The following is a 61339-nucleotide window of genomic DNA, read 5'->3' on the forward strand; positions in this document are numbered from 1 at the left end:
TCTGGTCTATTATCCGTCTGCAGGGCTTAAAAAAATGTTTTATTCCAATTCAGTTGTTGTTCCCTCCGAAACAACTCGGCACGAATTAACTCGAAACAGAGAAACAAAACGGGATTTATTTTATGAAAAGTCTTAAAAGTCTTATTTTTTTAAAAACGAGGCATTGAGGGGGGAATTTAAGCGAGAAATGTGACGTCGGAATGTTTATTATAAAAACCTGGCAGACGCATATTAATGACGTAAATATCGGACGAAGAGAGATTTAAAAATTCGGCGTTTGTTTTATGTTTTGTTTTAATTGCGTGTAAATGTTAATACGTTATTATAATCGTTTTAATGAAAGGAAAATGTTCAGATGTTAGTTTGATGGCAGATTGATAAATACGACATGTACCGAGTTATATACAAAGTCTGTGAAGTTATAAAACAATGAAAAAATAAAACGAAAAAATCTATCTAATATAATATAATTCTATCATAAATAGTATCCATGCTGTGTTAATAAAGTTAATTGTGAATTAATTAATGAATTAATCTCCGTTAATTTTAGAATTAACTTAAAAGCTGATAAACAAAAAGTCTGTGTCGGCAATTTGGAATAAATAAAACAGGCTAAATGAGAAATTAAGGTAATTAAATAAACTAAATGTGTCTCTGCTGAAATACACTGCTGAGCAACACACACACACACACACACACTCACAGCTATATGGAGTCTTATTTTGAAACAGGTTTTCAGTTTAACTTTAATTAAACCCTGACGAATCTAACTTTAAAGATTTTATTTACACCTTTAAAGATTTAAAGGGAAGTTTCTCTTCTCTTACAAACTGACCTGAGGAGATTTTATGAACGTTCACCAAAGGAAACATCAGGCAGAGCTCCAAATTAATAAAGATCGGTGGATTTAAAAATGAATCAATTAAACATTAATTCCTCATTTACATGTTTATGTTCATATTTATCGTATAACAATAGATCCCAGTCTCTTTATAAAACAACCATTATTACAGTAAATGTTGCATCGTTTACACTTCTGCTCCTCAGCCTGAGAGTTCAGACCTCAAAAGGGCTCAGTAGAAATCAAAATGAAATATTTTAGACTGACTTTTAGTTTTTTACATGATGCTGCCTCGCAGGAGTCTCTGAGGCCTCGTCCCCACCACTTTATAAAAGCATGAATTAGTAGAACATGTTCTGAAAACCAGCTCGCCCTTTTAATTTAACATCACGCAGTTTTCCCCTGACATAACCATCTACTCTGACGTCACACTGATCATAACATCGCCTAAAATCACATATTTTTAAATCCCTCTTGGTCTGAGTTCTCATGTCTCCACACAAAGTGACGCCCTCGTGTTTCCTCTGATATCATTCGCCTTAAAGTCTAATTAGTCGAGTGTGTTTGTGAGAGTCAAAGTTACTGCACACACACATTAAAAAACCCCTCTTTTATTAAATGTTGGCACTTTCAGGATGTTGTGAATGAAACGTCCCGGTGCTGAGGAGGGTGGAGGTCGTGAACACACACCTGATTTATTTATTTTTGGCTGATATAAAATGGTGAGATATGATTGGGTCGTATAGCTGCCACACCGATCTGACTCCACCTGATTCTATTTAATGTAAGATAATTAAAAATGCTATATAAAAGGTTTTCTTCACTTTACTGTGATGTACAGCCCAGTGTTTCCTCTCAGTCGCTCTCATTCACACCGACTGTCGCTATATTTCACAATGTGGGCCAGTGGTGGCTACACGCAAAAAAAAAAAATGTAGGGTAGAAAGGCGAAAGGATGTGATCTGCTGATTCTGGTACAGAGCCAGAGGAGAGGAGGAGGAGGAGGAGGAGGGAGGAAGGAGGGAGGAAGGAGGAGGGAGGAGGGAGGGAGAATGAGAGAGCCGAAGAGAGCAGAAGAGAGGAAATCAATACCGATTCAGAGTGAGTCAGATAAGCCTGAACAATGTATAGTGCAGACATACTCTATAACCCAGTCACACACACACACACGCATGTGGAAGCACTCACACACAAACGCACGCACACACTGGGTGAAATGTGCCTCCTCCTCCATAAAGGCATTACAAACCCCCATAAAGCATCGCAACCTTTAAAATCAAATGACATCACAACCTTGGATGTGCTGACGCGAGCAGAACGCGCTCATTACGCCGGCTCGACGCTCGGATGCTCTTTGTCTGCTGTGAGAAGCTCTGATGTGTTCAGACATCAGCCTCCCTGCTGCAGCTTCATAAATACGGCCTGATCACACATCCACCCTCCTCGGTGCTGTGGATGTTTCGCGGGGTTGTGTGTTTGGCGGGTGTGAACAGGGTTCTTTTGAAACCACTTACACGCCCTCCGGCGCGGTGTTCCGGCTGCGTGTGGTCCTCTGCTGTTAACCACAGATTTGACTTTGCTTACCTAGAAGATGCTGTTACAAGAGCGAACAGCACCACCACCACCACCACCACCCTCTGCCTCCCTCTTTCTTCCCCTCTCCCCCCCTCCCTTCTCCCTTATACTTATCAATTATTAAGGTCGCTATTGATCCTTTCACTACCCTGTCTCTATCTGGCTGTTCGCACAAAGCCCAAACCTGCCCGCCCTCCTCACTCAATCAATGGCATCTCCGCAGCTTCTCTCTTTCTTTTCTTCCTTCTCCACATGTCCACAGGTTTTTTTTTTTATTTACTCGCTTCTCGCACTTACACTTTTTGAACGTTTCCCAATTTGCTCCATTTGTATTCCTCCGGAAAAATAAAGATGAAATATATATATGAGAAACAGCAGACCCGGTGTATATTAATCTTTAATGGCGCGCAGGCAAGTTTTTTTTTTTCTGATGGGCATTAAAAGACAGAGTGGAGGAGCGGAAAATGGCTGTTAGTGTGTGTGTGTGTGCGTGCGTGTGCGTGCGTTTGTGTGTGCGTGTGTGTGTGTTTTGTTTTGTTTTTGTTTTTGTTCCTGTGGCGCATATCCTCCTCCTGAAGCCAAACAGCCTGGCTGCCTGTTGCCAGGTTAACCAGCAGCGCAAGATTAGTGATATTATTGTCATATGCTCCGGAGAGGTCGAGAGAAAGAGAAAGGGAAAGAGAGGCAGAGAGAGAGAAAATATAGAGGGAGAGCGCCAGGGAGTGGGAGAGGGAAGAGGGGAGGAGGAGGAGGGGGTGGGAAGGGGAAACGGCCTTATTGATCTCTTATGTGCAAAGCCAGGCAAACACTGAAAGGACAGAGCTACACTATTAATGACACTCACAGCCTCAGCTCCTAATCCTCATCCATCCATCTATCCATCTATCTATCTATCTATCTATCTATACGACATGTAACCCCTCTGATTTAAAGGTGCACTATGTAGTTTTTGTGAGGAAAAGACCAAAATCTTCATTGATTTTTTTATTAATGCCTAAACAAACTAAATAATCAAACTCTCCTTGTTCTCGTGACTGAATAAACAAATGCTGTTTTACTCTGCTTATATGTGGCGGACACTGCCACCACTCTATCTTCAAACAGTGTTCTGTGAGACCTCATTTGCCTCTGAGAATAAAATGTAAATATATTTTTGTTTGTTTGCCGAGATTGTTTTTTATTGTGAAAATTACCTTTCTGAGTTTCTGAATTGCTTTTTTTCCCCCCCAAAACGCCACAGTGCACCTTTAAGTTGTGTTGTTTTTATTAAACATTGAAGGTGTAGTTTGGTGTCGGTGTGTAGTTTTGGAGAAAAATTCAAGAAACTCAGTAAAGGTCATGTTTACTATGGCGCAAACTCTTAAATGTTTATTTTATTTATTTCTCAGAGGAAAATAAGGTGTCCCAGAACATCGGTTTGAAAGCTGGAAAAGGTGGCAGGGTCCGCCACATATAAACAAAGTGAAACAGTGTTGAAACTGTGTGTTGAGTTTATTCAGTCAGGAAAACAAAGAGAGTTTGTTTATTAGGTTTCTTTGAGCTAAGAAAAACAAGATATTGTCTCTTTTCTTCCAAAAAAAAAAAAAAAAAAACGATGTAATGCACCTTTAAAATTGTAACGTTGCTGTCCACAATAACTGTGATGGTGGATTTGCAACATCCGGGACGTCGGAGGTATTTTACTGTAATACACTATACATAATACATTAGTTACAGGTGCCATTTTTTAGCCAATCAAAAGACAGCAATCTTTATTCTTTACGTCGCCTCGTCGTCTGCACTGGTGCCTGTTACCAATCAATACGTCATCCGAACAGTTCGTGCCTTGAGGGTCGCCTTGAAACTGATCAGTGGATCCATGTTAGAGGAGAGTGATCCATTTCTCTTTTACATCTCTGACCATAAGAGTGACGTCACCAGGAGTGGCACAGTGCGTAAAAGTGTTGTTTTAAAAGGTGTTTTTAAATGAAGTGAACTCATAGTGAGATTCATGGTCACGTTCAGGTGTGACGGGGCAGGTGTGACGGGCTGCGTGCGTCCTGCCTCACAGCCCGTCACACCTGCCCCACACCTGCCCCCGTGATCTAAATTTAGAGCTTTTTTTTTTTTTTTTTTTCTTACTACGCGGCGTTAACTGGGAAGCCGGAGAGAGAGAGGCCGAGTGCGGTTATTGCGTCTTTCAGCTCCGATACGAGTATCGATCCGCGTGCCACATTTAAAAGGGAGAGTGGGAACCGGCGGTATCGATCGGGCAGCCTGGGGTCACCCCCGCTTTTTTTCTCCAGGCGCGCAACTAGTTGGCCCAGTAAGCCACGCAACCACCATCTCCATCACCATCACCACCACAACCACCACCGTGGAGTGTGTGTGTGTGTGTGTGTGTGTGTGTGTGTGTGTGTGTGTGTGTGTGTGCGTGTGTACACAGCCGTCGGGCGGGAGGGCAACTATTTCGAGGTTTATTGTGAATCAATGGCGATTTGCTGCGCGCCGATCAAAAATATAGACCTGCAGATTGAGTCCACAGCGGCCGCGTAAAACGCAGTTGTGTGCGCGCCCCAAAGCAAGCAAGTCGTTAACATCTTTGTTTAGCAGAGCTTTAAACTAAACAATCACACGTGTCCTCTCTCACGTGAATAATCTATTTTTCTTTAGGAAATAATGAGATGGTTTGGGTGCGCGTTCTTTCCCTGAGCTGTCCGCGGTGCTGAACGTTTCGGGCCTGCGCGGCTTCAGCGTGCACGGTGTTGATAATTCGGAGGCTCGCGGTGTGAGGTGTGACCGCGCTGTTGCTTCAGATTGATCAGTTTTAATGTGGATTCATGAACCTGAGAGGACGGGGGTTCTTACCGGCCAGCCGGAGGGCAGACATCCGCTGGAACTCGGGCTCCTGCAGCCACTTCCACATCCTCCTGAAGGTCTCCCGGCCTGACTTGAGCTTACTCCAGGGTTTGGGGTTCCGGAGCAGGTCTGACAGGGTTCCCTGCGACCGGCTCAAGATCCTCTGGGCGAATATGGCCTGCGGGATTGAGTAGCGCTTTAACTCGGCCGTTATCCGCTGAGCCACCTCCTTTGTGTTGATTTCTTCCGCCTGGATGCCTGACCCCGCTACTCCCTGCCCGCCTCCGTGACCGTGCCGCTCCCGGTCCCCCAGCATTACCGCGCCGTTCGCCTGGGAGTGGAGGTGACTGTGCGGGTGGTGGTGCATGCCATTGAGGTTGGAGATCATACCGTGGCCGTGGCCCCCTAAACTCCTGGCCAGGTGCTCTTGGTCGCTCCGGGACAGCATGGAGGCGTGGGACTCGAACCCTGACACCGGAGAGAGCATCTTGGAGTCGGTGGAAAGGTGTGCGCTCGGACCGTAGGCCGAGAGAGGCTGCTGGGAGTTGTGCAAAGAGCCCAGCCCGCTGGAGAGCGGGGACAGCGAGCCGTGACCCATGCCGGACACGGACATCTCTTTGGGGTAGTGGCTGTACAGGTTGCCCATGGAGGCGAGCCCCCGGTGGTCGTCCCGCATCAGCGTGAAGCTGCCGCTGACGTTCCCGGCGGACAGGCGTTGATGGGCGGCAGCGTGGTGGTGTGAGTGCGGGTGGTGAAACTTATCCGAGACGTTGGATATCGGAGGTAGATGCTGCAGGGGGGTCAGCGTGGTGTACGTGTTGCTAAGGCTCATCCCGGTCTCGCACATGCTGATGGACGGGTGCAGGTGTCCGGACAGCGCGGACGGGTCCGTCCGGTAGTCCCCGCCGGAGCCCTCCAGGAGCGAGGCCATGCCGGACACCATGGCTGTCCGCGAGCCGGGAGCGTGCGAGACCAGATTCCGGGGAGTGGAGCTGGGGGACGGTGACGGCCGACCGTGCGGGGAGCTCATGAGGTCTCCCGCCTGGGAGTGCGAGGGGACGCTGTGGAGGTTCTCCATAGTGAGCTCCATGGCTGAAGGATATATGTTCCCCTGTCCCACCCTCCCCGCCCTCTCCCCTCGTCTCTCTCGCTCCTGTCTCTCACGCTCACTCAGGGACGCGCACTCTCTCTTACCCCTCTAGCCCTCCTGGAGCGATAAAATGAGCAAACCGTTTGAAAGCCAATCCATTGATTCCGAACGTCCGATCAATCCAGAGCGGTGGAGATAAGTTCTGATGTTCCGAGGACAGGACAGAACCGAGCGTCTCCGCGGCGCCGTGGCGCTGTGTGCATTGATGTGGACGGGAGCTCTCCGGGGCTGTATCTCATCTCTGGTCCAACAGCGCTCCTCTAAGAGCAGGCTGAGCCGCGTGTCACAGACGTGGGAGCGCGCGCCTCGGTGTATTTAAAACGTGGGGCGGGTACGAGCACAGATTCTCCTGGTGGTCGTCCTCACCGGGAAGAAAACACTTCTCACGCCGGATATCTCTCACGTTTTACACGATCCTGCGCGTCATTTCGTTCTGAAGTTGAAGTCAGGATGTCAGACGACGCCTCTGTAGATTTGTGCGCGCGTGCAGCTCGCGTGCACCTGTCCACACACCTGACGGACGGTCGGTCAGACGCACAGGTGACGTCCCGACGCGGAGCACGTGTAGAATACAGTCAGCAGCAGAGTCCGGACGCAGGAGTTCCTTACAGATAAACTTTGTTTTCCCACGGACTGTATGGTTTTGCATTTATGCGCTTAGTGATAAACCTGATCGAAGTATTGATTGACAGAGATTAATGACGTGGCGCAGGCCGGTGAAGAGGGGGCGGGAGGAGGGGGAGGAGGGGGAGGTCACAAAGTAAGTTAGGATCCCAGCGAGGACTGAGACCGCTGGTGAGAGAAGTTCACCAAGACCAGACAGTTCTGGTTCTGAACCATCCTGAATACTGTGACGGTGTTTGTTTGTTTGTTTGTTTTTATCGGCGTACTAAAAAATCGTCACAGAGGCTGGTTTAAAGTGGACTGCAGCCTTAACAGACAGAAGAGTTACAATAAGTATAATTAACAAGAGGGAGCGTTTGGAGGGATTTTTAATAAGTTAAATATGAATAAATAAATGAACAAATAGCAGATATCGTCTTGACTTGTGGGGCAGTTGGGTCACCTGTGACTTTATGTTAAATCAGTATCACTGAAATGTAGTGTAACGTAACGTGCAGGTAACTTTTTAACAATCTTATTTCAGAAACAAATATAATAATGATAATAATAATAATAATAATAATAATAATAATGATAATAATAATAAATCAACAATATTCATAATAATAATAATCTTATGCGAATCTGATATTTATCTTATTTTCTATCATTATAATAAATCACATCACATGTATTTGTTCCTCTGTGTCTCCAGCAGCAGGTCGTCTCGGTGCCGCTGATGAATGTTTGTAATGTGTGTGTGTGTGTGTGTGTGTGTGTGTGTGTGTGTGTGTGTGTGTGTGTGTTTATGTTGTACTAAACCGCGTGTCATGGAAATTTGAGAAGGTTTTTTAAACAGCTGCTCCAATTCGGGGTTTCAACAGCCTTTGTAATTTTGTTTTGCATATTATTATTATTATTATTATTATTATTATTATTATTATTATTATTGTTATTATTGTTAAATCGTTCTCAGTGATTCAGTTTGTGTGACACAACAGAAATTAAGAGATGAGCAATCGAAAATAAATATAGTTTATTATATATATGTGTAATATTAAACATTAACAGAGTCTAATGTTGATTATGCTTTTAATTCACCAGCACAATGATAGAGACAAAAGTATAGTAAATGAAGCTTTTATTTCATTAAAAAAAAATGTAGTTTTACAACCAGGCCTAAAGTCAAAACTCCGAATTAACTGGAAGTAAAAACACATTAATTAAATATTTCTCGCTGTAACATATACTCAGACAATTATCTTAAATAAAATAATAAAGAATACATTCTTAATCTTTTTTTAGGAATTAAAACTGAGAAATGATAAGACTCTGACACACACACACACACACACACACACACACACACACACAGACACACACACACCGTTTCAGGCCTTCTGTCCAAGAACACACACACACACACACACACACACACACACACACACACACACTGATCCAGATGTTTTTCCTGCAGATGTTTCACATTTTAATCACAAATAAACATTGTATAAGGGCGCGAGGAGGGTCAACAATAATTCTGACACGAGGCAGCTTGTAAAATTAAAACAACCGGAAGAAACCATAACTGTTATTCCTGTGAATCATAAACCCCCCTCCCCAACCTCAAAGTTCAGAAATTGATCGCCTGCGTTCGATATATTGATCATCGATCACTTCAATCTCACTCGGCGCTGTTTGCTAAACGCGGAGGCATTCTGTGTGAGATCCGCTCGGTTGGGTTTTGACCTGTGGCGCGCTGCAAAAAAAAAAAAAAAAGAATGTGTTGGTTTAAAATAATAAATGTCAGGCGCGTTCTTTTTATCATCCATCGAGCAGAGCGCCATTAAAACTTTCGATAATAATGAGGTCGGTGTCGGCCTCCGATTCGGATCCGTACGTCGATGCGGCTCACAGGAGGGACGTGGTTCCGATGAGGAGGAGGAAAACAAACAATATGATATCTAATTAATTTATCTGAGACAAAACATCTCGTATTTAAAGTGTCTCTGCCTCATTCAGCTGGTTTAGACCTTTTAAAATTCCTGCTTGGATTCATGATAACACACACGTATAGAAGAAAAAATATAGAAGTGTGAGATGTAGATTGGAGTGTTACACACAGAAATACAACTATTTTCTTCTATATTTATTCACTTAAATCTCTGCAGAATGACAAGGCAGTTTTATTTTTGTTTTATTGCATCCATCCATCATCCAGATGTTTTCTGTATTTTTACATAATTCACTCTGTCAGCAAAACAAGCCACAGCTCATCTGAGAGAAAAGACTGATGAGTTGTGAGATACAGATTGAAAAAAAAAAAAACACGAAAGTGAAAGAGGGACTGGAACAAAAAACTGTTTTTTCTTCCTCCTGGTCGTCGGAATGTGCTGAAGTGCTCTGCGTGCATCATTAGAGGGACACTGCAGAGAACCAACAAGTCTTATCTGCTTAATCTGCTGCACAGCCAACATAACATACAGGATTGATTCAGTGTTTAAAGTAAAAAAAATATATATTGATTACAGTTTTGTTCTCTCACATGCTGCTAAAAAAGTCTCATCTGTCGGGGAGATCAACGAAGACATTTACAGTAGGAGAACAAAGAAAAATCATTTTTCTGCATGTCGACGGAACGCTGCTTTATCTTCACAGATAGAGTATTAGCCGAGCTTTAATATTTCTCTATATTGGCTTTTGTGACCTCAATATAGATATTTTTTTTAATAATCAATTCCCTTTTTATTTGTTGAGCTTCACATCTTCTGTTGAGGAAAGCGGGCTCATTTCAATTTTGTAGTTATTCTGCTCTACATATTGAATACGCTGCTGTCAGCGTGAGATTATTGTCATGTATACGGAGAATACGGTGGAGGTGAAAGAGAAATTCAGCTCTCACAGAGTCGTTAAGAGACGGTTTGTGTTACTGAAAATCTTTGTTTTACGGCAGCGAGCCCATCGTTTGAAAAAAACAATGTAATCTGGAGTGTTTTTGCATCAAATCTGACGCCTTAAAAATATCACATATTAAGAAAGCAGCCTGTGAGTGCAGTGTTGAACATCGACAGCGCTGTAGTCCTGATTCTCTGTTGCAGTTAACCGTATTGAGTTTTTGGATGGAGGGATGCAAGTGTGTGTCTTTTTAATCGCCTTATTTATTTAGGATGAAAGAACGCGAGTGAGCGTTAGTAAAAATCCACTGCAGAGAAAACACTTGATCATATAATGTGAGAATTTACATACAGTCTCTTTACCTCTCAGCAATGTTCACAATATGACACACAGTTGTTAAGGTGCAGTAAACAACTCAACGATTTACTCGCTCGAGACTGAAATTAAAAAATTAGGATGTTCCCGCCATTGATTAAAAACCCTCTCTCAGCGTTTAAGTCGAGAGTTTACAGTTTACGGTGAGACAACAACGAGATCGAGGAGACCGATTCTCCTCTGTTACGTCTGAGTCATATTTTCTGGTGTTGTGACACACAGTGACGGTGACGTTTTCATTAATCATATCTCTTTATCAGCTGAAAATGCACCCGAGTACGACTTCTCCGAGCATCCATATCCTCTCAGGCACCGGTTGCTAAGTAACAGAAGGAGAGATGTATTGAGACAGAAAAGTCAATCAATTCTCCTGCGATGTGTGTGTGTGTGTGTGTGTGTGTGTGTGTGTGTGTGTGTGTGTGTGTTTAAAGCACTGCCATATTTGTTTCTGCAGTTGAGTGTGCGTCTGTAAATAAAGTTTTGGGAGAACAATCAGTCTGTTTTCAAAGCGAGGAGGGGATTCAACATTTAAAAAATTATATGAAATAGCCCTTTATCTTCAGCCGCTTAAAGTCATAGTATGTAACTTCCCGAGCTGAGTCTCTTTCCAATCAATCCATCCATTATTGCAACCGCTCGTCCTTTTTTTCAGGGTCGCGGGTCGCTGGCGTCGATCCAAGCCAACATTGGACGAGCGGCGGGGTCCGCCAGACTCGTGCCCCGGATCGTCCAAATACCACCAATCAAAATCAATAACCAAACTGGCACTTTTGGCGTCTGACCTGAAGCGTTAACCCAAAACGTTTTGAGAATCAGCTCTTTCCCCAGACTTAACTTTAAAAGTTGCACTATGTCGCTTTAATATCGAGACCGACGCCATCTTCAGCCGTTTTACACCCAAAGGTCACGAGTCCCTTCGCACCTCCTGCAGGGATTATCCGCTTTACATCGCATCACTCAGGCGCAGTTTGAGGCTTATAAGGGAAACTCTTATCTCCACCATACAGTCAGCTGGAGGACTTCATGCTGGCCGTACCCAAAAGGGACATCATCGGACATCATTCTGTCGGCCCCCTGGATCGAAAACTGAAAAAAAAAGAAAAAAAAGCGAAAAAACAACCCTGACCTCTCTGGACTTTGTTGCTCTGTCTGAAACCAGGTGGAAACTAGTAAGTGCACCAAAAAAGAGAAGGTCATTTTTAACAGCGTGTCGAGTAATGTTCTGTGCTGATGTGCTTTAAGATGAAAAGATACAATGAAAAGCACAGATCAGCCTCTGTCTGCTGGGCTCTAAACTACACAGCGCCTCTTTAATGTTTAAAACCAACACAACTTAAAGGTGCACTACGTCATTTTGGAAAAAGCAATTCAGAAGCTCAGAGGGGTAATATTTAATATAAAACAACCTCCGAAAAAAAACAAAACGGAAATATTTGTTTTTATTCTCAGAGGAAAATAAAGTCCAAGAACACTGTTTGAAGCTGGAAAGGTGTGGCAGGGTCCGCCACATACAAGCAAAGTGAAACAGTGCGTCCTCTATAGTCAGTTTGTTTATTTAGTTTGTTTAGCCATTAAAAAATTTATCAATTACGATTTTTGTCACCTTTAAACGTAAGGGTTACATGTAAGATAGATAGATAGATAGATAGATAGATAGATGGATAGATAGATAGATGGATAGATAGATCAATCCCAGAGAGGAAATCAGGTCATCTTCTTACTTCTGCATTAAAATATCTACGATTTCTCATTTTCTTTTTGTTTTTGTACAAAAGGTTCTGTGTTTAAAGCTTCAAATACTTTAGAAATTGACTACAACCACCAAAAATACACATTTTTTTAAAATAAAAGACAAGTAAAAAAAAATGTACAGATTTATTTTAAACCAGCCTCTCCATGTCTTGTTTCCCTCAGGTCTCCTACAGCAGGAGGCAGAGAAATATGCTGGTTTCATACACTCCATCGATTTTGCCCTCGAACAAAGACAGAGGGAGAGAGAGAGAGAGAGAGAGAGAGAGAGAGAGAGGGAGGGAGAGGGAGAAATGAGAGATGGATGAAGAGTGGCGGCCACAACTGTACATTTTCTCGTTTTATCTAAAGCACAGCCGATTCTGTTCCAGATCCGAAAAGGAGATACAGGGATGAGCGTTTAATGTCCATTTAAAGAGCGTGTGTGTGTGTGTGTGTGTGTGTGTGTGTGTGTGTGTGTGTGTTCACCTCAGAGGGGAAAACACTCATCAGGCTTTCTTTCCAGCTCCAAACGCACAAGAAAGACGCCGTTTACTCTGCGAATGGATGTGGAACAGAGCATGAACAACAAGGAAGGAGAGGAGGAGGAAGATGAAGGAGAGGAGGAAGATGAAGAAGAGGAGGAGGAGGAGGAGAGGGAAGGAAAGGAGAGAGAAGAGGAGAGAGTTGGGCTGGTGTTAAGGTGATTAGTCTGGTGGGTTGGCGATAGAGAGAGTTGATCAATAACCTATCGATCTCCCATTGCGAGTGTCAGGGGGGTAGTGGGAAAGAGAGGGAGGGCGAGAGAAAGGATAGGGAGGGAGTCGGTCCTGGCTTGACTTTTAAAAATCCTTTACTCTGCAGATGACAAATAACCCATTAGATTGCAGGAGAGCTGGAAAATATGGAAATCCTTCCCTGCTGCACACACACACACACACACACACACAAACACACCTGTAATATTTTTTTCTCCCTCTCAAATTAAGCACGGTAAGTACGCAACCGAAAAAAAAGAAATCCTTTCTGTGAGCAGTGTGGAGGAACTATTGAGCTCAATGCAGTGAAGTTACTTAGCAGACCATTACTTCACAGAATTCCTCCAGGCTGAAACATTCACTGGAGCAGCTCTCACTCGATACTCGGCCCCGCAGCCTTTTAAAATGTTCTGCAATAAGTCTATTAGAAACAGGTGACACACTTAAACGCAGACAGAAAGCAAGGAAAAGAAACAGAAAGCCTACTTTTCTGGGAATTGGTTTGTTTTTTTGTTGTTTTTTTGCAGCTGCAGGAAGACAAATGTTTTCAGCATCCAACATCCAATATTGTGTGTTTGGAGCGTTAAGCAGCAAAATGATGTAAGATCTTGTGGAAATAATGAGATGATGACAAACATGACTATTAGCAGTGCGGACCCTCAGGCCTGAGAAATGAACACTGAGATAAAACTCTTTTTGTCTAACTCTGTTATTAAAGTTCTGTGTTTTTTTGTTAGTTAGGGTTTTTTTTTTTTTTTTTTGCTTTTTATTTCATTTGCAATTATTGTTTTCAATTCAGAGCTGATTTGTCTTGTTTAAGCTGAGTTTTTATTGTTTAAGAATGTTAATAATGAGGATATCTGTCGGGAGCATTGTTTCAAATTTAAGTCCAGACTAAGAATTACAACACGGACACAACACTGTGTGAAGGCACAGTCATGAAGGTGTCAACACACATGTGCACTGATGCCTCCGCATGCTCGACACGTTTGACCAAATTGACAACGACTGAAATTAAAGACATCTTCCTGGATATTTTCATTTTATTTAAGTTGCTTTATGAATAGGCACTAAAGTCTAGTTTCCATATTTATCATAGTTAAACTGTCAGGAGGAAACTTATTTGCCGAGGCACCAAAGGAAGCGTGCAGCCAAAACAGGAAGAGGCATCGTTTTCCCCGGTCACTGTCCCCCAGGTAACGGTGGAGCGACTGGAATAACTGTGGAAACTCTGCACTGCAAAAGAAAAAGAAGTCTGCCGATGGAGGCGGCAAGGAAGGCGGAGGAGGGACAGAAACCGAGGTAAATGGATGGAGAGCACTGCGGTGTTGTGTCAGAATATGTTCCCATACTGATACGTGTTCAGCCTTACCACCTGGACATGAGACGTTCAAAACCGGCAATCCTTCTACTAGACCAGTAAATAACAAAGCCTGCCTACTTGTTAATATAACATGGTGTTTAAGAGCACTGATGTCACAGTTTTTTAGGTCAGATTTTGATTAATACGGTTGTTTTATGCTCTGGGCATTTAGCCGGGCTGCTGGTGGGAGCCATGTTGCTAACGGTGACGTGCCGTTTTCGTTAAAGCTGCTGTAAGCGTTGTTGACGTTCTAGCTAACTTCCTCTCCGTTGTGCACTTAGCAAACCCCTCTCTATTTTCAACTGTTTTCTTTTATTAAGCTTATTTGAGCTCTATTTGCCTCTTCCTTTTCTTCAAGCGTTTTCTTTTTTTATTGCTAGTGCGAGACGTCACCTCAAAAGCGCTTCATTATATTGGGCTGTGTGGCAAAATCAAATGTCACCATCATTTTGACCAAACACCCGGATATTGCAACAGTATTGTAAATATGTCCATTGGTGCTTTCACACAATATCAACGCGGTGAGATTTTTGCTAAACGTCTATTAGTGAAGTGGATGTAACAGTTGGGTAGAGCAGTCTGGTCAGTTCGGAGACTTTACTGAAATGCAGCCTTTAAAAACAAGAAAAGACAACACGTATGCCAGATCACAATATAACTATATCCAAAATGTAAAGCTATATATCACGATGACGATATGCTATAGCTATATTGCCCGAGCCCCAAGTTAACTATAATAACATCGATGCAGGTGTCTTTGTTATGTGTCACCAGGTTGGTCGCTCCCCACTTTAATCCGGACCGCACAGGGTGGGGGTCAGGGTTTAGCTCTGAGAGGTGAAGGGTCACCTGGTCCTGGAAAATACCTCGGACCCCAAAGGACGGATGTCTGGGTAATAGAGAAGAGGACGGTTATTGAACAAGCCATCATTTTTATTGTCAGCTCACATACACAGGAAGCCTTTCACTACAGCAGGCGGGGTTAAGGGACTGGGTGCCGCTGTGTGTGATGTGTCTGCATCAAAACAAAAACTCGGCACTTTTCCTGCAGTGAATCACGGCGGCGCTCCGACTTCTCTTTGCAGAGGCATCGGAGATTTGAAGGTGGAGAATGATGGATTTGTCTTGCATTGGGGCTTGGCTCTCAAACAGCCATTATCATTACAGATCTGCTGACTTCAGAGCTCATTTGGACGAATGGAGAGGGGTTTTTTTTATATTTGAGGGAAGCCATGTAGAGGAGTGCCTAATGGCCAAAACACACGCCTCTTTGTCCAGTCCTCCCTCTGTCCCACACTCAGCTCTGCCATTCCTTATTCTGCTTTCATGTCCTCGTTTTCCTCTCGTTTCTCCTCCTCCAACTGCATGGCTCTCTCCTTCCTATGTCCTTGTCTCCCATGTGCCACTGCTCCCCCACCGATGCCTTCCCTCTACCTGCTCAGAGAGCTCCTCCCCCACCCCCAGTGTGTCCCCGCTGCCATGCAGTCTCTCAAATTAATGTAGAGATATTGACAAGTGATGGGCCTGGGAGGCATAGATCATCAGGAGGGAGGGGAGCAAACGGACGGAGGGTTCTCCCTATCATCCACCCTACAGCGGCTCACTTGGCTAGCTGTCTGTGGCTGCCCAGCCGATTTCAACCAAAGTTGAATCTCGGAGGTCCTTTATCAGTTAACTTCCTTCCTCTATGACTCAGAGGCAGCAAGATGGAGAAAATGGGAATTTATTCCGTGGATGATAAAGGGGTCAGAGGTGGTGTTATTTTGAGCATCGCACACTGCAATTACCTGCATTCAGGTGGATGTTTATGCACCAATTTTGTGCCTTTTTGGCATCAATGTATGATGGAAATGTCCTTGTTCATGTTACAGAAAAGACTGCGAAAAAATGTGAATAAATGTAAAATGGTCATACTTCTGCCGCCAGCTACTTTACCAGGGGCATCGTTGCACCCGAGAGCTGCGATCCAGTGGATCATCAAAATAAAAGTCCTCTTCTACTTTGATGTTCTTCTTGCACGTCCTAAACATTAAGAGAGATTTGTCCCCTGCCCCCCTCCATAAATACACACCCATGACTGCTTCATACACACAAACACACCTTTACAAAAAGGTGTATAAACATCTCATACACCAGCCTCCGACACTATGTAAACTGGATAAGGTGCTGCTAACAATGTACAAAGGGCCAGTTGGTCAATATGCCAATTACATAGATGAGGGTATGGAAAGGGCAAATGATAGCCAATCAGTGAAGTGCTTTTACTGTCTTCCAGCAAGAGATGACCCCCTGACCCCGCTTGATGACCCTCAGGCCAAAGGTCAACTCTCCTGGGGGTCAGAGGGCACTGCTGCGCTGCTGGCCACAGAGGCGTTGCCACGGTAACGGCACTGGCCAAAGAAAGGCTAGGTGTGGCGTTCATGAGGGGAGAGCGGTCACTCTGCCTGTGAGCGATGGCGTGCCGTCACTCGACTTGGTTCAGCTGGACTTTTTTTTTTCTCCAGGCAGCACTGTGGCATCACGTCCGACCAGATCCAGCAGCTGTCCCAGTGTGGTTTCATGCAAACTGCACGGCCTCAAGCAAATGAAGTGACTCCATTCATGAAAAAACAAACATTTTTTAAAAAGTATCAATATGTTAAATAGTCCTCTTGATTCGAGAGTCACAAGATTTCCATTCAGGTGTGAAAATGATCTCACTGAAGACACATGTTTTTAAAGCCTAAGATTATACAGTTATCTTGCGAAGATATAATTTAATAACATAAACAAATGTTTTCAGGAAAGTGTGAAGAAATGATAAAAACAGGATATCAAGAAGCTGCACTCTAAAGTTCACATGATCAACGGACTTTTCATATGTCGCATAAATAAAACACAATTACCCAGTGATGCAATGCATTTAATTGCATTTACTCAAGTGCTGTACTTAAGTATGATTTTTAATTTCTATTTCCATTTCATGCTAATTTGTATTTCACTTAATTATTGTGCTTTCATAATTTATTTTACAGCCTCCCTTTTAAATTTGATTGCACATACAAAAACTGCACGATCAGTTCATAAAATATGATGCATTGTTATAAAAAAGAAGCTACAGGAAGCAATTCGAATTAGCTTCACCTTGAGCAACATCAACGTCAAAGTACTGATTATCGATTACATATCAATACATCAACAATTATAAAGAATAGTATAACACTCTGTATGATGAGTATTTTTAAGATTTATACTGTCAGTACATTGTGTTGCTCATCCTTCTGTAATTTTACTTTTTTGTACAATTTTTAAAGCAGATTTTTTACTGGAGAATTTCTATATTCTATTGGAGCTATTTTTTCTCAAGTAAATGTTTCTAGTACTTCTTCGGTCTCTGTGCATTAGTTTTAGCATTACAACAATGTTGTATAAATCAGTATATCAGCCACAGGGGCCTGTTTTCTTTTTTCAGAATGATTACTTTCAGTGTTGACACTCAAATATTTGATACTGTATTTGATTCTATATATTTTTTAGCTTCACATTTGTGTCATTTTGAATGCAGTTTGTTTACTTGTAACAGTATCTTTACATTGTGGTATTGATTTTATAAATAAAGTTTCTGAGCACTTATTCCACTACAGCGTTCATCACAACCTTTGAATATAAAACATCATCTTTATCTTTCCATACAGTAACCGTACTGTTGTGCCTTTCACAACAGCACATCGCCGACTACTTTGTGTTGTGTTGCACCATCTTGTGGTTGGTTGTGCACACTGGCGCTGGAATGGGTTCTTTAAGGATGATTCTCAGTACTGTCAGTGGATATTCTATCCAACATTATCCATAATGACAACACACCTAACTCCAACCACATCCCTGATCATATCCTTAAACTCAACAGACTTATTTTGTTCCATATGGGGAGGTGAGACCCCAAAAGGTCTATAAAATGTGACTGTGTTAATAGATTATTAACCAACACAAACTAAAGACGCTGCACTCCATGGACATTTTGAAACACAATAGCTGATGCACAAATGAGTTACATCCTGGTAGATAAAATCAACCAAACACCATTTTACCTGAGGGCACCTGCACTGACGCAGGATTGAACCAGTTCAAACCGGTCACACTGACAGGGTGTCTCCCAGCAGTTACCAAACAGCTTGGGTAATTACTTTGAGTGACAGAATGGAACTCATTTTATTTACTTAAGTGCTATACACTTAAGTACAATATTGAGGAAGTTCAGGTTGAGTTTTTCCTTGTTCTGCTACTTTATACTTCCACGCCACTACGGCTTGGAGGCAACAGCTGTACTAGTCGTAGTAATATTGTTGAATGTTACAGTTGCACCTTGTCAGTAATTAAAAGTAGCTCTTAGTTAAATCAGTGATACTTTCTATGCAGTCAAGTGACACAAAGGACTTGACATGGTGTTGTACCAGTGTGTATGTGCTGTATGTGTGTATACTACAGCTGCAGGTCAAGTAACATCCAGCAGCAGCACATTCAGCTGACATCCACAGTTGGTTATATCTAACACTTTATTTATTCTTCTGGTTTGTTTAAGAAGTAACTCCAGAATGAGTGAGTGGTGATGGAGCACTACTGTAGGATTATGTGTAATTCAATGTATTCTTGTATGTATTCAGACTGCTTTCTATACAGGGTCCTGGAATGCGAGCGGAAGTTGCACATTACATGCAAACATTAGGCCCTGTGAATGTGAGAGAATTATTTGGCTGTTGAATGAAGCGTCTTGTGACAAATGCTGGCTATTCACCAAACAACGCCCTTATAGTTGTGTATCAGGAAAAGTTTTGACATTCCGTTAAACAGGATTTAAATCACCAGCTCAACCAACACAGCCTCCTGGTGTGGATCCACTTTGCGCACCAGCAGTCAGTCATCATGTCGGATCCTAAAGTGAAAGACTTCGATGAACTTACGTCTTTTCTGGGCGACTATGGACATTTTCAAATTCTGATAATTGTTCTGCTCAGTTTAGCTGCAATTCCAACTGGATATATGGCAGTGATTGTGGTTTTCGTTTCGGATACACCAGAGTATCACTGCAAAGAGTCCATCAGCTCCACGCACAACGGCACAGATGTGGAGCAGCGCAGCTGGATCGGACCTGACAGCTGTTCCCGATACAAACTGAACGGAAGCTGGACGGAGACAGCTGGACTCGGCAATGACACAGAGCAATGTGTGGATGGATGGGTGTTCAGCACTGAGATATACAGTTCCACTGTTGTGTCAGAGGTGAAACTCTCCCTTCTGTGACTTTAGTTTCATTTAGATTTCACTCTAATGTCAGATTTCTGTGGAAGTTGTCCTGCTGTCACCTGAATGACGTCTTCTCTCCGGTTACTGACAGTGGGATCTGGTGTGTGAACATGCATGGAAGGTCCCTTTTTCCACCTCCTTATTCTTTGTAGGAGTCTTGATTGGATCCTTCATAAGCGGTCCGATCTCAGACAGGTAAGCAGTGGTGGAGGATGTAATAGCCCCACCTACTGGCAACAGGAAATTACATTCCGTACTTTTCACTGCAGCCCCTGCTGCTATTTTGACCGACATGCATGACATTAAGTAGGCATATCTATCGAACTTAGAACTACCAAAAACTCTCTTGGTGCCACCAGCTTGACACAACAACAACTTACAAATAGCACCTTTAAAGTTGTAGTCTGTAGCTATTTTCGGGTTGCTAATATTGTCATTATGATCTGACAGTAGAGTAAGATACAGGTCAGCTGTGTAAAAATCCACTGTCTGTGGTCCACCCAGTGGTTGTAATTTGATTTGCAATAATCCACAGCTCCTGGCTCAATACAACCAATCAGAGCCAAGTGCGTGTCTGTACCTGCTCTTACCTGGTCAGATAGGTTCAAGCTTGAGCCCAAACTGTAAACATTGACAGAGAACAGACAACAACAGAGTTGAAACTGCCCAACCATTGCCCGTGTCAGAGAGAAAACTAGGATAAATATTGTAGCGTCATTTCAGAGGTGGGGTGGGGGGGGTGGTGGGATTTGTAAGGACTTTTCTGCAGGACAAGTACCGCTGCTTGATATATGTTTCATTCTATGTTTAACCACAAGGCTAAGGTGGCGGCGGTTACAGTAATACGCTTAATAGCAGATATCGCCGTGTGATGTTGCAGTCGAGCTACGTAGCTTGCTGCTAAATCTACCTTGTTAGCTTGTATGCTAACTCCAGTGTTTAGCTTTTTTATGGCTACTGGTTAGCAAAAGTGTCTTTCAAGTGACCAGGCAGTTCTAATGTTAGTTTGTGTTCAGTACTCTCTGAATTGGTTCAATGCCATTAGAGAAATAATGTTACTCATGGTTCAGAAAGGCAGCATGGTGATGAAGATTACCTTGATGATTAGCTGGTAACTCCGTCTTCCGCAATGTGAGGAATGTTGTTTATTTCTCGGGATATCTACAGTGACTCGGCACGAGGCACTAGTCATTGTAATTTAGTGGTATTGATCAGAAATAGAACAATCGGGATGCTTATGTCGTTGTTGTTATTTTGAATGCGACATCTTGGTTATCTGGCATCCTCTATTACCATGGATACAAGGGGAGGGGCTTTGAAGGCAGGACTGCAGCACAGCAGAGGGAAAGGAGGAGGGACCTGGGAGGTGTATCATTCAAATTTTCGGGCTAAATCCAGTTTAATCTCAAAACTCCAGACTGCAGCTTTAACCTGAAAGACGCCAAAATATATTAAAATCTCGATTCTGCCTTAAAATAATAAGTTGCTGTTATTGGCTTATACTTGCTCGAGTCCTGCCCTGAACACATCTACATGCTAATGTTCTGTTACAGCGCCCTCTGCAGGATTGACAGAAAGACAAAGAAGAGAAGAACTGACTGATCACATGATAGAAGCCAAATGTTATCAGTGTGAGGACAGGTACTTAAAGATCACCGGTGGTCTGTTAACTTCATGTTTCTGTGCATCACCTTGCAGGTTTGGCAGAAAGCCGGTGTTTTTTTTCACCATGGTCTTACAGTCAGTCACTGCCTTAATCCAGGCCGCCTCCGTCAGTTGGGTCATGTTCTGTGTCCTCAACTGTCTAAAAGGACTTGGCCATGTCTCCAACTATGGCACATCACTCATACTGGGTGAGACAGGCAGCACATGCACTTCTATCGGTCTCAAAAGAGTCCCTACCTCTATCTCAATTCCAGCATCTTCCTGAACCAGTGAATTCAATATGTCTGCAGACAGTTTTATCTATATGTTCATGTTCTCCCTCATCTTAAAGGTGTGCTTGTGTTCCTCTTCTTCATCAGGGTCTGAGATGTTGGGCCCGTCTGCCAGGATAAAATTCAGTCTGCTAGCCCAAGGTGTATGTTGCGGCATTGGCTACGCCTTGTTGCCGCTCTTTGCCTTCTTCATACGAAGCTGGCGGATACTGCTGGTAGCTTCTGCCATCCCTGGATTGATATATATTCCAATGTGGTGGTAAGTCATCAGCTGATAAGAGCTATTGATCAGTGGTCCATGTCACATATCACAGTCACTTTATGCAGAACCCTCTTCTATTTAAAGCTTCTTCAAGGAACTGTTATTTATTGTTCTGGCAGCCCCTGTTGACAGAATGAGAACCACCAACTCCTGTCATGAAGATCTTGATCTGGCGAGCATGTGTATTTGGTTTTAGAGTGAAAGAAAGACAAAGTGTGGTACTGAAGCCCAGAGTGGGCCGTGTTCCAGTCACCTTCATGGGTTTGACAGCACTGAGTGCTGAGCTGAAGTCAACGAACACAATTCTGCTGTCGCAAACATTTTTGAAAACACATGAAATCAGTTTGTCAAAACCAAAGTTGAGTCATAATCCATTCAAAGGTGATGAAGAATTTCTACAAAGGTCAGTTCTTCACTCAACTGCAGATGCAGATATGTAAGTTGACCGCAGGTCATTGCAGAACTGGATGATAATAAGAATGTACCTGTGTGTCTGTACCAAGACAACCAGACTGGGCTGGTTCAGACCAGCTCTCAGTGTAAATGAGTGTCTGTCTTTATGTACTCATGGATCATAAACTGGTCTGTATGTCTTCCCCCTGTTTGTGCTTCTCTTTAAATCAGACACTGATCTCAGTCCTGACACTTCGTGCATGTTCTCTGCAAAGTTTATATTTTTTGATTTTATGGAATTATTACATACATGTATTAACAGATGCAAATATATCCCCTTGAAGCTTTTAACCATTTTCAAATGGCTTTCTAACATCAACATTTAATGTGGTTCAACACCTGTGTTGTAAAATCCACATTTTTCAATTTAAATGAACTTCTGTCTCTTTCTTTCTGCTCAGGGTCATTCCTGAGTCTCCACGTTGGTTTTTGCAGAAAGGTCGGGTTGAGGAGGCTGAACTTGTCATACGTAATGCTGCCAAAAGGAACAGAGTCCCCGTGCCTGAGGTGATATTCAGGGCTGGCCAGTGCTTGGAGCTAATGGTATTTATTCCATGTTCACTCCTCACGCTTTGGAAGCTGCTGAGCTACAGTATAAAATATGGCCCAAACTGTGACAACCAGGTATGAATGCTCTGTTTCTTCTCATGTGTCTAAAACAGAAAGATAAAGGTGAAGAGGAGAGGACACACACTTATCTGGACCTGGTACGCACCCCCAACATGAGGAATATTACAATTCTAGGTGTTTTCTTATGGTAATGTATTCATTTTCTCTGTTGGTAGATTTCCTGAATATCCTGTAAAACCCTGGTGAAAGGGAGAAAGGTGGAAAATGGACAAAGGTAGAAGGGGAAAATCAAAGCCTGACACATCAGGAGAGAACTTCAGGATAAAACAGGAAATAACTCAAACCATGACAGTCAGTGGCCAAATGAAGAACTTTTAGTCTCTTACTTTGATGGTACAATATTTCTTGCAGGAATTACATTGCAGAAGTTGCAGCTCATGTCACAGCTGCTGGCTGCAGCAGTCTTGCTCAAAAGTGGACCAGTTTCAAAAAATGTTGTCCCTATTAGTCAATTAGACACAAACAATTAAAACAGTGTCCAGGTTACAGATACCAAAGTTAACCTTTGATTTATTTGTTGTCTGCTGTTCAAAATCAAGATAAAATATTATTTCAGCACAGTGTCTTCATGCAGTTTTGATTCTGTATTTCTGCAGGATGTCCGCCTCCATGGTCTATTATGGTCTCTCTCTCAACACCAGTAAGCTGAATGGAAACGTCTACCTCAACTGCTTCATCTCAGCAGCCATTGACATTGCAGTTTATGTAGCCACTGGACTGCTGGTCAACCGTGCACCTCGACCCACTCTCCTCTTCTGCATGTTGATCCTCTGTGGCATCATGCTCTTGCTGATCCAGTTGGTTCCTGAAGGTCTGAATCAGTACAACACTGACTGAATCAGGAATATCTGAAAGGAGAAGAAGACACAGTGATTTTGTACAATTGTCCACGTCTTGTTTAACAATCACATTTGTTTTTCTCAGACATGCTTGTCATGCTCCAGGTGTTCGCCTTGGTGGGAAGAATGGGCTCAACTGGTGCTTACATCTTCCTGTTTGTGTTCTTCACTGAGCTGATGCCCACTGTGGTCAGGAACATGGGCTTAGGGATCACCGCCACAGCTGCATTCTTAGGCTCCATCGTGTCTCCCTATGTGATCTACATGGGCAAGTGTCTTTGATAATATTTTGCATTAAGATCCCTGTAATAAGCCTCAGTAAATAGGTTGACCTAACTGACGTAATAAAGGTGATGGACCCATGGAAATGAACAGATCAGTGACTGTTGTCAGTAAAGTGGCCTTCATTCTGTTTGCAGGTGTTTACAGCAGGGTCCTGCCGTACATTATTTTTGGTACAGTCTGCCTCATGGCTGCTGCTGCGGGCTTGTTGCTGCCAGACACCAGAAACAGCAAACTTCCTGACCTTATCAGCCAGGCTAGACCCATCAGAAGGTAAGTCACTGTGTGTGTGACTGTGCTGATGAACACAAAGGAAGTAAAAGTCTTCCAAGTGTGAGACGACAAACTGAGGCAACGAAATCTTGTGACTTTATTTCTACTATTACTGCATCAAGAGCAGGTCTGGAGCTGCATTTTCACTGATAAACAAATAGTTTTGATCAGAAATCTGTACAGCAAAGAGGCAAACACCTTGTAGAGTGAACTGTATGACAGCTTTATCTCTTTGTTTGTGATTATGTACATTTCAACTGTCCATCTCTCTCTTTCATCTCTCTCTGTGTCTCTCTGTATCTTAAAGCTGCTTCTGCTGCTGTCCAAAGAAAACTGCTGCTGCCCAGTCAGACACAACTGGAGACTGTAAAGAAAGGAACAAGAGCGCCTCCTGCTGACAGAACATCAGACAGCACGAGTCTATCGATCTAAAGACAAAAGCCTTTAAAACACAAATTGTGTTTCTGTATGATGCATTTTTTGAAATCACTATATTTAGTTGACCAATATGCAGACTTTAAGTGCTGTATTGTTGGCAACTGGACGTGTTTCAGGTGGGGGCTGAGAGATGGGGCATTAGTTGTTGCACTGAATTAAACAATAAATCTCCACACATACCACAAGTGTCTAGTTTCATGGAACCATATTTACACTGAAAGGAGAGCTCAGTTTTCAGAAACAATAATGGCTGAAATGACAATTTAAACAGGCTGGAAAAGGTCATTTTTTCTCACAGCTGTTGCAACATGTTTTTGTCCCTAAAAAAAATATATTAAAGAACAGGGTCTAGACCTGCTCCAAAAAAGTGCTGTAAGACAACTTTTGCCGTGAATAAAACTGACTAATGTTCAACCCCTTACAGGAAGAAACACAAATAGCCAAGTAAAGTTCCCTGCTGGAAAAAGCAGAATAGACTAGCACCAAAATCCAACATATGCTGGTCTTGCTAGTGACTGGTCACCACCAAGACCAGCATATGTTGGGTTTTGGTGCAGATTTTGGTGCTGGTCTATGCTAGTTTTTCCAGCAGGGTTGACTTTTGAAAAAAGATTAATTCATTAAATAAACAAACTGAATAAGTAACTGATGGACTGACCAAAATAAACAAAAGAAGGGCATCCTCCAGGACAAACCCACCAGGGCCGTTAGAGCCGGGGACTGACCCTCTACCCTAACACAAAGAAACAACTAATCCTAACTGAAAAAGGCCACAAAAACTAGACTACTGAACCCATCAGATGAACATATAATACACATAATACCACAGCCAGCCTGCAGGCTGACTGACTGTGTCTCTGGATGGAAGGTGGAACAGAGAGAGTGCCAACAACTTGTGTCCTGCCCCGTCCTATTGGTCTTGCATTTTGGTTTCCTATTGGTTAATATTCAGCCAGACCGCTCTCACCTGGAAAGGCAGGAGGCCAAGCATCAGCCACAGCTGAGCGTCCTGGCCAGCAGAGGGGGAGCATGTAACACTAATGTGATGTAGACTCTACTGTACGCTTTGATGTAATATATAATGGTCTATATAATGGTCTTGGACATCCTACCTGACATTGTAAATAGTTGTTAGTAAACACAGTCACTCGTGGGGTTTATGATGATACTGACAGTTTAGCACCTGCCTCTTGTTCCCTCAGGTGGTGTCTGTCCACAGCTGTATTATCAACTAACCAAGGCAAGACAAAAAATTGCCAGACCCTAAACATTCCTGTATCACTGCATCTAAATCAATGTTGTTCATTTGATTAATTCCACATTTGCAAAACTTATATTCATACTATCCTGCGTTATACTCCTGTAGCCCCTGAACCAAAATGTAATGATCATACCTTTGGTGGCACTTCACAGCCCACGATTTACAGTGTAATCTACTCATATTTACCTTTCAGTTTTTCACAACTCACTGTGATATTTTGTTGTATGAATAAGTAAATATACAATACTGGTTCCTACTGGTAAGTTCCTACAAATAACAACAAATAACAAATAAAACCTCACCTGAGGAAAGTTTACTGATGCACAGTAGCACCATTCAGACACAAGGTCATTCCAACTGCTTTACATAAATATATATCACAAATAATAAAATCTGTATTCTTAATTCAGTTTGTGAGTCCAGCTATTTATTCATCTTCTGCAATAAATAATAATGAATATTTTAAACTGTAAATGCTTTTAATTTGAACTATTTATCGATGGATTAATATTTTCATTCATAATTCTTCATTTTATCACACATTACAACATCAAATAATGATACATTTAATACAATAATATTGAAAACTTTAATTTAGTCTATTTTAGACTAATACTTTATTTTAATAATACCCATATTTATTGAACTATTAGTTAAATGCTTGATTACTATTTTAAGTGACACTTGTGGTCTGTCTGTGAAAGAGAGAGGGAGTAAATGGCCGAAAGCCATGGACATTAAACTGACCCTCATTCGTACTCATTAACCTCAAAATACTTATTAAAAACAAAGATTGGGAACATTAATATTTGACAGGAGTTTCTGCCTTGATGAATGAAAGAATATTTGTGAGTTTGCTTAGTTAAAGAAAATACCTCCTGCTTCAATACAGTCAGGACGCAGACAAACTAACAACCGCTCAAGCTATTTGTAGCTATCAGTTCACTGCACTTCTACCATGAACATAACCACAACAACTGCTTTCAAACGAAAAAGCTATACCACATCACAATCAGATCCTTATTAGTGGCCTGCTGGGCAGTGAGGCCGAGGGCCCTGTAACAGCTTTATAATGATCTCTGCATGGTGTCATCAAGCAGGATGCTGTTGCACACAGTTGCAAAGAAAATGAATTCCTGTCGCTAGTGCATCTTGTCATGGACAGATGTGGGCAGTGACCTGAACCACTTTGTTTACGTCAGCTTAGCTTCTACCGTGGCCCTGAGCATGTCCTTAGCCAGGCACTGGGCCCAAACTAAACACGCACACTTTGTGCACACTTCTACCAACCATAGGTATGTAACAACTGGGGTCTGTAAGTTGACGGGAACGCACAAGGACTCGTAGGATACGCTATTACCAATACCAGCAGCTGATCAAAGGCCTGACTTCTGCCATTCATGGAAACCACAGCTTACAGCTCTGATGGACAGCACTTGGGCATTTGCCATTGAAGAAAGCTGAAGTCCGGTCAAGTTAACCTGTAACTTACAATGATAACACCAGGTGTGCCTGGCAGACCACTAACAACTGGATTGCTGTTACTGAACTTTTGTCCCTAGAATGCTCTATACCACGAGCCCTCCAAAACAACACATCTCCGCTCAGTTCTGCTGGTGTTGTAGCTCTCAATTCGCTGCACTTCTACTTCTTCTGAATAAGAACACCAATAGTTTATACACTCATAAGGAGACAAACAACCACTCAAGAGAAACCTTACACAGGCCACCAGAAATTATAATGTCTCCGGTCATTCTGCTGGTGTTTGTAGCTCAGTTTGCTGCACCTATACCATGGATGAGATGACAAGAGCTGCTTCTAAACCAAAAATTTCACCATCGCATAGTTGCACATCAGAATACGATCCTTATTAGTGGCCTGCTAGACAATAATAGGCCAAGGCCAATGTTAATGTTGAATCTACATAAATGAAGCTGTCCATTTAAAATGTGTATCTCCCAGCTCAAAACCCACAGGCTTCAAAGGAAGTAGAAGTATTTTAAACAGGTTTTGTTTTACTGAGAGGAAATGTTAAGTCTGGTTACAGTGCCTAAATGCATTTATTTGAACTAATTCATAAAGTATCTAACGTGTATACACTGAGAGCCACAACATTAGAACCAGTGACAGGAGAAATAAATAACATTTATCATTGTGTTCCAATGCCATGTTCGGCTGTGAAACCATGAGTCCTAGCATTCATGTGGTTGTCTCTTTGACAAACACCAGTCACCCAAGCACAGCTGCAGACCGAGTACACCCCCTCATGGCAGCAGCACTCCTTGATGGCAGTGCCCCCCCAGCAGGACAACGCGCCTGCAATGCTGCAAAAACTGCTCAGAAACGACCCGAGGAACGTGGGAAACAGCTCAAGGTTACAACCTGGCCTCCAGATTCCCCAGATCTCAATCCAACTGAGCTTCCACTGGATGCAGTCTGAGCCAAGAACGATCCATGGGGGCCCCAACATGAAGTTGGCTCTGGCGCATCCCAAAGATGCTCAGCTGGATTGGGATCTGGAGAATGAGAAGGCCAGTTTGACACCTTGAGTTCTTTGCCATAAGGGGGTGTAGTTGGTCTAAACGGTGTTTGGGTGGGTGGTGTTTGTCAAAGAGGCTCCACAGAAATGACAGAAGTCAAAGTTTCCCAGTAGAACATTTGATTGTTACAAGATAATCAATGCTCACTTCACTTGTTAGCTGTTTTAATATTGTGGCTGAACAGTGTAGATATACATGTTAAATAAAATATGATTATATCATTTATATTATTTATAAATGAGATCAAATAAATGAAGGCGTTCTCAACAGACATACTGTTTATATTTCCTCTCAGTTAACAAAACCCATTTAACATGAACTGAAACAAGGCCAGTTTCCTACAATATAGCACTTAGTAAAACCCATTTAAAATACTACTTTTACGTCCTTCTTTTATTTCCCATTGAAGTTACTTGTACATCGCTTGTTTATTTTGCCATTTTTATTAATTTTTTTAAAGACAAACGGAGAAAGAAGGAGAGAGACGAATGTCCCAACAGTGACACTGTAGTGGCTTCTGCCAACTCAAACTGTCGGCATTCAATGACCTGTGAATGAGACTCGACTATTCTCTAGAATCATTTACTGATCCTAGAGTATGAATGAACAGCAACTGACAAATCTCACACTTTCTGCCTTTAATGTTTGCACCTCCATTGCACTGACCTTGTTGGACCAGGTGTCTCTCCTCTCCAGGTCTGATCACCATACAGGTCAGAGCTGTTCCACTTGAATCTGAAGACAAGTCCCACTGTTCACCTAGAGAGAGGAGGAAGTACTTTACTATAACATGATGACTACATGCATATGTGTGTGTGTGTGTGTGTGTGTGTGTGTGTGTGTGTGTGTGTGTGTGTGTGTGTATTCTGATCCTAACAGAAAAAAAGAAGATGTTATCAGAATAAATACACGCCGAGCAAAAAGGGAATTTCTTACAAGATTATCATTTAATAATAAAGAATGATATAGCAGTCTGTAACCATGTGCATTATATCACTTCAGGAGTCTCACATCACTCTGAACTGTAACATCTACTATAATCTGATTTTAAAAAAACGTGTTTTTTAAAGGAAAACCAAATGTATTAAATCCTGAGAAAATTTATTGTTTTATACACAAGTAATATGATTTTAAAGTCTATCTTTTGACACACAGGGAGTCAGTGCAGTGATTTAAATTACACATTAAACCACAACTGAGACAAACACACTGAATCCATTCTATGCAGGCTACGATGAGGCTGCATATTGTGTGTTTAAACTACTTTAGCTGAGCTGCTCAAAGCTCAGACATACTAACATACTGAGACATTATTAAACACAACACATGGAGCCTGTTAGCTAACTGTGCTGTACTCAGATATTTGGCTGTAACGATGCTAATGTTAACAAGTTAACATTACACAGCACGATAGTGGCGTCATGTTAACACTCTCCAACAGACACACACGTTAGCTGACATCCAAAAATGTCTGTAAAAACACGACGATGAAATGACTCAGGCGTCTTTATAAGCTCATTATAGTTTTAGTACCTGGTTAATGTGTCCTTACCCGTTAATTAAGGCAGCTGAGCCGCTACTAACTTGTTTCCAAGCCCTGCGGTGCATCTCCAACAACTTTAAAGTCAGCTAGCTAACAGCGATCATAACCACTCACTTTAACTGACCAGTAAACGATAGCTAACCAGATTTCATGCCGTTCAAAATACTAAATACATTTTTAAAAACTTCATGCCAATTTACCGAAACTACCGACTTGTTTTGAGACAGTAACCGAGTCTAATTAACTGTACAATATTCATGTAATAAACACAGCAGAGATAAACAACAAAAATCACAATTGAGGTTTGGTGCACATAACAAAACATAACGTCCATCGCAGATTTTATTGGATGTAGTTAGAGGATTAAGTTTGAGAAGAATTTACCTCAACACTAAACAGTTAATGAGAGTCTTCAGCTTCTGTTTAGAGTTATTTCAGAAACATTTGAGGCAAAAACAAATCTCACCAACATGAGAGGGAGGCTGGCTCCCTTTTAACACGCACATAGGTAGAACTTAACATTACTGGGCATAGACAACGCATGACGGTAGTTACTATGTGGAGCTTGCTGATATATGAAGGAACATCACCTGGGCTTATTACCTGAAATTGGTAGGTAATAACTGATCTGTACACCCCTCACACAGACATGAGTACACCTGTACTGGGCAGGTAACTGGACACATAAAGCAGATTCATACAGAACAGTTTACTGACTGTGTTCGTGTCCTCAGCGAAGAGCCGCTCAGACCAGAGTGAAGATCCATCAGCCACTGATATACCATGTAAGACTTTTGGAGGGAAATGCACTAACATCACGTGGAAACGAGCGAGACCGCACCATCTGCATTCATCAGAAAATCTGTGGCCGGGACTTATTTTGCTGGTTTACGTAGATCTAACCAGAGAGTCATAAAATGGATGATCGTTGTTTAGCTGAGTGGGTTAGAGCAGGCGTCCAGTAAATGGAGACTTTGCCGCCACCCTGGGTTCAAGTCCTGGACTAGGATCCTTCACTTCATCCAGTTTCTGTAATCTTTCTCTGTCTTGTCAAAAGGGGCTAAAATAAAAATAAAACAAATATTAATAGGACAAACTCAGATGAACAGTTGTCAATAGGATAAAAAAGGTCACTTTTTAATTGATATTTCACTTCTCTGGTCTTTATTTGTTATTATTCCAATAGTAACGGAATGTAATCAAGTTACATTACTTTAATATTGTAATTGGGGGAATTCAGGTCATTTGGACTTTAGCTCAAGTGTTATTGATTTCTGTTCCGTATGTTTACCTTAAAATTAATCAAATTAGATGTGAATGATGACTTCATGGGGGTGATGTCACTGACAGGGGCGGGGCACTTGTACATATTATATATATATATAGGATATATTATAATCTGAGTCAATCACGATCCATGGGAATTGCATGAGGAGGTCAGTGACGTAATATTCTGATCAGTCATAAATTAGAAAATGTTCTTTCAAATTCAACAGTATCTGACAGTAATATTCCAAGCTGTCAGGATGCATTCCCCCTGTTGTAAATGGTCAGATTTAATGATATCATCGCTGCCTTTCAGTAGGAAAAATAACGTGAATTTTTTGCATACTATTAACCAGATATAAGGACGGCAGCTAAAGCAAACCTATGGGGGCGGACATCCTTAAGTTTCACTTTCGGTTATGTCTGCCCCCATAGGTTCGCGTTAGCTGCCGTTCTGATACTCGATAAATATTGTGCCAAATGTTCTCGTTATTTTTCCTGATGACAGCACTCGGTAACCTCGATCAACAGCGATATGGGTTAAAAACGGCCGAAGTTCTCCTCTAACTTTACTGTCAAGTTCAAGTACTGTGAAATACAGTTTAACATCTAATTAGAGTGCAAACTAGTAAAGTGCTGAGTGAGTCAGTGCCTCATATGCAGATGAGGATATCAAGATGTGGACGTTGTAGAGAGAGGTGCAAAAGATGAGCATATGTTATATACTGATGAACAGAGATAAGTAACTAAGTATAAGTTGCATGCTGATGTAATATTGCATTAAAAAAGATGAGCAAAATAATGATAAATTATGTAGAGTTATGTTTATACAGAGAGGTACATAAAACTGTGAGCATATGGGACGAAGTGAATTTATATAAAATGAATGTCAAAATTAAAATGCTTAGCAACTTAATAATAATATCATTTGAAAACTGGAAATGATTTACTCCATGTTGATAATACACTTGTTTGTTAATCATTTTAGATTCACTTTTAAAATATTTGGGACCACCTGCAGCTGAATCATCAGAACAGGAACAGCCATGCACCTCTGCTGCTCCAGTCTCCTCAGGTGAGTTTAATGTGTCAGTGAATGTTTGTGATGATAAAAATGTATTGACTTATGTGAAAATTACAATATGTCGTGCCATGTCTTATCCAGTCAATGTATTTGCACTTGTGTGTTCTCTCTATGTTTATGAACCTAGAGTCACCAGAAGAGACACTACAAGAGCATGCTGCTCTTCCTGCCAACCTCACCCTGTCACTAACCACTGAGCCTGGATGTTCAGGTGAGTGCAAACTGCTCATCTTGATTGCACCACTGATTCCACTCTTGGTGTGTCTCAGGTGTGTGCCTAATGAATGTAATGCATTTTAGCAATAACTTAACTGTCCTGTTTTATTCATCTAAGTTGGCTGCAGTCACACAATAGCATTACATTGACATTATTGTGTGTGTGTGTGTGTGTGTGTGTGTGTGTGTGTGTGTGTGTGTGTGATAAGTTATCATGAATACAAGTGTGCTTCATGTGCCCTCTAGATGCAGCAGACACTGGCAATTCACGTTCAGCTGATCCTGATGACTGGCCTCTTCATGTAACAGACCTAATGAGAACAGAGTTGGTTCGGAGAGGGCTGTATCATGTACCAGCTGATTACATTTTTCCTTTTTGTGTATTTATTATTGGACATGTTTATTCATTTGCACATATTGTTATATTGTTTGGATTATCATTGTTTAATCAAATGAGCAATTCTTTGGACATGGTCTTTGGTCTTTTCTCGTGGGGATGGCGCGCTAGCACTAAAGCTCACCTAGGGCACCAAAGGGTCTAGGACCGCCCCTGGTTGCTGTATAATGAACATTTACATTTGTAATAATATATTATATATAAACGATAAGGAAAAGTGAAAAGCATTTGCGTATCTCACATAGAGCATACAAGTGTTTGACGTGGACGTAAAACTTAACGGCTTCCGATTGAGCGTGTGAATGAATTTGCATTTTTCCAATATTAAATGTGTGCTGTGTGTGTGTGTGTGTGTGCGTGTGTGAGTGAGTAACTGAGATAGAGAGAGAGAGCATCGGTGTAAGTCCCAGTAAAATGATGCTGGGTGCTCTAATAGTTCATCCGACCACATGAAATACCAAAATATAAATTGCAACATACGATTTTCTGCCCCAATCCCCGTAAAACATACACAGCTTAGAGGTTGTGTCTTACTTGGCTTCCTCTGAATTTTTCCCCATGCCCCGCCACTACAGTGGAGCTGTATATCTCAGTGCTGAACACCCATCCATCTACACATTGCTCTGTGTCATTGCTGAGTCCAGCTGTGTCCGTCCAGCTTCCGTTCAGTTTGTATCGGGAACAGTGTATCACTCTAGGATCCGACATGATGACTGACTGCTGGTGCGCAAAGTGGATCCAAACCAGGAGGCTGTGTCGGATGAGCTGCTGGTTAAAATCCTATTTGAAAGAATGTCAAAGCTGTACTGATACACAACTATAATGGCGTGGTTTGATGAAGAGCCAGCGTTTGTCACATGATGCTTTAACATTTTACCAAACAGCTTGTGCACATGCTAAAATAAACAACAACAAACCACGTTTAAAAAAACATTTGTGAATGTTTTTTTTTTTTGTTTTTTTTTTAACTTTTGACCAGATTTGCAGCAATATTTGTGAACTTTGCAATATTTATATATAATATAATATAAATATAATTTATATAACATAATATAATAAATAAAATTTCAACATTAAATCGTGATAAAACATCGAAATCTACATGTCAAATTTTAAATCTAAAAGTTAATTGTTAAATCTAAATCTAAATGTTAAATCTAAATGTCAAATCTAAATCTAAATGTTAAATATAAGTGTCAAATCTAAATCTAAATGTTAAATCTAAATCTAAATGTTGAATATACGTATAATTGTTAAACTTAAATAGAAATGTTTCATTTAAATAGAAATGTTACATTTAAATCTAAATTTTAGCACAGCGTCCAGTTTACTGATGGTGTGACACACAGACGTCATCATCATGGCGATAATGTGGTGACTCTGTGCTGCTGTTGCCGTCATAGCAGACGCATTGCTGAATCTCTGTGTTGCCGCCAAAATGGCCCAATGTTTCCAGCTAAGTCGCCGGACATGGTGGTAGGCAACATGAGAGCACGGTGAGGAGAAGTGACAGTGCAGCACAATCACTCCGTCTGACTACCCGAAGAAGACCATGGCTAGCACTCATTCCCGCCAATTACCTATTTAAAATTAACATTGACATTATATTTTTACAAAAGAGGTAAATATCACAAAGTTCACAAATATTGCTGTAAATCTGATCAAAAGTAACATAAAAAAATTCACATATGTTTTTTAAACACATTTAGCAACATTTGTTGCTAAATGTGGGGGAAAGTTGCTGTTTATTTTAGCATGCGCAACTTTACAATCAGTGCCCCATAAATTAACTCAAGTGCTGTACTTAAATACAATGTTGAGGTAGCTCTAGTTGAGTTTTTCCATGTTGTGCCACTTTATACTTCCACTTCACTACTTTAGTTACTTTACAGAATAAGTGTGTGTGTGTGTGTGTGTGTGTGTGTAAATATATGTGCAATTTACTTTTACTTTCTGGAGCAGAACGGAGCTGCAGTATGTTCTGCTCCAGGTTATATGATTCCGTAGGTTTTGCTCTCAACTGCTCTGTGATCAACAGCCAATCACGCGCCCGATGTCCACTGCTGTGGATATATACATAGACATATATAGCATAGACATATATACATAGACATACATATCATAAACATATATACATCGAAATATATACCATAAACATATGTACATAGTCTATGTACATATATATGTTTATGGTATATATTTCTATGTAACACAGACATACATACCATAGACATATATAGATAGACATACCATGGACATATGTACAGAGACATATATACCATAGACATATATACATAGACAAATATACCATAGACATATATACATAGACATACATATCATAAACATGTATACATAGAAAGATATACCATGAACATAAGTACATAGACATACATATCATAAACATATATACATAGAAATATATACCATAAACATATGTACATAGTCTATGTACATATATATGTTTATGGTATATATGTCTATGTAACATAGACATATATACCATAGCCATATATGAATAGACATACCATGGACATATGTACAGAGACATATATACCATAGACATATATACCATGAACATACATACATAGACATATATACCATAAACAGATAAACATAGACATATATACCATAGACATATATACAGACATATATACCACGAACATATTTACATAGATATATACACCATAAACAGATATACATAGACATATATACAATAAACCTACATACATAGACATATATTACATAAACATATATGATAGACATATATTACATAAACATATATACATAGACATATACCATGAACCCATATACATAGACATATAGGCTACCATGAACATACACACAGTGACATACATACCATAGATATACACAGCCATATATGCCATAGATTTATAAACATAAACATATATACATATTCATATATTTATACACATACATAGACGCCTCACTATGGGGGTTCGCCCGTTGCTGCCAAATGTTTTGTGATGATTATAAATGTTAACTACTCCTTATATGTTCAGTACGCAGGTATGCACCAAAGCCACAGGTGAATTTGTATAATGTTTATGCAGCAGTGCACTGTGCCTTCAGTGTCAGTTAAAACAGGTTTCAATAGTCAGGTCAGATGAGTACACTGGCCTTTGTCTCAACGACCTCATACAAATGTATGTTTGAACTCTACAAAGCTTAAGGCATGTCAAATAAGCAGTGCACCTCGGGCTAATTTGTTGAGGAAGAAGTCAATTGCATTTTGCAACCAGTCTATCTTGTCATGGTAAAGCCACCAGCTCCTGGTGTGGATCCACTTTGCGCACCAGAAGTCAGTCATCATGACGGGTCCTAAAGTGAAAGACTTCGATGAACTTACGTCTTTTTTTGGCAACTTCGGACTTTTTCAATTTTTAATAATTGTTCTGCTCAGTTTAGCTGCAATTCCAAGTGGATACATGGGAGTGATTGTGGTTTTCATTTCGGATACACCAGAGTATCACTGCAAAGAGTCCATCAGCTCCACGCGCAGCGGCACAGATGTGGAGCAGCGCAGCTGGATCGGACCTGACAGCTGTTCCCGATACAAACTGAACGGAAGCTGGACGGAGACAGCTGGACTCAGCAATGACACAGAGCAATGTGTGGATGGATGGGTGTTCAGCACTGAGATATACAGCTCCACTGTTGTGTCAGAGGTGAAACTCTCCCTTCTGTGACTTTAGTTTCATTTAGATTTCACTCTAATGTCAGATTTCTGTGGAAGTTGTCCCGCTGTCACCTGAATGACGTCTTCTCTCCTGTTACTGACAGTGGGATCTGGTGTGTGAACATGCATGGAAGGTCCCTTTATCCACCTCCTTATTCTTTGTAGGAGTCTTGATTGGATCCTTCATCAGTGGTCCCATCTCAGACAGGTAAGCAGTGGTGGAGGATGTGTGCAGGTCCTTGAGAAGAAGTGTCAGTACCACACTGTGAAAAGTCTTGCATCGAAAACCTTTCTTGTGTGAGAGTACGAAAGCAATATCAGTGAAAATTCACTTCAGGTATCAAAAGCAGGATTACTCGTTCTGATGGAAAATGTTCTCTGTCATTGTTTTTCTGTTTTAATTGAATAGGTATCACTGCATATTCATGCTGTAAATATAAATTGGCCTTTTTATACAGTGGGTTTCAATCTACAGCAATGCATCATACTCTATTATATCATGTTTGCAGTGTTGCTGTCTTGTGAGAACCACATACAAGTAAATTATCATTAGTTTTATTATTTTTAAATCAGCTTTTAATGGTGTCAGAAAAACTGCCGGTTTTCAGTTTTGTGACTGAAATGACTGAAGTGACTGATAATTTCATTAATCATAAAGGAGCACTCAATCCTTCAGTTTATCATAAGATCAAGATAAATAACGGTGTTCACTGACATCTGTTGTTCTCACAGCCGAATCTAACAGCAGTAAGTCAAACTGCAGGATTGACAGAAAGACAAAGAAGAGATGAACTGAATGATCACATGATAGAAGCCAAACATTATCAGTGTGAGGACGTGTGCTTAAAGATCACCCATGGTCTGTTAACTTCATGTTTCTGTGCATCACCTTGCAGGTTTGGCAGAAAGCCGGTGTTTTTTTTCACCATGGTCTTACAGTCAGTCACTGCCTTAATCCAGGCCGCCTCCGTCAGTTGGGTCATGTTCTGTGTCCTCAACTGTCTAAAAGGACTTGGCCAAGTCTCCAACTATGGCACATCACTCATACTGGGTGAGACAGGCAGCACATGCACTTCTATCGGTCTCAAAGAGTCCCTACCTCTATCTCAATTCCAGCATCTTCCTGAACCAGTGAATTCAATATGTCTGCAGACAGTTTGATCTATATGTTCATGTTCTCCCTCATCTTAACGGTGTGCTTGTGTTCCTCTTCTTCATCAGGGTCTGAGATGTTGGGCCCGTCTGCCAGGATAAAATTCAGTCTGCTAGCCCAAGGTGTATGTTACGGCATTGGCTACGCCTTGTTGCCGCTCTTTGCCTTCTTCATACGAAGCTGGAGGATGCTGCTGGTAGCTTCTGCCATCCCTGGATTGATATATATTCCAATGTGGTGGTAAGTCATCAGCTGATAAGGCCTATTGATCAGTTGTCCATGTCACATATCACAGTCACTTTATGCAGAACCCTCTTCTATTTAAAGCTTCTTCAAGGAACTGTTATTTTTTGTTCTGGCAGCCCCTGTTGACAGAATGAGAACCACCAACTCCTGTCATGAAGATCTTGATCTGGCGAGCATGTGTATTTGTTTTTAGAGTGAAAGAAAGACAAAGTGTGGTACTGAAGCCCAGAGTGGGCCGTGTTCCAGTCACCTTCATGGGTTTGACAGCACTGAATGCTGAGCTGAAGTCAACAAACACAATTCTGCTGTCGCAAACATATTTTGAAAACACATTAAATCAGTTTGTCAAAACCAAAGTTGAGTCATAATCCATTCAAAGGTGATGAAGAATTTCTACTCAGGTCAGTTCTTCACTCAACTGCAGATGCAGATATGTAAGTTGACCGCAGGTCATTGCAGAACTGGATAATAATAAGAATGTACCTGTGTGTCTGTACCAAGACAACCAGACTGGGCTGGTTCAGACCAGCTCTCAGTGTAAATGAGTGTCTGTCTTTATGCACTCATGGATCATAAACTGGTCTGTATGTCTTCCCCCTGTTTGTGCTTCTCTTTAAATCAGAAACTGATCTCAGTCCTGACACTTCGTGCATATTCTCTGCAAAGTTTATATTTTTTGATTTCTGATTTTATGAAATGATTACATACATGTATTAACAGATGCAAATATATCCCCTTGAAGCTTTTAACCATTTTCAAATGGCTTTCTAATATCAACATTTAATGTGGTTCAACACCTGTGTTGTAAAATCCACATTTTTCAATTTAAATGAACTTCTGTCTCTTTCTTTCTCATCAGGGTCATTCCTGAGTCTCCATGTTGGCTTTTGCAGAAAGGTCGGGTTGAGGAGGCTGAACTTGTCATACGTAATGCTGCCAAAAGGAACAGAGTCCCCGTGCCTGAGGTGATATTCAGGGCTGGCCAGTGCTTGGAGCTAATGGTATTTATTTCATGTTCACTCCTCATGCTGTGGAAGCTGTTGAGCTACAGTATAAAATATGGCCCAAACTGTGAAAACCAGGTGTGAGTGCTTTGTTTCTTTTCATGTGTCTAAAACAGAAAGATAAAGGTGAAGAGGAGAGGACACACACTTATCTGGACCTGGTACGCACCCCCAACATGAGGAATATTACAATTCTAGGTGTTTTCATATGGTAATGTATTCATTTTCTCTGTTGGAAGATTTCTTGAATATCCTGTAAAACCCAGGTAAAAGGGAGAAAGGTAGACGGGGAAAATCAAAACCTGACACATCAGGAGAGAACTTCAGAAAAAAAAGGAAATAACTCAAACCATGACAGTCAGTGGCCAAATGAAGAACTTTTAGTCTCTTACATTGACGGTACAATATTTCCTGCAGGAATTACATTGCAGAAGTTGCAGCTCATGTCACAGCTGCTGGCTGCAGCAGTCTTGCTCAATAGTGGACCAGTTTCAAAAAATGTTGTCCCCATCAATTATACACAAACAATTAAAACAGGGTCCAGGTTACAGATACCACAGTTCCCCTTTAAGAACTTTGACTCATTTGTCAGCTGCTGTTTGTCCACTTTGCTCTGTCAATAGTTCAACCACATCAAACTTAAACTGCAGCTTCTTCAACATCACTTCAACAAATTGTGTAATCATTTTGTAGTAAAATTGGGAACAATATCGCAGTTTTAAAAAATGACTTTGAGATAAAAATATTATTTCAGCACAGTGTCTTCATGCAGTGTTGATTCTGTATTTCTGCAGGATGTCTGTTGCCATGGTCTATTTTGGTCTCTCTCTCAACACCAGTAACCTTAATGGAAACGTCTACCTCAACTGCTTCATCTCAGCAGCCATTGACATTGCAGTTTATGTAGCCACTGGGCTGCTGGTCAACCGTGCACCTCAACCCACTCTCCTCTTCTGCATGTTGATCCTCTGTGGCATCATGCTCTTGCTGATCCAGTTGGTTCCTGAAGGTCTGAATCAGTACAACACTGACTGAATCAGGAATATCTGAAAGGAGAAGAAGACACAGTGATTTTGTACAATTGTCCAAGTTTCGTTCAATAATCACATTTGTTTTTCTCAGACATGCTTGTCATGCTCCAGGTGTTCGCCTTGGTGGGAAGAATGGGCTCAACTGGTGCTTACATCTTCCTGTTTGTGTTCTTCACTGAGCTGATGCCCACTGTGGTCAGGAACATGGGCTTAGGTATCACCGCCACAGCTGCATTCTTAGGCTCCATCATGTGTCCCTATGTGATCTACATGGGCAAGTGTCTTTGATAATATTTTGCATTAAGGTCCCTGTAATAAGCGTCAGTTAATAGGTTGACCTAACTGACGTAATAAAGGTGATGAACCCACAGAAATTAACAGATCAGTTGTCAGTGAAGTGGCCTTCATTGTGTTCACAGGTGTTTACAGCAGGGTGCTGCCGTACATTATTTTTGGTACAGTCTGCCTCATGGCTGCTGCTGCGGGCTTGTTGCTGCCAGACACCAGAAACAGCAAACTTCCTGACCTTATCAGCCAGGCTAGACCCATCAGAAGGTAAGTCACTGTGTGTGTGACTGTGCTGATGAACACAAAGGAAGTAAAAGTCTTCCAATTGTGAGACGACAAACTGAGGCAACAAAATCTTGTGATTTTATTTCTACTATTACTGCATCAAGAGCTGGTCTGGAGCTGCATTTTCACTGATAAACAAATAGTTTTGATCAGAAATCTGTACAGCAAAGAGGCAAACACCTTGTAGAGTGATCTGTGTGACAGCTTTATCTCTTTGTTTGTGATAATGTACATTTCAACTGTCCATCTCTCTCTTTCATCTCTCTCTGTGTCTCCCTCGATCTTAAAGCTGCTTCTTCTGCTGTCCAAAGAAAACAGCTGCTGCCCAGTTAGACACAACTGGAGACTGTAAAGAAAGGAACAAGAGCGCCCCCTGAGGACAAAACATCAGACAGCAAGAGTCTATCGATTTGAAGACAAAAGCCTTTAAAACACAAACTGTGTGCCTGTGTGATACATGTTTTGAAACCACTATATTTAGTTGACCAATAAGCAGACTTTAAGTGCCGTATTGTTGGCAACTGGACGTGTTTCAGATGGGGGCTGAGAGATGGGGCATTAGTTTTTCATGTACTGTTGCCCTGAATTGAACAATAAATCTCCACACATGTCACGAGTGTCTAGTTTCAGTGTCTAGTAAAAGAAAATGAAATAACATTTTGTCCAATGTATACATATACAACCCAATTTAAATAGGCTGGAAAAGGTCTTTTTTTTCTCACAGCTGTTGCAATGTGTTTTTGTCCCAAAAAAAAATTAAAGAATAGGTAAGTAGTAGGTAATCTACTCATATTTACCTATTTACCATATTTATAATTTTGTTTTATGAATAAATAAATATACAATACAGGTTCCTACTGGTAATTGGTATAGTTTCTTAAATATAGTTATATACAGTATGATATGTCAAACCAGTCTCGTGTAATAGATACGTTACTCCCCACTGTACTCTCAATTCCGTTTTTACAACTTCCAATTATAGGTGAAAAAAAGAATTACCAATACAGACTACAATTCCCTCAAGCTGCGCCATGTTGCTTGTTAGGACGTGGGAACGGAAGCTGTAGTTTTCTTTCTGTATGGTTCGAACGTAGTCCGACTTAGAGAGCACACACACACACACACACACACACTTGATCTTTATCATATTCGTATTGTTGATTGACCGAGAACACTTTTGTGTTTTTGTGTTGTTTGAAATGTTTGGATGTCATTTAACTCGACAGTAAGGACTACACTTCCGGGTAGTGTAACATCCATGCATGTAAACATGTATTCTACTGATTAAATTGGAAATGTGGTTATAATTTGACCAAGTGCCCAATTCTCTGTCATAGTGGTAGGTTAGCTCCGGGGAACACGAGCCGTCGGCAATCCACAGAAGAAGAAAAAATATGTCATCGCCGTTTTTTGTTGAAAGAGCTCCATCAAACAGCGTCATAAAATACCATGTAACAACCCAGATAACTACACACAGCGAAAAACGATACAAACAATGTGCAAGCCGTGGTTTCCACCGTTGTACTGCTGCCTATAGCAACCACCATAGCAACGTGGCAGCGTCTATGGCAACCACCATAGCAACGATATCATACTTGACAGCTTTCTGGCGAAACCTGCAATAACCTAAAAAATAAAGACCACGTACATTCGCTGAGCGAGGATTATGAAAATAAAGTGCATATTTATCGATAGAAATGTAATCAAAACACAATTTAATTTAATACCTAAATTTAAATGTTGCGTTACTCACTGGAAATAAAAGGAATGGCAGCCATGTTTTTTGGTTTCGATGCCAGAAAGTTGACGGTCATGTGACCAGGACGAAGAGACGTCTCTCAATTTTAAAGGCCTTATTGTGAAACTACTACGTTTTGCGCTGTGTACCAACGTAGCTCTTACGCGTTTTCATGTGAGACTGGGTTGTATATGTATAAATTGGACAAAATGATGTGATTTCATTTTCTTTTACTGTATAAATAGTTTTATCATACATGACACTCAGGGCATGTATGGTAATGTATTGTTATTCAAGTCAGTGCAACAGTGCATGAAAACAAATGACCTATCTTACAATGTTAAGAAAACCTTCAAATAACAATTGATCATGGCCCGAGGCCTAATATATCATCCAAAAAGTTTTTTCATACCATCTCTGATACACTAGTTATGACAATGTCCACAAATAAAACAACTCTGGGACGGAGTGCAAAATATTCTATGCTCAATCCTAAGTGTGGATGTATCTATTTGCCTAGAAGTGTGTCTGTTGGGCCTGAAACTGGACGGAGTGGAATCCAAAGTATTGCAATACCTGTTATCATTGGCTTTTCTTTATGTAAAAAGGATCATTCTGATGAACTGGAAAATAAGAAAACCAAATTGTTTTTGTTTAGATCACTGGCTAAAGGATTCTATAGATCTGATAACGATGGAGCAAGCAGCCATTCCCCTGCTGGAATCCTACAGGGATAATGGACTAAACAATTTATGGACTTCTGTTCGGGAATATGTAGAGGAAAGACAATAAAAAAGCATTAGGCTCCGTATTTTCCTTTTTTATTTTCCTTTTTATTTTTCCTTTTTTTCCTTCCTTGAGAAGAATGAAACTCTGATTTAATACTCACCATGAAATGAATGAATACCTTTTCGAAATGTAATTAATCTGTGCTCCCCTGACGCATGTACTGTTATTGTTGTGTTTGTACTGTTTTACGTCTAAGTCTTGTGTTATGCTGTGTTGTGTTAAATCATAAAATGTAAATAAAAAAAAAACAAAATAAAAAAATACATGCTGGTTACAAGCAGGAAAATGATAATCATAACAATAACAAGTCTGTTTATTAGTCAGCAAAATGTGTCCCAGCAAGATCTGTATAATTAAATCTTTTCAAGTTGGCATAAATGTAAATTATAAAGATTGATGTGAAAAGACCAGAGAAACTCTGAGGCTCTCTCTCCTGAACAACATTAATGTCCAAACCATCAGAAGACACAGCAACACAGTTTGTGTTTTAAAGGCTTTTGTCTTTAGATCCAGAGATTCTTGCTGTCTGATGTTCTGTCAGCAGAAGGCGCTCTTGTTCCTTTCTTTACAGTCTCCAGTTGCGTCTGACTGGGCAGCAGCTGTTTTCTTTGGACAGCAGCAGAAGCAGCTTTAAGACGCAGAGAGACATGAAAGAGAGAGACGGACTGTTGAAATGCACATTATCACAAACAAAGAGATAAAGCTGTCATACAGTTCACGCAACAACGTGTTTCCCTCTTTGCTGTACAGATTCCTGATCAACACTATTTGTTTTTCAGTGAAAATCCAGACCAGCTCCAGACCTGCTCTTGTTTCAGTAATAGTAGAAACAAAGTCACAAGATTTTGTTGCCTCAGTTTGTCGCCTCACACTTAGAAGACTTTTACTTCCTTTATGTTCATCAGCACAGTCACACACACAGTGACTTACCTTCTGATGGGTCTAGCCTGGCTGATAAGGTCAGGAAGTTTGCTGTTTCTGGTGTCTGGCAGCAACAATCCCGCAGCAGCAGCCATGAGGCAGACTGTACCAAAAATAATGTACGGCAGGACCCTGCTGTAAACACCTGTGAACAGAATGAAGGCCACTTTACTGACAACAGTCACTGATCTGTTCATTTCCATGGGTCCATCACCTTTATTACATCAGTTAGGTCAACCTACTTACTGACGCTTATTACAGGGACCTTAATGCAAAATATTATCAAAGACACTTGCCCATGTAGATCACATAGGGAGACACGATGGAGCCTAAGAATGCAGCTGTGGTGGTGATCCCTAAGCCCATGTTCCTGACCACAGTGGGCATCAGCTCAGTGACAAACACAAACAGGAAGATGTAAGCACCAGCCACGCCCACCTTTCCAACCAAGGTGAACACCTGGAGCATGACAAGCATGTCTGAGAAAAACAAATGTGATTGTTAAACAAGACATGGACAATTGTATAAAATCACTGTGTCTTCTTCTCCTTTCAGATATTCCTGATTCAGTGAGTGTAGCACTGATTCAGACCTTCAGGAACCAACTGGATCAGCAAGAGCATGATGCCACAGAGGATCAACATGCAGAAGAGGAGAGTGGGTCGAGGTGCACGGTTGACCAGCAGTCCAGTGGCTACAGTCACCACAATGTCAATGGCTGCTGAGATGAAGCAGTTGAGGTAGACGTTTCCATTCAGGTTACTGGTGTTGAGAGAGAGACCAAAATAGACCATGGCAACAGACATCCTGCAGAAATACAGAATCAACACTGCATGAAGACTCTGTGCTGAAATAATATTTTCATCTCCAAATTATTTTTAAAGCTGCAATATTGTTCCCAATTGTACTACAAAATGCTGACACGATTTATTGAGGTGACATTGAAGAAGATGCAGTTTAAATTTGATGTGGCTGAACTATTGACAGAGCAAAGTGGAAAAACAGCAGCTGACAAATGACTCAGATTTATTGAAGGGGAACTTTGGTATCTGTAACCTGGACCCTGTTTTACTTGTTTGTGTCTAATTGACTAATAGGGACAACATTTTTTGAAACTGGTCCACTTTTGAGCAAGACTGCTGCAGCCAGCAGCTGTGACATGAGCTGCAACTTCTGCAATGTAATTCCTGCAGGAAATATTGTAACATCAAAGTAAGAGACTAAAAGTTCTTCATTTGGTCACTGACTGTCATGGTTTGAGTTATTTCCTTTTTTTTCTGAAGTTCTCGCCTGATGTGTCAGGTTTTGATTTTCCCCGTCTACCTTTTTCCCTTTCACCAGGGTTTTACAGGTTATTCAGGAAATCTACCAACAGAAAAAAAAAATACATTACCATATGAAAACACCTAGAATTGTAATATTCCTCATGTTGGGGGTGCGTACCAGGTCCAGATAAGTGTGTGTCCTCTCCTCTTCACCTTTATCTTTCTGTTTTAGACACATGAAAAGAAACAGAGCACTCACACCTGGTTATCACAGTTTGGGCCATATTTTATACTGTAGCTCAACAGCTTCCACAGCATGATGAGTGAACATGGAATAAATACCATTAGCTCCAAGCACTGGCCAGCCCTGAATATCACCTCAGGCACGGGGACTCTGTTCCTTTTGGCAGCATTACGTATGACAAGTTCAGCTTCCTCAACCCGACCTTTCTGCAAAAGCCAACGTGGAGACTCAGGAATGACCCTGAGCAGAAAGAAAGAAACAGAAGTTCATTTAAATTGAAAAATGTGGATTTTACAACACAGGTGTTGAACCACATTAAATGTTGATGTTAGAAAGCCATTTGAAAATGGTTAAAAGCTTCAAGGGGATATATTTGCATCTGTTAATACATGTATGTAATCATTTTGTACAATCAGAAATCAAAACATGTAAACTTTGCAGAGAACATGCACGAAGACTGAGATCAGTTTCTGATTTAAAGAGAAGCACAAACAGGGGGGAGACATACAGACCAGTTTATGATCCATGAGTGCATAAAGACAGACACTCATCTACACTGAGAACTGGTCTGAACCAGCCCAGTCTGGTTGTCTTGGTACAGACACACGGGTACATTCTTATTATTATCCAGTTCTGCAATGACCTGCAGGCAACTTGCATATCTGCATCTGCAGTTGAGTGAAGAACTGACCTGAGTAGACATTCTTCATCACCTTTGAATGGATTATGACTCAACTTTGGTTTTGACAAACTGATTTCATGTGTTTTCTAAAATGTTTTATGACAGCAGAATTGTGTTTGTTGACTTCAGCTCAGCATTCAGTACTGTCAAACCCATGAAGGTGACTGGAACACGGCCCACTCTGGGCTTCAGTACCACACTTTGTCTTTCTTTCACTCTAAAAACAAATACACATGCTCGCCAGATCAAGATCTTCATGACAGGAGTTGGTGGTTCTCATTCTGTCAACAGGGGCTGCCAGAACAAAAAATAACAGTTCCTTGAAGAAGCTTTAAATATAAGAGGGTTCTGCATAAAGTGACTGTGATACGTGACATGGACCACTGATCAATAGGCCTTATCAGCTGATGACTTACCACCACATTGGAATATATATCAATCCAGGGATGGCAGAAGCTACCAGCAGCATCCTCCAGCTTCGTATGAAGAAGGCAAAGAGCGGCAACAAGGCGTAGCCAATGCCGTAACATACACCTTGGGCTAGCAGACTGAATTTTATCCTGGCAGACGGGCCCAACATCTCAGACCCTGATGAAGAAGAGGAACACAAGCACACATTTAAGATGAGGGAGAACATGAACATATAGATCAAACTGTCTGCAGACATATTGAATTCACTGGTTCAGGAAGATGCTGGAATTGAGATAGAGGTAGGGACTCTTTTGAGACCGATAGAAGTGCATGTGCTGCCTGTCTCACCCAGTATGAGTGATGTGCCATAGTTGGAGACTTGGCCAAGTCCTTTTAGACAGCTGAGGACACAGAACATGACCCAACTGACGGAGGCGGCCTGGATTAAGGCAGTGACTGACTGTAAGACCATGGTGAAAAAAAACACCGGCTTTCTGCCAAACCTGCAACGTGATGCACAGAAACATGAAGTTAACAGACCACCGATGATCTTTAAGCACATGTCCTCACACTGAGAATGTTTGGCTTCTATCATGTGATCAGTCAGTTCTTCTCTTCTTTGTCTTTATGTCAATCCTGCAATGTTTCTAAATGTTCTTTGATTTGGCTGCTAGAACATCACACATCAGTGAACACCGTTATTCATAAGTAAAACAACAAGTAAAAATGTATTAACAAATTTCAGAGCCAAAACAATACAACAATCAGTCAATTGGTTGTTGGCAGATGTTGGCAGAAGTTGTCATCCTGCTAGAAGCAGCACATCAATGCTTAAAATGTGTCATTGTTACCTGTCTGAGAAGGGACCGCTGACGAGGGATCCAATCAAGACTCCTACAAAGAATAAGGAGGTGGAAAAAGGAACCTTCCATGCATGTTCACACACCAGATCCCACTGTCAGTAACAGGAGAGAAGACGTCATTCAGGTGACAGCAGGACAACTTCCATAGAAATCTGACATTAGAGTGAAATCTAAATGAAACTAAAGTCACAGAAGGGAGAGTTTCACCTCTGACACAACAGTGGAACTGTATATCTCAGTGCTGAACACCCATCCGTCCACACATTGCTCTGTGTCATTGCCGAGTCCAGCTGTCTCCGTCCAGCTTCCGTTCAGTTTGTATCGGGAACAGCTGTCAGGTCCGATCCAGCTGCGCTGCTCCACATCTGTACCGATGCGCGTGGAGCTGATGGACTCTTTGCAGTGATACTCTGGTGTATCCGAAACGAAAACCACGATCACTCCCATGTATCCACTTGGAATTGCAGCTAAACTGAGCTGAACAATTATTAAAAATTGAAAAAGTCCGAAGTCGCCAAGAAAAGACGTAAGTTCATCGAAGTCTTTCACTTTAGGATCCGACATGATGACTGACTGCTGGTGCGCGAAGTGGATCCACACCAGGAGGCTGTGTCGGATGATGAGCTGGTGGCTTTAAGTCCTGTTTGAAGGAATTTTCAAAGCTGTTACTGATACACAACTATAACGGCGTGGTTTGATGAAGAGCCAGCGTTTGTCACATGACGCTTCATTTAACAGCCAAAAAAGTGCCCTTGTCGATACACACACACGCGCGCGCACACACACACACACACACACATTGTCTGACCATGTTAACAGATTATTAACTAACACAAACTAAAGTCTCTGCACTCCATGGACATGTTGAAAAACCACAGCTGCCGCACAAATGAGTTACAACCTGGTGAGCAATGAACCGGTTCGTACCGGTCACACTGACACTTGTTGTCTCCCAGCAGTTACCAAACAGTTTGGGTTACTTACTTTGAGTGACGGAATGTAACAAAGTACATTTACTCAAGTGCTGTACACTTAAGTAAAATGTTGAGGTAGTTCAGGTTGAGTTGTTCCATGTTCTGCTACTTTATACTTCCCCTCCAGTGCAGCAGCTTGGAGGCAACAGCTGTGCGCTCATCTGACAACTTCAGTTACTCTACAAAACAAGTGTTGCATCAGAGCCAGGGTAACGCATTGTTTAAGTAATGCATTTTATTCGCATGCTGACGTTTAAAAATGTGTGAGTATATGTGTATTTTACTTAGAATGTTCTGCTCTAAGTTTACATGGTCCCGTAAGTTTCGCTCTCAACTGTGCTGTGCCAATCATTGTATGCAGGCGTCCTGTAAAGGCAGGAGGGGTCCTCTAGGCTCTCCCTCTGTCGCCGAAAGCATACGTTATTTCCGGTGCGCCCGATGTCCGCTGCTGTACCATGGACATATTATATTGGGTATATGTCTATAATATGCCCAATATCTATGTCTATGCCCAATATAGCCAAGTATGGGTAACTGCAGGCAAAGATGGCGCTCAATATAGAAGCCCATAGACATATAAACATAGACATATATACATACACATATACACCATAGACATATATACATACACATATACACCATAGACATATATTCATACACATATACACCATAGACATATATACATAGACATATAAACCATAGACATATATTCATAGACATATACACCATAGACATATATACATAGACATATACACCATAGACTACAGGACCAGGGACTACAGATGAAATTTAGCGAGGAGCTAATTCTGGTACGGCTGAGAGCCGTCCATTGTCCCTGTTAAATAAACTAAATAAATAAAACAGACATATATACCATAGACATATATATAAACATAGACATATATACCATAGACATATACATAAACATAGACATATATACATAGACATATATACATATAAACATAGATATACCATAGACATATATACATAGTCATATAAACATAGACATATATACCATAGACATATATACAAAGTCATATAAACATAGACATATATACCATAGACATATATACATAGTCATATAAACATAGACATATATACCATAGACATACATACATAGTCATATAAACATAGACATATATACTATAGACATATATACCATAGACATATATACATATAAACATAGACATATATACCATAGACATATAAACATAGACATATATACCATAGACATATATACATATAAACATAGACATATATACCATAGACATATATACATAGACATATAAACATAGACATATATACCATAGACATATAAACATAGACATATATACATATAAACATAGATATACCATAGACATATATACATAGTCATATAAACATAGACATATATACTATAGACATATATACCATAGACATATATACATATAAACATAGACATTTATACCATAGACATATAAACATAGACATATATACCATAGACATATATACATATAAACATAGACATATATACCATAGACATATATACATAGACATATAAACATAGACATATATACATAGACATATGTACCATAGACATACAGACATAGACATATATACCATAGACATATATACATAGACATATAAATATAGACATTTATACCATAGACATATATACATATAAACATAGACATATATACATAGACATATACCATAGACATATATACATAGACATATAAACATAGACATATGTTTGGGGGTTCGCCCGTTGCTGCAATACGTCTGTGTGGCCGCCATATTGGATGTGGCAGCTCTGCCCCGTGAACTGGTCAAGTCAGTGGAGTGAACTTTTTAAAGCTCCTTCTACAAAGTGCTAGAAGTTAATGCCTCTCATTTACGCATTCACACTCATACCAATATATTCAGGAAACAGATAGATACCAAAAACAACATCTGTAACGTTCTCTGATGATTATAAACCTTAACTGCTCATTATATGTTCAGTATACAGGTTGGCACCAAACCCACTTATGTCTCATTTTAAGTGTTTACAGCTGCCAGTGTATGTAACGCTGTTACTGTGATGATAAATGAAAGTTGAATATTGAATGTATGTCTATAATAAACCAGATCCTGACATGTAAATGTGAAATGTGTGGGAATAAGAAGCACCAACGTTTACATGCAACTGATTTAGATCAATTGTTTTTATAAATACAGTGATTTTTGATGATTAAAGTACCAAAAGTAACAATCACGGTTTAACAATTAAATTATGCGTGTTAAGTTAAAAGAAAATAATAATACTACACAACATGTATAAGAATGCGGACTCCAGAGACACACTGATATTGGTTGGACAACGATGGAGGAAATGATTCTGGCCAGAGAACTGGGTTTGAAACGACCCTTTGTGTTCCAGTGTGGGGAGGTTACAACACTGAAGGCGTGTGGTTCTGAGAGAAGGGGAAAAAATTCTTAAAACTGAATTCTTATTAATCAAAAATAGTTACAATCTTATCTATAAATCTTAAAACAAATCTGCTAAACACAACTCCATTGAATTCATTTAGAGAGGTTATTGACATAAGCTAAACACGCATTCATTTGATACTGACATAGCTCCTTGTGACAGACAAAACATAAAACAACACTATGGAAACTAGAAACAGATTTTTGTCACACTCAGAGAACACAGCTGTCTTCTGTCAGATGTCATTTTGCTTTGAGAAAACATTTTGCTAATCTGTACCTTGTCAGCCTGCTGGCAGCAAACAACAACATGAACAAGGGCTCTGTTACAATGCATTAATTAATGGCATAGTCATTACACCTGTGTTAGACAAGTCAAAATATCTGCTTTTGAAAAACATTTTTTCAATTTTAGCTAAACTTCATGTTTCCTCTGATCATATGTGCTACACTATTCTGGCATACATGGCACACATGACATGTATGGAAATGTATTGTTTTTCAAGTCATTGCATGAAAATAACCCTTCATCATGGCCCGAGGCCTAATATGTCATCAAAATAGTTTTTTCATACATTCTAGTTATAAACAGCAAAAATTATAATCATTACAACAATAACAAGTCTGTTTATTAGTCAACAAAATACAGTGGTTTAAAAAATGTATCCCCGCGAGCTCTTTAGGATTGAATCTTTTCAAGTTGAAATAAATGTAAATTGATGTGAAAACACCAGAGAAACTCTGAGGCTCTCTCCCCTGAACAACAATGAAGTCCAACCCATCAGAAGACACAGAAACACAGTTTGTGTTTTAAAGGTTTTGTCTTTAGATAGACTCTTCCTGTCTGATGTTCTGTCAGCAGGAGGCGCTCTTGTTCCTTTCTTTACAGTCTCCAGTTGTGTCTGACTGGGCAGCAGCTGTTTTCTTTGGCAGCAGAAGAAGCAGCTTTAAGATACAGACGGACACAGAGAGAGATGAAAGAGAGAGATGGACAGTTGAAATGCACATTATCACAAACAAAGAGTAAAGCTGTCATACAATTCACTCTATAACGTGTTTGCCTCTTTGCTGTACAGATTCCTGATCAACACTATTTGTTTATCAGTGAAAATGCAGCTCCAGACCTGCTCTTGATGCAGTAATAGTAGAAACAAAGTCACAAGATTTCATTGCTTCAGTTTGTCGTCTGACGCTTAGAAGACTTTTACTCCCTTTGTGTTCATCAGCACAGTCACACACACAGTGACTTACCTTCTGATGGGTCTAGCCTGGCTGATAAGGTCAGGAAGTTTGCTGTTTCTGGTGTCTGGCAGCAACAAGCCGACAGCAGCAGCCATGAGGCAGGCTGTACCAAAAATAATGTACGGCAGGACCCTGCTGTAAACACCTGCGAACAGAATGAAGGCCACTTTACTGACAACAGTCACTGATCTGTTCATTTCCATGGGTCCATCACCTTTATTACGTCAGTTAGGTCAACCTATTAACTGATGCTTATTACAGGGACCTTAATGCAAAATATTATCAAAGACACTTGCCCATGTAGATCACATAGGGACACATGATAGAGCCTAAGAATGCAGCTGTGGCGGTGATCCCTAAGCCCATGTTCCTGACCACAGTGGGCATCAGCTCAGTGAAGAACACAAACAGGAAGATGTAGGCACCAGTTGAGCCCATTCTTCCAATCAAGGTGAACAACTGGAGCATGACAAGCATGTCTGGGGAAAACAAATGTGATTGTTAAACAAGACATAGACAAGCCGGATCAGCAAGAGCATGATGCCACAGAGGATCAACATGCAGAAGAGGAGAGTGGGTCGAGGTGCACGGTTGACCAGCAGCCCAGTGGCTACATAAACTGCTATGTCAATGGCTGCTGAGATGAAGCAGTTGAGGTAGATGTTGCCATTCAGGTTACTGGTGTTGAGAGAGAGACCAAAATAGACCATGGCAACAGACATCCTGCAGAAATACAGAATCAACATTGCATGAAGAGGGAAGACACTGTGCTGAAATCATAGTTTCATCTCAAAATTAATTTTAAAGCTGCGATATTGTTCCAAATTTTACTACAAAATGCTGGAACAATTTATTGAAGTGACGTTGAAGAAGCTGCAGTTTAAATTTGATGTGGTTGAACTACCGACAGAGCAAAGTGGACAAACAGCAGCCGACAAATGAGTCAAAGTTATTAAAGAGTAACTTTGGTATCTTTAACGTGGATCCTGTTTTATTATTTGTGTCTCATTGACTAATAGGGACAACATTTTTTGAAACTGGTCCACTATTGAGCAAGACTGCTGCAGCCAGCAGCTGTGACATGAGCTGCAACTTCTGCAATGTAATTCCTGCAGGAAATATTGTACCATCAAAGTAAGAGACTAAAAGTTCTTCATTTGGCCACTGACTGTCATGGTTTGAGTTATTTCCTGTTTTATTTTGAAGTTCTCTCCTCCACCAAATAATTATCTTACATTCACAAGTGCCCTAGTCGTCTCACACACACACACACACTTTTTCTGACCACGTTAACAGATTATCAACTAACACAAACTAAAGTCTCTGCACTCCATGGACATGTTGAAAAACCACAGCTGCCGCACAAATGAGTTACAACCTGGTGAGCAATGAATCGGTTCATACCGGTCACACTGACAGTTGTTGTCTGCCAGCAGTTACCAAAAAGCTTGGGTTACTTACTTTGAGTGACGGAATGTAACAAAGTACATTTACATGGGCCACAAATTGTAAAATTGCACATGCTAAAATAAACAGCAACAAACCCTGTTTAAAAAAAATATATGTGAATTTTTTTAATGTTACTTTTCATCAGATTTGCAGCAACATTTGTGAACTTTGTGATATTTACCTCTCTTGTAAAAATATAATTTCAACATTAAATCTAAATAAAACATCTAAATCTAAATCTAAAAGTTAAATGTTTAATCTAAATCTAAATGTTAATTTCAAATATAAATGTTAAATCTAAATATAAACGTTCAGTGTTAAATAAACATGTTAGATCTAAATCTAAATATTAAATGTTAAACCTATATGTTAAATCTAAATCTAAACGTTCATTGTTAAATAAACATGTTAAATCTTAATCTAAATATTAAATGTTAAACCTAAATGTTAAATCTAAATCTAAACGTTCATTGTTAAATAAACGCGTTAGATTTAAATCTAAATATTAAATGTTAAACCTAAATGTTAAATATAAATATAAATGTTAAATATAAATATAAATGTTAAATATACATATAAATGTTACATTTAAATAGAAATGTTACATTTAAATCTAAATGTTAAATATGAATATAAATGTTCAATGTTAAATATAATTGTTAGTTCTAAATCTAAATATTAAATGTTAAATATATATATTAAATATAAATGTAAATGTTAAATATAAATGTAAATGTTAAATATAAATGTAAATGTAAATGTTAAATATAAATGTAAATGTTAAATATAAATGCTAAAGTTTACATCTAAAAGTCAGGGGTGAAACTAAATATTTAGCTAATATGCAAATCTACACTGCCTGTCACCGGAAGTACCAAAATAAAAGCTCATCAATGCTAACGAGAGCTAGCCGTGGTCTTCTTTGGGTAGTCAGAGTGATTGCGCTGTACTGTCACATCTCCTCACCGTGCTGTCATGTTGCCTGCCAGCATGTCCAGTGACTTAGCCGGAAACATTGGTGGGGCCTTTTTGGCAGCAATACAGAGTTTCAGCAATGCGTCTGCAACGACAGCAACAGTAGCCCTTTTCACAGAGTCGCCGCATTATCGCCGCAGCGTCATGATGATGACGCCTGTGTGTTTGTTTCAAGGTTTTTCCCCAGGTATCTACCTGTCAATCATGAACATGTACCCGCTGACTGTTCATAATATGGATGCTATCCTACTGACTCTCACATTTCTGCCTGAAAAACAGTATCTGTCACCGGCAAAAGACTTTAACTCACCAAGTGTTTGTGGTGAAAATAAAAACACCACTATGGTCAGCCCTCCCGACCTACACACAGCGTCCAGTTTACTGATGGCATTTAAGTGATTAGGTAATTTAGAGCGTAAAAATGTAACTTTGACACTTTGCAGGATGTTTGGTGGGTCAAGATCTCAATCACAATACATTATAAAATCATCCATATAATTATAAACAGTCAGGGTACATGTTTAGATTGACAGGAGGACACCTGAGGACAGACCTTGAAAAAAACACGTCATCATCACGCCGATAATGCGGTGACTCTGTGCTGCTGTCGCCGTCATAGCAGACGCAACACTCGTTCACGTCAATGACCTATTTAGATTTAACATTGAAATAATTTTTTTTAGGGTACATATCACAAAGTTCACAAATATTGCTGTAAATCCGGTCAAAAGTAACATAAAAAAAAATCACATATGTTACATGGTTTGTTGCGAAATGTGGGGCAAAGTTGCTGATTATTTTAGCATGCGCAACTTTACAATTGGCGCCCCATACATTTACTCAAGTGCTGTACTTAAATACAATGTTGAAGTAGCTCATGTTGAGTTTTTCCATGTTCTGCTGCTTTATACTTCCACTCCACTACAGCTTGGAGGCAACAGCTGTGCTCTTATCTGACTACTTTAGTTACTTTACAGAATAAGTGTGTGTGTGTGTGTGTGTGTGTGTGTGTGTGTGTGTGTTTCCCTTTGACAGGTCCATGTCCATATGCATCATCATTAAACACACGTTTCAATAGTCAGGTCAGATGACTACACCTGGCCTTTTCCTCAAGCGTCTTCACAAATATGTATGTTTGAACTCTACATAGTTACAGGCTTGTCAAATATGCAGAACACTTCGGGCTACTTTGCTTAGGGAGTAATCATTGCATTTTTCAACCAGTTCAACAAGTCACTTGTGCTGGTTTTCACCTGCTATCTTGTCATGGTAAAGCCACCAGCTCCTGGTGTGGATCCACTTCGCGCACCAGCAGTCAGTCATCATGATGGATCCAAAAGTGAAAGACTTCGATGAACTTACATCTTTTCTGGGCGACTACGGACTTTTTCAGATTGTGATAATTGTTCTGCTCAGTTTAGCTGCAATTCCAACTGGATATATGGCAGTGATTGTGGTTTTCGTTTCGGATACACCAGAGTATCACTGCAAAGAGTCCATCAGCTCCACGCGCAACGGCACAGATGTGGAGCAGCGCAGCTGGATCGGACCTGACAGCTGTTCCCGATACAAACTGAACGGAAGCTGGACGGAGACAGCTGGACTCAGCAATGACACAGAGCAATGTGTGGATGGATGGGTGTTCAGCACTGAGATATACAGTTCCACTGTTGTGTCTGAGGTGAAACTCTCCCTTCTGTGACTTTAGTTTCATTAGATTTCTCTCTAATGTCAGATTTCTATGGAAGTTGTCCCGCTGTCACCTGAATGACGTCTTCTCTCCTGTTACTGACAGTGGGATCTGGTGTGTGAACATGCATGGAAGGTCCCTTTATCCACCTCTTTATTCTTTGTAGGAGTCTTGATTGGATCCTTTATCAGTGGTCCCATCTCAGACAGGTAAGCAGTGGTGGAGGATGTGTGCAGGTCCTTGAGAAGAAGTGTCAGTACCACACTGTGAAAAGTCTTGCATCGAAAACCTTTCTTGTGTGAGAGTACGAAAGCAATATCAGTAAAAACTCACCTCAGGTATCAAAAGCATGATTACTCATTCTGATGGAACATGTTCTCTGTCATTGTTTTTCTGTTTTAATTGAATAGGTATCACTGCATATTCATGCTGTAGATATAAATGGGCCTTTTTATACAGTGGGTTTCAATCTACAGCAATGCATCATACTCTATTATATCATGTTTGCAGTGTTGCTGTCCTGTGAGAACCACATACAAGTAAATTATTATTAGTATTATTATTTTTAAATCAGCTTTTAATGGTGTCAGAAAAACTGCCGGTTTTCAGTTTTGTGACTGAAGAATGATAATTTCAGTAATCATAAAGGAGCACTCAACCCTTCAGTTTATCATGAAATAAGATCAAGATAAATAACGGTGTTCACTGACATCTGTTGTTCTAACAGCCGAATCAAAGAACATTTAGAAACACTGCAGTATTGACAGAAAGATAAAGAAGAGATGAACTGAATGATCACATGATAGAAGCCAAACATTATCAGTGTGAGGACATGTACTTAAAGATCACCCATGGTCTGTTAACTTCATGTTTCTGTGCATCGCCTTGCAGGTTTGGCAGAAAGCCGGTGTTTTTTATCACCATGGTCTTACAGTCAGTCACTGCCTTAATCCAGGCCGCCTCCGTCAGTTGGGTCATGTTCTGTGTCCTCAACTGTCTAAAAGGACTTGGCCAAGTCTCCAGCTATGGCACATCACTCATACTGGGTGAGACAGGCAGCACATGCACTTCTATCGGTCTCAAAAGAGTCCCTACCTCTATCTCAATTCCAGCATCTTCCTGAACCAGTGAATTCAATATGTCTGCAGACAGTTTGATCTATATGTTCATGTTCTCCCTCATCTTAACGGTGTGCTTATGTTCCTCTTCTTCATCAGGGTCTGAGTTGTTGGGCCCGTCTGCCAGGATAAAATTCAGTCTGCTAGCCCAAGGTGTATGTTACGGCATTGGCTACGCCTTGTTGCCGCTCTTTGCCTTCTTCATACGAAGCTGGCGGATACTGCTGGTAGCTTCTGCCATCCCTGGATTGATATATATTCCAATGTGGTGGTAAGTCATCAGCTGATAAGGCCTATTGATCAGTGGTCCATGTCACATATCACAGTCACTTTATGCAGAACCCTCTTCTATTTAAAGCTTCTTCAAGGAACTGTTATTTTTTGTTCTAGCAGCCCCTGTTGACAGAATGAGAACCACCAACTCCTGTCATGAAGATCTTGATCTGGCGAGCATGTGTATTTGTTTTTAGAGTGAAAGAAAGACAAAGTGTGGTACTGAAGCCCAGAGTGGGCCGTGTTCCAGTCACCTTCATGGGTTTGACAGTACTGAATGCTGAGCTGAAGTCAACAAACACAATTCTGCTGTCGCAAACATATTTTGAAAACACATTAAATCAGTTTGTCAAAACCAAAGTTGAGTCATAATCCATTCAAAGGTGATGAAGAAGTTCTACTCAGGTCAGTTCTTCACTCAACTGCAGATGCAGATATGTAAGTTGCCTGCAGGTCATTGCAGAACTGGATAATAATAAGAATGTACCTGTGTGTCTGTACCAAGACAACCAGACTGGGCTGGTTCAGACCAGTTCTCAGTGTAAATGAGTGTCTGTCTTTATGTACTCATGGATCATAAACTGGTCTGTATGTCTTCCCCCTGTTTGTGCTTCTCTTTAGATCAGACACTGATCTCAGTCCTGACACTTCGTGCATATTCTCTGCGAAGTTTATATTTTTTGATTTCTGATTTTTTTAAATGATTACATACATGTATTAACAGATGCAAATATATCCCCTTGAAGCTTTTAACCATTTTCAAATGGCTTTCTAATATCAACATTTAATGTGGTTCAACACCTGTGTTGTAAAATCCACATTTTTCAATCTAAATGAACTTCTGTCTCTTTCTTTCTGCTCAGGGTCATTCCTGAGTCTCCACGTTGGCTTTTGCAGAAAGGTCGGGTTGAGGAGGCTGAACTTGTCATACGTAATGCTGCCAAAAGGAACAGAGTCCCCGTGCCTGAGGTGATATTCAGGGCTGGCCAGTGCTTGGAGCTAATGGTATTTATTCCATGTTCACTCCTCACACTGTGGAAGCTGTTGAGCTACAGTATAAAATATGGCCCAAACTGTGATAACCAGGCGTGAGTGCTCTGTTTCTTTTCATGTGTCTAAAACAGAAAGATAAAGGTGAAGAGGAGAGGACACACACTTATCTGGACCTGATACACACCCCCAACATGAGGAATATTACAATTCTGGGTGTTTTCATATGGTAATGTAGTCATTTTCTCTGTTGGTAGAATTCCTGAATATTCTGTAAAACCCAGGTGAAAGGGAAAAAGGTGGAAAAGGGACAAAGGTAGAAGGGGAAAATCAACACATGAGGAGAGAGGCCAAATGAAGAACTTTTAGTCTCTTACTTTGATGGTACAATATTTCCTGCAGGAATTACATTGCAGAAGTTGCAGCTCGTGTCACAGCTGCTGGCTGCAGCAGTCTTGCTTAAAAGTGGACCAGTTTCAAGAAATGTTGTCAGCATTAGTTAATAAGACACAAACAATTAAAACAGGGTCCAGGTTACAGATACCAAAGTTACCCTTTAATAACTTTGACTCATTTGTCAGCTGCTGTTTTTCCACTTTGCTCTGTCAATAGTTTAACCACATCAAATTTAAACTTCAGCTTCTTCAACAAATTGTGTCAGCATTTTGTAGTAAAATTAGGAACAATATTGTAGCTTTATGAATAATTTTGAGATGAGAAATATTATTTCAGCACGGTGTCTTCATGCAGTGTTGATTCTGTATTTCTGCAGGATGTCTGTTGCCATGGTCTATTATGGTCTCTCTCTCAACACCAGTAACCTGAATGGAAACGTCTACCTCAACTGCTTCATCTCAGCAGCCATTGACATTGTGGTGATTGTAGCCACTGGACTGCTGGTCAACCGTGCACCTCGACCCACTCTCCTCTTCTGCATGTTGATCCTCTGTGGCATCATGCTCTTGCTGATCCAGTTGGTTCCTGAAGGTCTGAATCAGTACAACACTGACTGAATCAGGAATATCTGAAAGGAGAAGAAGACACAGTGATTTTATACAATTGTCCATGTCTTGTTTAACAATCACATTTGTTTTTCTCAGACATGCTTGTCATGCTCCAGGTGTTCACCTTGGTTGGAAAGGTGGGCGTTGCTGGTGCTTACATCTTCCTGTTTGTGTTTGTCACTGAGCTGATGCCCACTGTGGTCAGGAACATGGGCTTAGGGATCACCACCACAGCTGCATATTTAGGCTCCATCATTTCTCCCTATGTGATCTACATGGGCAAGTGTCTTTGATAATATTTTGCATTAAGGTCCCTGTAATAAGCGTCAGTAAGTAGGTTGACCTAACTGATGTAATAAAGGTGATGGACCCATGGAAATGAACAAATCAGTGACTGTTGTCAGTAAAGTGGCCTTCATTTTGTTCACAGGTGTTTACAGCAGGGTCCTGCCGTACATTATTTTTGGTACAGTCTGCCTCGTGGCTGCTGCTGCGGGCTTGTTGCTGCCAGACACCAGAAACAGCAAACTTCCTGACCTTATCAGCCAGGCTAGACCCATCAGAAGGTAAGTCACTGTGTGTGTGACTGTGCTGATGAACACAAAGGGAGTAAAAGTCTTCCAAGTGTGAGACGACAAACTGAGGCAACAAAATCTTGTGACTTTGTTTCTACTATTACTGCATCAAGAGCATCATTTCAACAGTCCATCTCTCTCTTTCATGTCTCTCTGTGTCTCTCTGTATCTTAAAGCTGCTTCTGCTGCTTTCCAAAGAAAACAGCTGTTGCCCAGTCAGACACAACTGGAGACTGTAAAGAAAGGAACAAGAACGCCCCTGTGGACAAAACATCAGACAGCAAGAGTCTCTCACTCTAAAGACACAAGCCTTTTAACACAAACTGTGTTGCTGTATCTGCTGATTGGGTGGACATTAATGCTTTTCAGGAGAGAGAGCCTCAGAGCTTCTTTGGTATTTTAACAGTCATGTTTATAATTTACATGTATGTCAATTTGAAAATATTTCTAAATGTGATAAAAACTCATATATTTAAAACCACTATATATGTTTGTTGACTAATAAACAGACTTTTTATTGTTGCACTGAATGTCTTTCATCCTGTTTGTTACCAGCATGTATGAAAACCATTTTTTGATGACAGGTCAGTCCTCGGCCTTGATGAAGGGTTATAGAAGGATTTCATAATATTGTAAGATGGGGCATTATTTTTTCTTGCACTGTTGCACTGACTTCAGTGACAATACATTTTTCCACACATGCCATGCTATGGGTACCTTTAATTATACAACCGTATACAGAGTGAAAGTTAAATTTGATGGTTTTGACCAGTGTACATGTACATTAATGATAATATCTAGAATTATATTTCAAGTGTTAAAAAAAATGCAGTTTCTTCATGCCACTATTGCCACATGTTTGTTCATGGAGGGAAATGTTGGGTCCCTAAAAAAAATTAAAAAAATAACGAGTATGATCTAGACCCCTACCTCTCGAAATGAGACAATGAGATAACTTTTTTTGTAATTTGGACTTCAACAATTTCATTTCAAGTAGTTTTTAACTCAAAACAGTCACTAGTGGGATGAAAGAGGGTTACTATTCTGCATGTGCACCTTGAGAGGGCACACCAATCTACAAAGATGACTTTTTTAAACTAGGGGAGATTAGGAGTACTCTTTCTAGGTGATCAGAATTGGTAGCTTTGAGCCTG

The 61339-nt window shown here is 40.7% G+C and overlaps 5 protein-coding genes and 1 long non-coding RNA gene across 10 annotated transcripts in view; 4 read left to right on the top strand and 2 right to left on the bottom strand.

Annotated features, from left to right (window-relative positions):
- Positions 1-6344, bottom strand: part of onecut3b (one cut homeobox 3b) — a 13098-nt gene extending 6754 nt beyond the window's left edge. For all 3 annotated transcript variants that reach the window (XM_030402199.1, XM_030402200.1, XM_030402201.1), the window contains exon 1: positions 5264-6344. In XM_030402199.1, the coding sequence (XP_030258059.1) occupies positions 5264-6344 (1081 nt within the window). The remainder of the gene's footprint in view (positions 1-5263) is intronic.
- A 14763-nt stretch (positions 6345-21107) lies between these two features.
- Positions 21108-24651, top strand: LOC115572979 (solute carrier family 22 member 21-like). Its single transcript, XM_030403527.1, has 8 exons — positions 21108-21259; positions 21431-21602; positions 22460-22601; positions 22721-22815; positions 23285-23499; positions 23613-23795; positions 23947-24082; positions 24390-24651. The coding sequence occupies exons 1-8, from the start codon at positions 21136-21138 to the stop codon at positions 24478-24480; spliced, it is 1158 nt and encodes a 385-aa protein (XP_030259387.1). The 5' UTR covers positions 21108-21135; the 3' UTR covers positions 24481-24651.
- Positions 24652-32128: 7477 nt separating this feature from the next.
- Positions 32129-32761, top strand: LOC115572252 (uncharacterized). The gene is made up of 3 exons (XR_003982066.1): positions 32129-32205; positions 32342-32425; positions 32677-32761. It is a non-coding gene; the product is annotated as an uncharacterized LOC115572252 (long non-coding RNA).
- Positions 32762-36130: 3369 nt separating this feature from the next.
- On the top strand, positions 36131-41144 carry LOC115573411 (solute carrier family 22 member 5-like). 2 transcript variants are annotated; one of them, XM_030404193.1, is made up of 10 exons: positions 36131-36513; positions 36629-36732; positions 37421-37575; positions 37746-37917; positions 38783-38924; positions 39044-39138; positions 39722-39936; positions 40050-40232; positions 40378-40513; positions 40821-41144. In XM_030404193.1, exons 1-10 carry the CDS (start codon positions 36157-36159, stop codon positions 40906-40908), a joined length of 1647 nt encoding a protein of 548 aa, XP_030260053.1. In that variant the 5' UTR covers positions 36131-36156; the 3' UTR covers positions 40909-41144. The 2 variants fall into 2 exon arrangements, with proteins under 2 accessions (XP_030260053.1, XP_030260054.1); XM_030404194.1 differs by having other exon boundaries at positions 40824-41144.
- Positions 41145-43350: 2206 nt separating this feature from the next.
- On the bottom strand, positions 43351-48793 carry LOC115573409 (solute carrier family 22 member 5-like). Of its 2 annotated transcripts, XM_030404191.1 has the most exons (12): positions 48703-48793; positions 48429-48597; positions 47652-48084; positions 47433-47536; positions 46930-47084; positions 46587-46758; positions 45587-45728; positions 45373-45467; positions 44572-44786; positions 44276-44458; positions 43989-44124; positions 43351-43686 (listed from the first exon to the last, which is right to left on the bottom strand). In XM_030404191.1, exons 3-12 carry the CDS (start codon positions 48006-48008, stop codon positions 43596-43598), a joined length of 1650 nt encoding a protein of 549 aa, XP_030260051.1. In that variant the 5' UTR covers positions 48009-48084; positions 48429-48597; positions 48703-48793; the 3' UTR covers positions 43351-43595. The 2 variants fall into 2 exon arrangements, with proteins under 2 accessions (XP_030260051.1, XP_030260052.1); XM_030404192.1 differs by having other exon boundaries at positions 44572-44741; positions 48429-48788.
- Positions 48794-55819: 7026 nt separating this feature from the next.
- On the top strand, positions 55820-60685 carry LOC115573408 (solute carrier family 22 member 5-like). The gene is made up of 10 exons (XM_030404190.1): positions 55820-56216; positions 56331-56434; positions 57117-57271; positions 57443-57614; positions 58480-58621; positions 58741-58835; positions 59379-59593; positions 59707-59889; positions 60041-60176; positions 60362-60685. The coding sequence occupies exons 1-10, from the start codon at positions 55860-55862 to the stop codon at positions 60483-60485; spliced, it is 1683 nt and encodes a 560-aa protein (XP_030260050.1). The 5' UTR covers positions 55820-55859; the 3' UTR covers positions 60486-60685.
- Positions 60686-61339: the final 654 nt, after the last annotated feature.

Source organism: Sparus aurata, chromosome 21 (genome assembly GCF_900880675.1).
Source record: "Sparus aurata chromosome 21, fSpaAur1.1, whole genome shotgun sequence".
Lineage (NCBI taxonomy): Eukaryota > Metazoa > Chordata > Actinopteri > Spariformes > Sparidae > Sparus > Sparus aurata.

Bases quoted from the DNA above. Each gene is read 5' to 3' on its own strand.
- LOC115573411 (XM_030404193.1), top strand. From the start codon at position 36,157: ATGACGGGTCCTAAAGTGAAAGACTTCGATGAACTTACGTCTTTTTTT. The intron at 38,925-39,043 runs GTATTTATTTCA...TGTCTAAAACAG, and splicing joins GCCAGTGCTTGGAGCTAATG to AAAGATAAAGGTGAAGAGGA. The intron at 39,139-39,721 runs GTAATGTATTCA...GTATTTCTGCAG, and splicing joins ATTCTAGGTGTTTTCATATG to GATGTCTGTTGCCATGGTCT.
- LOC115573409 (XM_030404191.1), bottom strand. From the start codon at position 48,008: ATGTCGGATCCTAAAGTGAAAGACTTCGATGAACTTACGTCTTTTCTT. The intron at 45,468-45,586 runs GTATTTATTCCA...TGTCTAAAACAG, and splicing joins GCCAGTGCTTGGAGCTAATG to AAAGATAAAGGTGAAGAGGA. The intron at 44,787-45,372 runs GTAATGTATTTT...GTATTTCTGCAG, and splicing joins ATTCTAGGTGTTTTCATATG to GATGTCTGTTGCCATGGTCT.
- LOC115573408 (XM_030404190.1), top strand. From the start codon at position 55,860: ATGATGGATCCAAAAGTGAAAGACTTCGATGAACTTACATCTTTTCTG. The intron at 56,217-56,330 runs GTGAAACTCTCC...TGTTACTGACAG, and splicing joins GTTCCACTGTTGTGTCTGAG to TGGGATCTGGTGTGTGAACA. The intron at 58,836-59,378 runs GTAATGTAGTCA...GTATTTCTGCAG, and splicing joins ATTCTGGGTGTTTTCATATG to GATGTCTGTTGCCATGGTCT.
- LOC115572979 (XM_030403527.1), top strand. From the start codon at position 21,136: ATGGTCTTACAGTCAGTCACTGCCTTAATCCAGGCCGCCTCCGTCAGT. The intron at 21,260-21,430 runs GTGAGACAGGCA...CTTCTTCATCAG, and splicing joins TGGCACATCACTCATACTGG to GGTCTGAGATGTTGGGCCCG. The intron at 22,602-22,720 runs GTATTTATTCCA...TGTCTAAAACAG, and splicing joins GCCAGTGCTTGGAGCTAATG to AAAGATAAAGGTGAAGAGGA.